General features: G+C 39.3%; 2 protein-coding genes across 3 annotated transcripts; both read left to right on the top strand.

Annotated features, from left to right (window-relative positions):
* The first annotated feature begins 20,000 nt into the window (after positions 1-20,000).
* Positions 20,001-54,410, top strand: LOC131239657 (probable UDP-N-acetylglucosamine--peptide N-acetylglucosaminyltransferase SEC). Of its 2 annotated transcripts, none has more exons than XM_058237465.1 (28): positions 20,001-20,330; positions 23,555-23,700; positions 23,831-23,929; positions 24,035-24,085; positions 24,859-24,975; positions 25,067-25,123; positions 25,645-25,764; positions 30,282-30,344; positions 30,440-30,518; positions 30,745-30,854; positions 30,962-31,015; positions 31,118-31,185; positions 31,327-31,429; positions 43,144-43,346; positions 43,436-43,532; positions 46,972-47,043; positions 47,165-47,241; positions 47,328-47,444; positions 47,521-47,605; positions 47,700-47,867; positions 51,603-51,713; positions 51,796-51,882; positions 51,976-52,103; positions 52,251-52,333; positions 52,702-52,807; positions 52,899-53,045; positions 53,611-53,731; positions 53,924-54,410. In XM_058237465.1, exons 1-28 carry the CDS (start codon positions 20,135-20,137, stop codon positions 54,035-54,037), a joined length of 2,979 nt encoding a protein of 992 aa, XP_058093448.1. In that variant the 5' UTR covers positions 20,001-20,134; the 3' UTR covers positions 54,038-54,410. The 2 variants fall into 2 exon arrangements, with proteins under 2 accessions (XP_058093448.1, XP_058093447.1); XM_058237464.1 differs by having other exon boundaries at positions 20,002-20,330; positions 52,693-52,807.
* Positions 54,411-61,492: 7,082 nt separating this feature from the next.
* Positions 61,493-62,025, top strand: LOC131239656 (cysteine proteinase inhibitor B-like). The gene has a single exon (XM_058237462.1). It carries the CDS (start codon positions 61,536-61,538, stop codon positions 61,932-61,934), a length of 399 nt encoding a protein of 132 aa, XP_058093445.1. The 5' UTR covers positions 61,493-61,535; the 3' UTR covers positions 61,935-62,025.
* Positions 62,026-72,089: the final 10,064 nt, after the last annotated feature.

Below are 72,089 nucleotides of genomic sequence, written 5' to 3'. Positions count from 1 at the left end.
ATTCCAACATATGGGTGATCTTTATATTAAGAACAAGTAAGTTGGACCTCACATCTCGGCCCAAGTATGAGTTTATTTTAATGGGCAAGCAAGGGCCCAACTACTTGAATATTTAGCCCATAAAACCCATCACAATGGCATAATAATATAGGCCCCAAGGGTCCAATGGGCCTATCAAAAAGTTTTAAGACAATGGGTATAAGAAAACCCAACAAATAACTAAGAAAACTAGTCCAATAAAAGCCCGATTGGAATGGGCCTTAAATATGCACTAATTAAGACCAAAATCTAATTAAAAATAGGGCAAGATATGTGTAACAATATCTCCAAATTTGGTAGACCATGCTACCCCAAAACATCCATTTATGGGCAGCAACCATGGGCTTATTGCTGAAATTCCAACCCACCCACAATCTGACATTGTTGGAAATTCAAAAATTAATTAAATTATATGTTTATTTTAGTTCCTAGTGACCCATACATGTTACAGGGGGGTCCACCAGATAAAGGCAGTAGATTAAACACATAAATTAGATGGGTCATGCTTCTGGACTGGACGTCTAGCAACAGCCCAATGGGCTGCGCATCCCATGGTGGGCAGCCTTATGGGCCTGGCTAATTGGCCCAATACTCATCCAAATGGACCCTAAAAATGGAAACTACAGAGGCGGGTGGCTATGTCCCACATGGACTAAGATTGGATGGAAGGTGGGAAAATAAAACTTATCAAGGTGGGCCTATAAGGCGGCCCGGACGGCCAACCAAAGCTGGATGCCCCAGCCTAGGCGTCCCAGCCTGGTGGGCCACTCCAGGCCGCACCACGGTTAGTACAGGAGCCCGATGGCCCTGAAAATTCGCAAGGTGGTCCTTCCATAGGTGGGACACACCTCCACAAAATTTTATAATTTTTAGATAACTAAACGTATTTTAATTAATTTAAATAAAACATTCTATCCAGAAAATCTATCTGACCTGGACATCCCAATGTGGTGGGTCGGTCCAGCCCTTGGTATGGTGTGCACAGGGGTCAGTTGGTCCCAAAAATTGGTAGGTGAGTCCTACCATAGGTGGTCCACCTTTCTGTAAATTTTTATAATTTTTAAATACTTATAAGTATTTTAATTAAATTAAGGAATGCAATCTGTCTAGAAATTCTGCTAAGTGCAGAATTCTAGATAGACTATGATTGAGCACCGAATAGGGTGGGCCTTGGATGTCCAAAAATTGGAAAAATTAAATTTAAACCTTTCCATATATATGTAGTATAATTTAGGGTCCACCAAAGTGGCCCACCTAATCAGAAACTATTTTAAAATTTTGAGTTTCCAAATTGCAACCTTGCTGGAATTACAGCAGAAATTTCAGCAAGGTACTCATATTGGCCCACTCTTTTGGAGACCCAAATGAGGTCAGTTGAGGCTAAAATTTGACATGCTTATATGTGGGACATGTACCTTCAAAAATTATATATCACTTGGTATAAAACTCCCCACCAAAATTCCCAAATTCTGGCTTCAAGTTCGCCCAAAAATCTGTCTAGACAGATTTGGACAACAACATGTAATTGAAAGAAATTAAATATAGACATCATTTAAGATGGGATTTAACCCCAAAAAATTATGTTGTGGACCACCCCAGTGGGCCCCACAAATATTCAGACCTTCCCCATCATCAAAAATCCCTTGCATGTGCCCCATTTAGGTGAATTTTGGGGCCACATGTCTTAAGGATGGACTGCCATGAACGCCCAACCTCCATGGATGGTCTGGATTTTGTTGGTCCACAAGGTGGGCCACACATACATGATTAGAATGCTAACAATAGAAAAATAAAGGATCGGCCACAAGAGGAGGGGCTCCGCCACATTGAGGCCCTCCCCTTCATCAATCACACCACATATTTCATTGATTTACATGATACAACATAGATTAAACACACGCATGTCCTAAAATCAAGATCAATTGTTGGGATACCATCCCAACCATGATTCTAAGGTCTAGATGACCTGTCATGCAATGAAATCCAAATGATCCTCCATGATAGAGCCCATAAAGGGAAACCCCTTGCATGGGATTTGCATGCATGAAATAGGCCATTTGGCAACATCTAAGGAATGACATAGGATCTACACCATTAATTGGTGGGTCCTACACTTCCCATATGACAGAAAAAGAGATCTGAGAACATAAAAATGGAAATCCTACGTCCTAGAAGTACACCCACCTTAGATCTCTCTAAACTTATATCTTCTAGCTCCTAGTGCACCAAGAGAACCATATCAATGGGTGAGATGGGATATGGATGGTTAGATTGAGAGAAAATAGGGGAAGATGGGGTTAGAATGGGGTGGATGTCCCACCCTCTCTTGGTAAGGAGGAATGAGAAAGAGAAAGGGAGAAATGAGAGGGAGTGAAGAGAGGGAGAGAGAGAAAGCCTTTTAAGCTAGGTAACCATTTCTCTCTTGCCTTGGTTAGAGAAGAATGATGATTGCAATAGGGACTTACAACCAAAGTTGTAGGGTTAGTAGGTTTTCTAGGCTTGTGGGTGGTGCTTAGAGGTAGGTGGTGTAGAAATAGGGCTTAGGTAGTGTGTGTGTGTGTAGTGTGTGTTGGAAATAGTGCGAAGAGATGCGACCTACCTAGAAATCCGTGCACACTATCCCTAAGTAGGCCACTTGACCATGATGAAGGGTTAGAAATGAAATGCACACAACTTATAATCTACACATCGAATGGATGCACAAGACGCGGCATCGGAACCACAACGACGATGCGAACAAGATGGCATAGGTTTCAGCTCGATTCGAGTCGGGTCTATATAATCGAACTTGTAAGGCCCATATCCTAGTCCGTACCGTTCCGTAGCCTTCTGTGGTCCTTCCGGTCGAATTTCGACAACCTTCGCACCGTATCCAACGTTTGTGCGCTATCCTAAGCCAGGTCCCACATACCAACGTCGGCTTGATTCGAAACTTGTACCTTAGCGACCGCGTCGTCGTCGCGGTTCTAACGCCGCGACTTACGCACCGAACCGATACCCAGGTTAGAAGATGTGGGCCCGCATTTAATTCGAAGAAAATGCCGCATGTTGCGAATCTCGAGGGAATCTCTACGACATGTCCCATCAATCAATCAATCAATCAATGTTAAGTACAAGTCAAGTCACTTCATACCCCAAGTACATCAACCTATCCCTTCTCATTCCCAAAGTCAACTCTCCCTCTCTCTCCACCCATCCCTTTCTTACAACCCATCACCCATCACACATCACTCCATCACCTCTTATCAACCCATCACTTCTCTTTCTTCCTCATTTCTAAAAAAAAAATCTCTACCAAGCAAAAAAAATTCCATACCTCCAAACATCCTCTCCCAAGCCAAGTGTGGCCCACCCTCTCATCCCTCATCCCCACCATCAAAACCCCATCAACCTCCATCAAAGATGAAGGCAAGGAGCTTAGGAGCCTAAGGGAGCAAGGAGAAGGCCTAAAGATGGGTGATCTTTGAGTTTCTACCATTGATTTCATGATTTGAGGGCCCACTTGTTGATGGGACCGATTTTGATGTATGTATTGTATCAATGGAGGGCCCATAGTGGCGGGGTCCCTCCTCTCCATCATCGTCTCTCTCTATTACTCTCTCTCTCTCTCACTCTTTCATTGTTGATGGGCCACCTGATGATATATATATTGTATCCATGTTGTCCATTTAGTGGACCACGCTACAACCCACTGGTGGAGCCCACCTTGCTGTCCAAGCATGGATGAAGGAAAATACAAACATTAGTTGATCCAAACCTTGGTGGGCCGCCACGTGGAGCCCACCATGGCAGTGCGTGGAGCCCACCATGATGCTTGCTTTATATCCATGCAGTCTAGCGTCTCTGGACGCTGGACGGGTGTGGCTAACATGGGATGCGTGTACTGACAGGGGTGTGTACTTACAAGCTAACAAAAAAAGTACTTTTGGGGTGGGCCACTCATGTAGGCCCCACCTTGATGTTTGTATATAATCCAAGCCGTCCATTCCATTCCCCAGCTTATTTTAGGCGTTGAGCCGAAAAATGAAGCTGATCCCATTTTTTAGCGAGCCATACCATGGGAAATAGTGGTGTTGACCATTGAAAACCACCTAGATTTTTTTACTCGCCAAAAACAGGCCGCATATTGGACTCATTTGGTCGGTCTTGGACAGCAAGTAGAGCCTACGGCGTCTAGGCGAATGGACAACAAGGGTCATTGGGTCCCGACCGTTAGCTCCACCATGATGTGTACCATACATCCACACCATACATTTTGATGGGGCCCCTTAGGGTTGTGATCCCTCCAAATATCAGGCCGATCTGACGCTCAGGTGGCTCACATCACAGGAAATAGTGGAGATTTAACGTCTGCCATTGGAACCCCTTTTGGGTCAGCAGAGGTTTTGAATAAATATGAAATTTGTTTTTACTCTTCATCCAGGTTTGCGTGACCTCATGAACGGATTGGATGGCTTATAAACATTATGGTGGGCCCCATGTGGAGCCCACAGTGATTTACATGTTTTATTCATACCGTCCACTGTCGTCCTAGGTGTATGTGTTTTACCTATGTTGTCCAGCCATTTTAGGTGGCTACTAGATGGCAGGGGGACCCCACATTGAGGGATATGTTTCATCCATGTCGTCCAACTACATGGGACCCACCCCACGTGTGGGGGTTGCACCTCGTGTGTGTGCATGTGTATATATATATATATTATATTGTATGTATTGTATTTATTATATATATTATATTATGGGAAAAGGTACTATGCGCTCGAGCTCATGATAACGTCCCATGAGGTCGAGCTGTGTGGGCCCCACCGTGATGCGTGTCGAAAATCTAACCCATCAGTCTGATGCACCATTCCATCGTGGGCCTAGGTCTTAAAAATCAAGTCAATCCGTGACTTGTGTGGGCCACACCTCATATAGAAGTTGAGAGGGGCCGTGCACCATTAAAACATTTATAATCATTTTTTGGGACCACCGAGATGTGGTTTGCAAATCCAGCCCATCCATTATGTGTGTCCCACTTGGATGAGGGTTCAGACCAAGTTTCAGCAGCATTCAAAACTCAGGTGGGCCCCACCAAGTGCTTTTATATGTTTTTGGCATGTCTTCACATGATTTTAGATGGTATGGCCCACCTGAGTTCCGTATACGGCTGATTTTTGGGATATCCCATAATTTAAAGGGGACCCATCAAATGCACGGTGTTGATTTTCGACACGCATCACGGTGGGGCCCACACAGCTCGACCTCATGGGACGTTATCATGAGCTCGAGCGCATGGTACCTTTTCCCTTATATTATATTATACACACACACACACACATATATGATGGTGGGCCTTTATGAACCTACCATGATGCATGTGTTGCATCTAAGCTGTCCAACCATTTTGAAAGTTCATTTTATGGCATGAGCTAAAGTTTGAGATGGATCTAAAATCAAGTGGACCACCCAGTAAAAGGCAGTGAGGATTGAGCTTCTGCCATTAAAACTCCTTATTGTCACAAGAGTTTGGATCATTAGGAAATTTGTTTTCCTCTTAATCCAAGTCTGTGTGACCTCACGACTAGATTGGATAGGAAATAAATGTTATGGTGGGCCTTAAGAATTTTCATGGTGGAAATCATGGTCACCACTGTTATTTGGAGTGTGGTCCAGTTGATCCTTTGATATAGATACATATGAGGCTCATGTGATTAGGCCCATCTTGGTGTAGTTGTGGCCCGTTGTTAAGGCCCACTTTGATACATATGAGGCCCATGTGATCGGCCCATCTTGATATATTCGTGGCCTGTTGTTGAGGCCCACTTTGATACATATGAGACGCATGGTATGAGGCCCATTTGACGTATTGAAGGCCCATGGGTCGAGGCCCAATGAGATGTACATAAGGCCCATTGCAATGTGCGATTCCACCATAGTTTATGTGATGATGCCTTAGGAGCAATGCTGGTTTGACGTCCACATTATAGGATGATATTGGTTAAATGTCCACATTGTCACTCTCCCTAGGGCCCATTGTTAGGCCCATATTAATAGTGTAAGCTGTCTAGGCCCATATTCGTTATGAATAGAGCCTATCACCATAGAACATGTTTAATATAGATCCATGATTCATGATCATACGGATCATATGTATGCCTGATATGAGGAGTGACTGATCATAGCATATGCCTATGGGCGGATTGTTTATGGGCTCCATAATAAGCGGAGTTGCCCTACATGAGCGCATGGTACGTGCATGATTGTTGCATGTTTGGTAGGGTGATTCATGCACTGACATTTATGTGATTGTGATTATTATATGCCCTAGCGACATCAGGGCCATAGCTTCCACAGACACATCATGGGTGGTTGGATTGGATAACGGAAATACTGTTTCTAGCATCGGGGTGCCATAGATGTCCCTGGGTGAAAATTCTTAAACCCGATAGTGCCAGAGGATGACTCCAACGTCGAGACTGAGTGGATACATGAGCGCGTGAGGGTCGTATACTAGTAAGCCTCGTCTCCCACTATGTCATGGTCGGTTGGAAAGGGGTGTAACCTTACCCACCTGAGTGAGGGGGCAATTTCTAGGTTAAGTTTGACAAGCTTGAGGAATGGGTCTGCTATCGACGAGCCGGGCCCGATATTGGTAGGCGGATAGTAAGGTCTCTTCCACTTTTCCAGTTGTGCGTTCGGATAGGGGCGGTAAGCTGGCGTAGAGTGTACTAGACCCCGGTGATTATCCAAAATGAGAACTGTACTGATATTTGATATTGTGGATGAGGATTGGTATGCTTGAGTTACATCTCGCATTACATGGTCTTGATATGGCCGATAACATTCATATCATACACCGCATAGCCTTGGTACGGCTGATTGCATTCATATACTCATTAGCATGATTCCATATTACTCTGACCTTGCATTCTGAGCACGCTTATATTGCGCACAGACCTACACCACCCCCTAAGCTTTTTATAAGCTTATGCACGATTGATGCTTATAAGCTTATACACGATTGATGCATGCAGGTGACGTCAGGACGCAGCCATAGCCTTATCACAGTTGGAGTATGCAGTCGAGCTTTTGGAGTTTCTGTTATTATCATCATCTTGTATTTTCCTTTTATACGCATTGTACTCAAAAGTTTTTTATTATAATGGATTTTGTGATGGTGTTCTTGTGGTTATTGTTCGTGGGTTATACTTTTGGTTATGCTCATTACGAATCAAATTGATATTAGAAATCCTCCTTGTGGGATCCCAGGATCAGAACCTGGTAAATGGGTGCTGGGAGCCAATAATGGGGTTCTACGAAGGCTGTCGGCGTCGGATTTGGCAATCGAGAATTTTTGTGAGCCCGGTTTCCGAGTTCAGGGCTTGACAGGATTTAAGATGACCGCAAACATAATCCGAGGGTTGCGGGTCACCGGAATTTGACCGGTATGACCACGGGACCAAGATGGACGAAATTCATACTCACACACACATATGCACACATGCAAACTCGAGTCGGGTCTTATAGTTCTTCTTCTCCTTCACATATTTAGAAATACTTCTAACTAAAAACTCATAAATGGCAATAGCCCAATCATAACTATGTAACTTCTTTAAGTTATTCATATAGTGCAATAAGAATTTAGGTATGACAAGATTTGAAGTTGAAAATAAAATTGTATTAAATATATACAAAATGAAGAGTTTGGTAAAGTCAGCTAAACAATCATCCAAAGTTTCTTCCATCAACCTCTTAATATTCTCCTCAATCAAAGTCCTCAATATAAGAGCATTTGGAAAATATTTGTCTTTTAAATTTTCATCGTAATCATCTAATTTCTTCTTCATATATATATATATATATTCTCCATTCATACTCAACCCTAATCTTAAAGTAATGTCTTGGGGTTTAATAAATAGCATATTTCCTCCAATAATAAAACTTTTACTTTTATTATCTCATATATATATAATATTATTTAAAAATGTACGTTGAACTGCTGACCTTAGAAAACGCAAAAATTCCTTAAAAGGAGTGGTTGATATTGTTTTTTTATATTCATCTTTTAAATAAATTTGATTGATAAAATCAAAAAAAATTGATGAAGTTTATCTGGTGTTGTAATCATAGTTTTGTTATTGAAATGACTCTTTCTGCTATCATGAAAAATAATAATGATTAATGCCATACATAACTTTTATATCTCATTTTAAAATTTGATAAAAAATTTTAGAAACATAAAGAGAAATAACTCACCATGTTAAGCACAAATTGTATTGAAGAACTTGTCAAGTTAAAAGGATAGACCCCTGCTTAAGGTGAAATTAACAATAACAAACAAACAAAATAATAATATAAGATAAAAAAACTTTGAGATACAATTAAATTTATAATAAGTTTTCTATTATTATCGAAGATAGGGATCACCATTAAAAATTTCTTTGGTGTAACAAAGTTTTTTATCAAGCCTATATATGTGTTTTCCCATGCACTAAAATAATCGCCGAAAAAGGATGGACGTTATGGATGCACCATTGAATTGAATTCTGATATTTAGTGAGACACATTAGAGGTTAATTACAATGTTGCTAAAACTTCATCTTTTAAAAAGAATAAAAATCTGTATAACTTATCAACATCATAATTCATAGCCTTATCACAGCTTTTGCTCTCCTGATCACTTGAGTTGAGGTGAGCTAAGCATGCGCCTTGCTCATCTTCGCTATATGCAGCTTGCCTGGGAAAAAAAACTTAGGCTTGTGACTAGGTCCTAGGTACAAATCTCCACGACATGTGAGGGGTGCAAGCCGAGAAAATATGGGAGCTATGGAAAGTACCTTTCCTTTCTTTTTTTTGTTCTTTGGAATTTTCATGTGCTCCTAAAACCTTTTTCTTGATTTCCTTCTTCCATTAGTGTTGAAAGATCATGGCATTGGATGGTTCGATGGATGTTTTGATAACACTAATGAATAGAGGATGTGTAACCTGATTGATTGACCTAACATTACATTTGCTTTTCTACAACAGTCAAATGGTTATGAGTCTGATACATCCTGATAGCCTTGAGCTTATAATCATACTTTGATCATTTGATTGATTTTGAACTATGATTGGATTCTTTTAATGGTTATGTAGAATTTAAGTGGTTTCATTGGAATTGACTTGATTCATTAGATCTTTTGAGGGATGTGAGTTTTAAGGAGTGGTGTCTAACCATCTTAGGTGTCTAACATACAAAATAGCCTAAAACTAGTTCAATTTCTGTGTTAAAATTAGTTTTAGACCCAAAACTATTAATAACAATTAATATGTAAATATATTTAAATACATTTTAAAAATAAAGTTGCACCCGAAGTTTCCAGGTGTGTGCCTAAGCATTTCTTGGTGCGCTCCAGGCGGACCAGGAGGCCCTTGTGCCTTGAGTGCCTGGCAACATTAACTACATTGCCCCTGATATGGAGGGAATTATGAGGGAAGTTAGTTGTTAACTGAGAAATGAAACCCAAAATGTCTATTTATGATTGGTAGAAAACACAATATATGTCAGGCCTGTGTCCTAATGACCATTCTGTTCCGTCAGATCTTGCGGTTCTCCCGGTCGAATTCCTGCGACCCGCGACGCGTAGACAGTGTTTGCACGCGACTCTAAGCTACATACTGTAATTTCGAATCGGCTTGACCCAAGACCTACGTCATTGTGACCGCATCGTTGTTGTGGTTCCAATGCCGCGTATCGTGCGCAGATCCGACGGGTAGATCAACAGATGTACCGTTTGTAATATTTGAGCCCTTGATTGATGCGGGGCCCACTTTGGGGGTGCACATGTTTTTCTAGGTGGACCCACCCTAACTGCACCATTTCCCATGAGAGCTTTAGTCAACTCTCTCTTACAAGTCATTATGAGGTTCTCTTCCCTATGCTCTTACAACCCATTATTACTCTCTTACAACCCATCCTTTCACTCTCTCTCTCATCTCTCTTCCCTCTCTCTCTCTCTTCTTCTTCATTTTCTCCCCTAGCAAGAGCAGGAGCGTGCGGTTGAGCTTTGTGGAGATTTTGTTATATACATGCATTGTCTTTCAACATTGTAATCAATGATTTATTATTAGTGAATATCTGATGATGATGCTGTCATTATGAATTGGGTACACTTGTGGTTATGCTTAAAAAAATTCACTTACAAATCCTCCTTGTACGATCCCCAGATCGGAATCTAGAGTATAGGCACTGGGAGCCGAGAATGGGGTACTACGGAGGCTGTCGGCGCCGGATTCGGTGATCGGGAACTTTGCGAGCCCAGTTTTCAAGTTCGGGGCGTGACAACATATCCATAAAAGATTAATAAAACCAGAACTTGAAGCTTTCTCTACCACACAAGAACCTTCCAAATCTACTAAAATTTTCCATCTCATTGCTCTTATTGATTAAACAGATTTGAGTATATGATATCTTTACATAAATCTCAAGCACAATACTTTCCTCATAGTCTAATGTGTGCATCCACTATAAAATAATCTATATAAAAAAAACCTGTAAAATGGAGTGAATCGCTGAGGGAGGAATGAATGAAATAGGCTTCAATGCACGGAGATCGACTATCGGCGGGCAGCGTATCGGGAATCAATTGCAAAAAAAATTGTGAGAGAGATAGATAGATATCGAGGAAGAAGGGGCCATGAATCGTCAAAAGAAAAATGGATGTTTTTCTTCTAATGACAGTTTTGATCGAATCCATTTCTAAAATATGAAGGATTTTGAAATTAAAATCCAAAAATTTTAATAGGAGAAGAAATTTTTTAAAAAATCTCCAATTGGAAAATGGAAATAGAAAGCACCATGAGAGAGCCTGCCGTTATCGTTAAGAAATAGATAAGAGATTTTTTTAATATAATAAAAAGCTGCCTGCATGGCAGTCTCATGAGCTAGACCAATGAAAATGCTGGAGTCAGCGACTCATTAACTCCAGGAAACAAAGGATCCAAAGTCATAAAGAAAAACATATTTGAAAGTGTATCAAAACTTTAATATTCCATGATCATTAGTAGCCTAATGTACATAGTAAATTTCACTAGGCCTAATATAGCTTGTGCAGTAAATGGATTGAGTAGATATACTCATAAGTATGATCATGATTATTGGAATGCTTTATTTAGAATACTCATGTATCTAAAAGGTACAATTACATATAATATACATTACATTGGTTTTTTCATTATGTTGGAATGATGTAGCAATGCTAACTAGATTACACATTCAGATGAAACAAAATCCACAAGTAGATATATTTTCATTTTAGGTAGATGAGTTGTCTCTTGGAAGTCTACCAAATAAATTTGTATTGCTCGATCTACTATGGAATTCAAATTCATTACCTTGGAAAAGGTAGGAATAGAAATATGATGAATTAGAAATCTATTGGTTGATATATCTTTATAGCAAAAACTCATTACAACTATATCTTTGTATTGTGATTGTCAAGTTGTTATAGCAAGGGCTAGTAATAAGATCTATAATAACAAAAGTAAGCATATTCGACTCTAACATAACATACTAAGACATTTAATATATGATGGAATAATAGCAATTTACTTTGCGAGATTAGAGAATAACTTGACGAATTTTCTAACTAAAAGATTTAATAAACAACTAGTCTTAGATACATCGAGGGAAATGGGGATGAGTCCAATAACATGAGCTACCAGTGTTGGTAACCAGCCCATACAAATGGAGATCCCTTATAATAAGTCTTAAATGAATAAACAACAAAACACTAGGAGACGTTTAGCATTGCGATAAGAAAAACTTTTTTTATGGTGTCGACGGTGCAACAATCAATTATTAATTAATGAATCCACATGCCATATACTAATTAGTGGTATATTTAATTGTTGTGTACACTTGAGAGAATTCATCTATACTAGTATAGAGGCGATGCTGCTCCCTATGAGAACTTGGCTGGATTCTTTAAAGCACTAGTGAAGTGCAAGTAAAGATTCATGGTAAAAAAGTATAAACCACAAAACCACAAGTATCAAAACAATTGTATAAATGACATGTGTAGCCATTTTACATTAATAAGAACTTGGTTCAAGATTGTTTATCACCCGACTCCAATGAATTTACCTTATTTATTTTAAGTATCGATTAAAGTCTATTAGACATCGATATAATGCACAATTATTCATGTCTAACCCGAAAGTTGTTACTTTGAAACATTTGGGAGATTGTTGTATTTTGGTGTTTCAAAATAAGAATAAAAAATCTCTCAAATTTTTTTTAAAATGCAACAAAGCCATTTTATCTTATATGTGGTATGGGTTTAGTCCCATATCGGATATGCAATGAGAAAAACTTGGGTTTACAAGAAGAGAATTTTGCATAGGGCTTAGGTCCCTTTCAGTGGCCATGTGAATTTGGTTGTTTGGGGGGCATGCAGTGTGCTTTGAGCTGAAAGCGCATGTTTTCTGCAAAATGAACAGACACGACCCACTTCATGGGTCTGTTCACTCTGAATGACACGTTACATTAAAGATTAATAGGTTGTGTGCCCCGTAACAATACCCTGATTAAAATATATGGTCAATTTACGGTTCACCTTCTTTTAGTCCGTCCAACTATGCTAGGAATATCTCTATGCCACGTCCTACATTAGAAAGGGTATGTGGCATCCATCATGTCGAGTGTCTGACAACTGCTCTTTCCATTAACTGGGCATGCCTTCCCTCCATCCCGATAGGTAGGGCTATCAACGAGTCAATCTTGGAATATGTCTCAAACTTGATTATGAACTATTTCAAGCGGGGTTGTCAGGCCGGAACTATTCAAAATTCTAATTTTTCAGGCCCGAGCCTGGCCTATTGACACTGCTATCGATGAGTCTCACTTTATGAATAGGTTAAACAAAAAATAATTATACCCAATTTGATAACGCTAGATCAAGCTAATAAGCCGACACATGGTGGCATCACTGCATGGAATATCAAAACGAAATCCTCATAGCTAGTGTGATCGACAAGAAGTCATCATGAGACACAGAGAAAGTTGTTGCCATGAGATGTGCGTTATCACACATGGGTAAAATTATTACATGACATTTGGCAACATAAGAGAGGTCGTATACTCCACAACAGCCTAGAATATAAGTCATGACTACTATTTTATCTAGTGACAGTGCTTCTAATGATGCATGACATAAGTTGAGTGGGTGCACAAACACGAAGCTATAAGCTGAATGTCTTGATACACGGTTAGTGAAGGTAGTGATCAACAAAGGCACGAGGTGCAACATAATTGGCCATACACATTTAGAAGGAAGTTGATTATTATAAAAATATAAATTATTATCCGAATATATAAGTACAATCAGTTATGATTGTTGGATAACTAGTCGATTGGAATAAATTTTCACGAACATGTCTTGAATTAGAAGTGTAGTTTGTCATATATGCTAACTTGTTAATCAATTAAGAAAATATTTCGAAGGCCAGTACCAATATGCGTCTTTAACAAATTGTCTTACACATCTATAAAATTTTTGTTGATGTGTTAATTCTTTCAGTAATAGAGTCTGTCGATGCCATTGACAAACTATTTGATTCCATCGACAACTGTTTGATGGCATCGAACAACTACTCGATGCCATCGAGAAAATCTAGAAATCCCATGTTGGTTATTGGACACTTTATGGTGTCCCGCTCGATGCCATCGAAAGGGTCAGATGTCATTGAAGTCCCATCGAAAAATTCAAAAAAAATCATGTTTTCTTACTATATGTTTTGGTATTCTACGTGATGACATCGAGAGTGTTCAATCCCATCAACAGTCTGTCAATTCCATCGAGTGCGCGTAAAATTGCATAAGTGTGGGATTTGTTTTCGATTTCCACTATGATTCTCATAAAGGCTACATATATGGTTGTAATAGGGATTTGAGTAAGAATAGAGGTGTTTTAGGTTTTATAAGTTCATTCTTAAGGATTTCGAGGGCATAGATTGAAGACATTCGAGGCTTGTTCAAATCGAGTAATCTTCATCTCTCGTAATTTTCTGCTTTCATAGTGCGTTATTATCTCTTTATGGCGTGATTTTTTCCCACAAGGGTTTTTCCACTTTAAATTCAGAGTGCTTGTGATTGGATTTAATTGTGTGATTGGAATACTTTGCTTGATTCATCTCCGTATGCTTCCACAGTTCCCTAACAAAATACATCTTTGTTGGCTATGATGGTAGTGTGGAGGGGTATATGCTGTATGATAGAGTCACGCGAAAAATCATCATTAGCCGTGATGACAAATTCGACGAAGATTCTTGTTTCGTAAAGATGAGCACGAGGAATTAGAAAAGTTAGTAATGGACATTCAATTAGATAGAGATGAGACATAGGCTGAGACAGAGATGCAGATAGAGGTATAAGAGCAGATGAAGCAACCACTTGTGAGAAATAATCCGTCGCGAGATCATGGGTTACCAGTGAGATACATGGATAACTCTAATGTCAAATATGCGCTCATTACAAATGAGGAGGATCCATCTTCTCTTCAGGAGGCATTTAATGAGACGAATGTCGAAAAGTGAAAAATTGCAATGGATGATGAGATAGACTCAATGTACAAGAACGAGATATGGGAGCTAGTGGAGCTTTTCATAGGCCGAAAAGCAATCGGGTGCAAATGGATCATCAAGAAGAAATATGATAGGTACAAGGCGAGGTTGGTAACGAAATGATACGCTCAGAGAGAAGGTGTTGACTTCACTGAGATATTCGCACATGTGATGAAGCAAATATCCAACAGATTCGTGTTGGCATTGGTTACCTAATACGATCTCGAGATGGAGCAAATGGATGTGAATAATGCATTTTTGTATGGGCAACTAAAAGAACGGATCTACATGAAGCAACTAGGAGGCTTCGAAATAAAAGGGGCAGAGAACAATCTTTGCAGGTTAAAGAGGTTGTATGGCCTGAAACAGTCACCTATTCAACATTATAAAAAGTTTGATTATTTCATGGTGAATCAGAATTTTACTATTAGTGAATATGATTATTGTGTCTATTACAAGACACTAAGTGATGGGAAGTTCATTTTTCTGATGTTGTATATTGATTACATGTTGATCACCAGTCAAAGTATGCCTAAGATTAGCATATCGAAGACTTAATTATCAGGTATATTCGAGATGAAAGATATATGGGCTGCAATGAGGGTTCTCGACATTAATATACACAGAGATAGGAAAATGGGCATGCTTCATTTATCTCAAGAGGAATACCTCAAGAAGGTATTAGTAAAGTATGGGATGGACAGGGCAAAGCCAGTTAACATTCCTCATGCGGTTTATTATAAACTTTCTTTTGAACCATGTCCTAAAATTGATGAAGAAAAATAAGTGATGTCTCGTGTGCCTTATTCGAATGCGGTTGGCAACCTAATGTATGCAATGGTCTGTACTAGACCGGATATTTCACACGTGGCGGGTATTGTTAGTAGATACATGTATAACTTCGACGAGCAACATTGGGAAGCAATGAAATGGTTACTTCGATACATTCGAGGTACACAGTACTACATGTTGACATTTGAGAAATCAAGGGCCAAGTTAGTAGGTTTTGTAGATTCTGATTGCGAGGGCGATGTAGATAACATAAGGTCAACTTCTGGTGCTCGTTTATACTAGCGGGATCAGTTGAATGTTGAAGCTTCAGTCTGTAGTGGCTCTTTACACAATAAAAGCTAAGTATATGACAATAACATGAGCAATCAATGAATGTTTTTGGTTAAGGGAATGATAAGTCAGTTGGAGCTTTAACAGGAGGCCGTGCTGGTTAATTGTGATTGCAAAAGCGTGATCAATTTAGTTAAAAACTCTGTTTATCACTCATGTAATAAGCATATTGGTGTTTGTCACCATTTTATTCAACATGTACTTAAGGAAGGAGACGTGACTTTAGAGAAGATTCACATGAGCATGAATTCGACTAACATGCTTACTAAGGTGGTTCTCCTAGATAAATTTAAGTTTTGTACAACTTTCTTGGGCTTGACGAATGCGTAAATGGAATATAGAGTGTGCACGAGAAGCGATGATAGAGTTATGATGAAGGCAAAAATAAAGATAATGAAAAATGAGCCATGAATAATACAAATTGAATACATTGTGGGGATTGTTGTTGATGTCTCAAATCTTTCAGCAACATGGTCAGTCGATGCCATCGACACTATTCAATTTCATCGACAACTACTCAATGCCATCAAGAAAATATGAAAATCCCATATTGGTTGTTGCACACTCAGTGTTATCCTTCTAAAAGCCATCAATGAGTTGTCAATGACATCGAAGTCCCATTGAAGATGCCACCCAAAAATTTAGGAAAATCCAAATTTTATTGTTGAAACATTTTAGTGTTCTACTTGATGATATTGAGGGTATTTGATGTCATTAATGGTCCGTCGATGCCATTGATCTGCCATTAAACGTGCCATTGAGTGCGCGCGCAGAATTGCATAAGTGCGGGATTTGTTTCCGATTTTTATTGTGATTCTCATACATACATACATATATATATATGTATGGGTGTAATTATGATTTGTGTAAGAATAGAGGTATTATATGTTTTCTAAATTTATTCTCGAGGGTTTTAAGGGCATAACTTAGAGAGATTCGAGGCTTGTTCGAATCGGGTAATTTCAATCTCCTACAATTTTCTACTTTCGTAGTGCATTATTGTCGCTTTTGTGTCATGGTTTTTCTTATAAGGATTTTTCATGTTAAATTCATAGTATTTGTGATTGGAATACTTTGTTTAATTCATCTCTGTTTGTTTCTGTAGTTCCTCAACAAAATTTAGCGGAGGATAAATAGCCCGAGGCCAACACCAATTGAATACAACACAATACTACCTTTTCAGCGTAACGCCACTTATTATTCGTCCTGTTGTGGACACCTATTATTATTATTATTATTTAATTTAACTAATACACTACCAAGTTAGTGCAATACTGTAAAACCAATTCTAATTGAGTATGTCAGAATAAGATAGTTAGGCACCCTATGTCTACGAGTGCGTCGTTAAACCTAGGAAGATCTCTAGGTCTTGAAAAGATGGCAAGCGTGGCTATCTTGCCATGTGCCTAAAGATCTCACTATACCATCTCGTCACAAAGTTTAGCCAAGTTACGAACATATTGTTGTTAACCATGGTTGCCTTGCCACATAACTTGGTTGAGCAACAAATAAGTGGTCATCCCACGTTGCCTTGCCCACGGAGTAATATCTAAGCAAAGAAATTGATAGTTGTTCCGATAACTATCTTGTCACATAGTGAGGACTTAAAGTGACGACCATGTTGTCACCCGATTGACCTTTTTGCCACAAAGTAACGCGGTTAAGTGCCAAACGGTCAAGACCTGCCCACGATGCTCAGCCATGTAGGGATAGCGAATGGACCATCATTTCTAAACAATTGCCTCACCAAGAAACCTGATCATATGATTGATGGACTATCGAAGATCCGTTCACCATTGGTCATCCAGTCATGGTACTTAGTCATGCGTAATGAATAGACAAATGACACAACGATTATCCAACCACGAAGCTACTCATGTGTGAGCATATGCCCACCTCTTCCCACAAACTACAAATGTCTCGCATAATGAAGCTTAATATGCGATTAACATACTATCATTCCTAATAATTGTCCAACCACAGAGGTAGTTGAGCTGGTGATATAAATTCGTGCTCGATGACCTCAATGCCCCAAACAAGCTATCTTTTTTACGACCATCTCGCTACGAACAAATTGTTGTTATTTTTTTTTTTTATACTAATTCTTAACCAAGTGTAGTTAAAACTCATTTATTTAATTGTTCAGTTTCGACCTTATTTATTCTTTTGATAAAACTCATTTACTTAATTGTTTGGTTTCGACCTAGTTCACCACTATAAATTTTTATAAATAAATAATAATGAACCACCAATGTAATTACAACACCCTTTTCAATGCCGACATTGACATCTTGCTTTTTGAACACTGAAATCGAGTGTATGAACTTTGTGTGAGGCCCATTGTGATGTATAGTGCTCATCCACACCATCCATCCATTTTGCGAGTTGATTTTAGGGCATGAGCCCAGAATTGAAGTAGATACAAAGCTCAACTAGACCACCATTAAGAACTTTTAAAGGCTCTAAAAGTTTTAGATCAAGTTGATATTTGTGTTTTCCCTTTATTAATATCCGTGTGATCTTTTGAATAGGTTAGATGACAAAATAATAATAATAAATCTCGTAGGAAACATGAAGAAAAAGCTTTTCAATAGTTGACATTTTACAAACACGGTTTCCTTTAATATGGGTCACTTGAGCTTTGGATATTCCTTATTTATTCTTGTTGGATGACCCTCTTGATCTTAGATTTGCATGGCCTTTTGGGTTCACGAGCTAATTATGCTAGTTTGTTTCATTGATGGATGGACTGGATGTTAGGTGGATTGGATGTCAAATGGACATCGCAATGACTCATGGTTTTATTTTTTGGTCTGTTATATATATATATATATATATATATATATATATATATATATATATATATATATATATATATATATATATATATATATATGTAGAAGCATGCTCTCCTACACACCTACACACATGCGCACCTTTCCCCACGTGTCATGGGTGTCGAATCCGAATGGTCCATAAGATGCAGAATCCCATGAAACCTTAGGGGGTAAATTTTCACCCTAATTTAAGACTCTGATGAGCCATAGTAAAGAGAAATTCAAATCAAGGGAAGAAACTGTTTGCATTTTTATGGCCCACCAACGTTTTGATTCAAAGTAAAAATTGGTACTGGAGGGTTTCATGTGGTTCTACTTCATGTGGACCGTTCAGATTTTCGAGAATCATCAGATATGATGAGTTCTCAAAAAAGTTCGTAGGTAGTCCATGGATCGCAGGGCGTTCTGCCATATATATATATATATTGTGCATATTAACAAGTAACTCATGTTGGTTGTACACTATTAATAAATGTTACGGTGACTCATTAAAGGGGTCTTATGGAGCCCACCACGATATGCATATTTTATCTAAAATGTCCATACATTTTGAAAGATCATTTTCAGATATAAGGTAAAAAAAGATGAAGAATGAGGGCTTGAATGGACAACACCAAGTGAAGCAATGGTATACCGACCCTACAATTGAAACGTTATTGGGGCCTAATGATGCTTATTTTACATCCAACCATGAGGTCTAGTAAATATGCACTTAAGGGAGAGCATAAATACCAGCTTGATCCAAAACTTTTGTGCTTTGAATGGGCTTCAAGTGCTAAGCATTCAATCATCACTGTTTCAAATAGTGTGGTCCACTTGAGCAATTTTTATGCCACAATTTTGGACTCATTAATTAAAATGATTAAAAAAAATAATTGGAAACTATGCATGGATTTCATTCATTCCAGTGGGCCCCACAGCCCCAACTGGACCGTCCATTTCTAGCTAGGTCCTGCCGTCCTGGTTGGGGGCAGGTCCCAATCCCCGCTCCTCCATGACACTCATAAACAGTTACAAAGACCACTCAAACCATGGGTCCACCATGGATGCAGCATGTATTGAAATCCAGGTGATCAGTCAATCTCAAGCATCCAATCAATAGCTAGCAATGGATCATTAAAGTGAAACGGGTGGTAGTCCAAAACTTAAAGTGAAATCAGATGGTTCGTGTTGCCTTCTCCGTGCAAATTTTCAGTTGTGATCCATTCCCAACTGGACCAGTTATTGGACGGTCTGGATTACCGTAGAGCTATGCCATGCAGGCGAATGAGGATTCACCACCATTTTTTAATCTCACAGAACTTGCATCGAAGTATCCTGTAAGTCGTCCCACGTGTCGCTTGATTAGAGAAAGTTACACGCCTCACCGTACCTAGGCGAGTTACGCTAGCGTTTTCGTGTATAAGTGGTTTGGTGTAGACGAAGAAGGGAGAAAAGCTAGGGCTGTTTTCTCGATGGGAATTTCAGACGCTGTAGATCTACTGTGAGATCTTCTCGGCGGTCGATGTTGCTGGATCTCAGCCGTTGTTTCTAGGGTTTCGTTCCCCGAGACGATGCTTTCGCTGCAAACTGATGTTCGGCAGCAGCCGCTGCAGCTACAGCAGCTGTATGGAGGAAGAAACGGCGGAAGTACCAGCAGTGGAGGATTTTCTAGGGTTTCTTTCAACGCAGATCACGAAGAATCGTTTCTATCGCCGTTGGATGCTTGCTTGAATCTCAAATCCTCCCAAGCTCTCGAATCTCATGAAGGTACCTTTTTGAAAGTTTTTATTTTTTTCGTTCTTTGATTATAGATTTTGCAATTTCCTTTCAATCTATAGCTTCTGTGTTTTTATTTATAGTAATTGAATGAATATAGTTACTGATTTAAAATTTGGTCGATTTCTGGCACTGCTCCCCCCCTCAAGATGGGATTTTGGAAGTGGGATTATTACTATTTTGCAAAAGATCGAAAGTTGAAACCTTTAATAGAAAAAAAGAATTGATATTTGTTTGCTTCTGTTTTCATTGGGCTCTTCCATTTTTTTTTTTTAAAATAAATTTATTTATTTATTTTTAAATGACAATAGCGAATGTCTTGGGTTGTGATTTGAATGTATCAAGAGTCAAAACTTACAGTGCGATCAGGGCTATTACACTTGATGTTTTTTTATTAATTTTTTTAAATGACGACGGCAAATGTCTTGGTTGTGGTTTGAATGTATCAAGAGTCAAAACATACAGTCGATCAGGGTTATTACCCTTGATATTGGGTACTGGACATGATCAGGGTTCAGGTCGTAACTCATAATCCCAACAATTTGGGGTTGGCTTTTATGTGGTAGATTGGCACAAGTTTTATGACAGGACGGTGAATGTTTTGGATTGAAATTTGAATGTGTTCGAAACATATGGTGTGATCACAGCTATTAAACTTGATATCGGCTTCTGGATGTGAATAGGGTTTGGGTCATCACTCATCATCCCGGCAATTTGGGGCTAGCTTTTAGGTGGTAGATTAGCCCAAGTTTTATGACAGGACAGTGAATGTTTTCGATTGTAATTTGAATGTATGAAGAATCAAAACATATGGTGTGATCACAGCTATTACACATGATTTTTTGTACTGGATGCGATTAGGGTTCGGGTTATCACTCATCATCCCAGTGATTCGGGGGTCTGCTTTTAGGTTGTAGATTGGCACAAATTTTATTATGGGGCAGTGGATGTTCTTGTTGTATGAAGAATCAAAACATTTGCTGTGATCATGGCTATGACACTTGATACTGTGTGCCGGACACGATTATGGTTCTGGTCATCACTCATCATCTCAGCAATTTGGGGTCAGCTTTTAGGTGGTAGATCAGCACAAGTTTTATGACACAATAGTGAATGTTTTTTATTTTAATTTGAATGTATGCAGAACAAAAACATATGGCGAGATCACAGCTATTACACTTGATTTTGTGTACTGGACATGATTAGGGTTTGTGTCTTCACTCATCATCCTGGCAAATTTCGGTCACCTTTTAGGTGGTAGATTGACAGTGACACAGGTTCTATAATAGGGCTGCCCACTTCAACATTCCCCTTCAGCTGGGCCTTGGAAGTGGCCATGTAAGAGGCTCACTTTGATTCCCCATGCCAACAAGGTTCCACCTAGTTCTGATTCCCAAACTGACTGCTTTATGCACCAAAGTGGCCAATCTAGAAATTGACAGTCATGGAGGGGCAGTTTCAACTTTCAACTTGCCAGACATGGAGCTGAGCCATGGCCCACACGCGTTAATGCCAAAATAGAGAAAAAACTACCACATAAGTTACCATATGCTAAGCAATAATGTAAATGGAAGTTGTAAATGTAAAGGGATGCATTCTTTCATAAATACGCCTCAAGGTTCAGGGGTCGCTTAAAGAAGCTTCAGCGAGCACTTTGTAGACGACTTCCATTACCCTGCACTGCTTTTCTATGACTAGCACCTCCAATTTGGGAGGAACATTACCATTGACAATGATACAGTTTGTGTTCATTTGCCTGTTTTGAAGTGTCAGGGGTCGCTTAAAGATGCTTCAGCGAGCACTTTGTAGACGACTTCCATTAGCCTGCACTGCTTTTCTATGACTAGCCCCTCCAATTTGGGAGAAACATTACCAGTGACAATGATACAGTTTGGCTTCATTTGCCTGTTTTGAAGTGTTTGGGCATCATTGGCAAATGGCGAGTTTTTGCTTCAGTTTATTTTTGAGCAGGCTTTAAAAAATAGAAACACTCTGAACACGTCTCTCTTATGAGAACCCAAAGTTGTGTTTGGATGCACAAGTGAATTGGATTTTGAAGATTCAGTGTAATAGGAAGCAACTGGCATAAATTAATGATGTTTCCTACGTTGAAATGTGGAGCTAGCCCACCCTCAAATTGTGGCTGTTTTCTGTTCAAGGCTAATGTGAATGTAAAGTGCAATTTGGATCTTAGTCACTCACATGAACGTAAAGTGCAATTTGGATCTCAGTCACTCGTATCAATGGTAAGGAAATTACAATTTGGTAATTCTTTTAATTACAATTTGGTATTTCCCATTCAATTAGAGTAATAATGGTGATTCAATTCAACAATGCATCCTTACTAGCACAAAATCTCTAAAACTGGTCCAGTGATTGTAAAGGTTAAATAAACGTCAATGCAATGCCTACTAGAAGCTTAACTAATGGGGAAATTTTCCTTATTACTATCCATAAGTTAGAATTCCTTTGTTGGTTGGATTTTCTCACCTGGGCTGCAAACTGGAGAACCTGCTGGTGCTGGGACGGTAAGACTCGAGCATTAACAACAGATTAGGATTTCATAATGTGTACATGCAGCTTTTCATGCTTAGGCCTTGAATGATGCTGTTGATTATTCATCTTCAGATGTTAACTATTCGAGTAATGGATTGTCTTTCCCCTTAGAATGATTTTCTGCTATGGTTCATAAAACTTGGTTCTGGCTATTTTTGCACGCTGCTGGCCTTTGGCCTTGCAAGGCAAGCCTGAGAGATGATTACCTTGAAATGTGATCCTCTGCTTCATCTAAAGCTATGATTGGATGCCCATTTGAAGTGATTTGCATTATCTTAATTCAATGAAGTGGCAACGATCAGAGTACTCGTTATTAGCGATTAGCGCACACATCGGAGCGACCACCATCTTAGGTCCAGCTTGAAACACATGGACTTCCAACCATGGGTTTGGTTGCCCTTGCGAAATAGAATGGTGAAATCTCTACTTCTGGTCATTTCTTTTGTTGTCAATTGGATTCTTGCAATTCTGATCAGTGAGCATGGAATCTTTTCCTAACAGTCTCTTCACTGATCCGAATTGCAATTACCAATCAGGGAGGTTGGTTTTTCTTTCCTTGATTGTTACTGCTTTTAAATTTTGTGGTTAACAGAGTTATCTGCATTACAAGCATTTCAAGATGTTCCTTATAATAATCATTCTTTTAATCCATCCTGCAGCTGATGAAGATACGCTCTTACAACTTGCTCATCAGAAATATAAGGCTGGGAACTATAAACAGGCATTAGAGCACAGCAATGCTGTTTATGAGAAAAACCCACGACGAACTGATAATCTGCTGCTTCTCGGTGCAATTCACTATCAGGTTTTTTAGCATTTCATGCTAACTTTTTCTAACTCTTTCATTCTGATTCCTATTAAGTTGTAGTTCTCATCATGTGTTTTCTCCTATGTATGTATATATATATATATATATATATATATATATTTTCTAGCTGCATGATTTTGATACGTGTATTGCGAAGAATGAAGAAGCTCTTCATATTGAACCACATTTTGCTGAGTGCTTTGGAAACATGGCAAATGCTTGGAAGGTATTGTTTAAAAGATCAAAGCGTTATGAATACCATTGATTTGACTTGGCTAATTTCAATAAATGGGCTCCTGTGAAAACTGATGCCTGTTTTATTGCAATACAGGAAAAAGGCAACATTGATCTCGCAATTCGCTATTATTTGATTGCTATTGAGGTGAGGATATGGATTCATTCCATTTCTTCTTTTGTTTCTTATTTATTTATTCATTAGTATTTTTTGAATGATAGCAAGGGTAAGGGTAATTTGGTGCTTCTAGAGATGTCATGTTTGCTGGGGTATTTCGGTCATTTAAAATATGAAAGTATTCATGCTTTTAAAAATAGAAACTATGAGAAGACTGACTTTTTATTGTAGTATAGATACGTATTTCAATATTAAATCTGCATACACCAACCATTGCCAATGATGCTTCTTAGAGAATGTTGACATTGGGCTGGGCCAGAGCTAGGCAAAATTGATATTTTGAATCGGCCTGGCCCGTCTATTTCAAAATCCAACACTGAACCAGCCCCAGGTCTGCCCATTGCCATGCCTAGTTGATATTTAGAGGAAAAGACTCGGATGTACGGAATAGGGAGGGCCCAATGTGTTGAGCATCTGGATAAAAAACCAAGTTTTCCACAAGGGTCAGTTTTCTCTTCTCTTTTATGAGTTGGGTGGTTTCGTTTGATGTTTCACAAATTAGAAACAAAAGAATGCATATGTGATCCTCCTTTTTATCTATTGGATCTTATCTTGATTCAACTATTTTTATTATGATTTTCTCTGTGTCTAGTATTGCAAGGAGACATTTAAAAAAAATATTCTGATGTTTCCCTTTTTTGTTGATCTTTACCACTGACTAGAGGACAAGACTGCCTTTCTCATCTGCTTTCTGTTATACATATATATGCACATTTATATTGTTTATTCTTTATGATTTGCAGCTTCGCCCCAATTTCTGTGATGCGTGGTCAAATTTAGCTAGTGCATATATGAGGAAAGGAAGACTTAATGAGGCAGCCCAGTGTTGTCGCCAGGCTCTTGCATTGAACCCTCGCTTGGTGAATCCTTGTTTTGTTTTATCATTTAGTTTCCTTCTTTTATTGTAGATGCATCGAAATTACTATTTGTAGATCTTCCCCTGTTTGGCAGGTTGATGCTCATAGCAACCTTGGTAATCTGATGAAGGCACAAGGCTTAGTACAAGAAGTAAGTCACAGTGGATTCGATACATTATTTTCATTGGATGTTCTTTAAGACTCGAAGTAGAATTCGAGAACCGTGATCCATGACTGGACTGCACTGGGTTGCGCGTTTTTCTATTAATGGTGTGTCTTAATTGTTCTAATAAGCTGTTTTGAAACTATTCCATGATTTCCCTTTTCATATTATTACTGCAACAAGATTGATATCATAATCTTCTTTCATCTCTGAATTGATTTAAATTGATTATGATCTCTCATATTCATTGAGTATGCGGAGTTAAATGGCTCAGAACAGGCTTGTATCTTGTAAATACAGTGCTGGAATAAATTTTCTCTTCCAATTTTGAAGCCTGTAGTCAGCTTATGTGTTATCTTTCATCAGTGCAATTACCAGTTGACAGAAGTAGATCCAGAACCTTTTCATAATTCATTGTGGTCGGTTCACTTGGCTTTTGTAATTAAAAGCCAGGGTTGCTACATCGGACATGGGAATGACTGTTTATCTGATACTGATGTTCTGCACAGGCATACAATTGCTATCTTGAGGCTCTGCGTATACAACCAACTTTTGCAATTGCATGGTCAAATCTTGCTGGTCTTTTTATGGAGGCTGGGGATCTTAACAGAGCCCTTACGTATTATAAGGTACCTCATACTTAATCCAGTTTTTCATGAACCAAGATTAACTGAGTTTCTTAGGAACCATGTGTTTAGTTTTTATTCTTCTATTCTCTCTTTGGTTGTTTACATTTCGGTAACTTATCTTCAATTACAATGAAGAAAAATCCTTTCTCTGATATATTCTTTTCCCTTGTATGCCGCTGAAATTGGATTTTTTTTATTGCTCACTGCCAGCAATGGTTTTATTATGGAACCTATAACATACAGTTCATCATGTGATGTACCAAATTTCAGTCCTTGGGAGTCTGGCCTGCTGGTCATGTGTTTTTCAATTTGTTTGCGGGCGCTTTTATGTTTAAATTAGATGCATAAAAGGCTGGTGTGTGGTTGTGTCACATCTATGCTTTGTTATCATGAGTTTGGTCCTCTTGTCATGTGTTTGTCAACGATCCGTCTGTTTGTGTGCACAGACATTAGCATGCATGCATGGAAACATTCCAAGTTCATGGATGTTGAATTTTATGCTCTCTCTTTCTTCTTCTTCTTTTTTATCCTCTTATCCGTAGAGGGATTGCTATTATCCTCATTCTTCTCTCTCTCTCTCTCTCTCTCTCTCTCTCTCTCTCAATTGGTGAGGTCGTAATTGAAAGGCATACATGTACTGAGAAGAAACTACCTCGGGCATGGGCACAATCATGGTTCTAAATGTATCTTATTGGGCAATTATTGTGTATTGTATCTGTGTCGGTTAATGCTGGTGCCTGAGATGGGGGTTGAAACGGTCCGATGAAAGAATCAGTGGCTGTATCAGTGTGTATTGGTCGATGCGCCCACAACTTATTGCTTGCGGGCCAACACTCATATATGGGCCAAGTGTCTTTCTCTCACATCTCTGTTTTTCTTCATTTCAATCTTGGAGGAAGTTTACTCATTTTTGACTAGATGTATGCTTTGGAGATTAAAACACAAGATTTGAGCGGGATTTGATGAATTAAAGCAAACTGGACTATTTTGGGGAAAAGGCAACATGTGTATGGTTAAAGTAGAAATGAAGAGAAGAGGAGAAGGAAGAAGGAAAGAAGAAAGGAGAAAGGAGAAATGAGAAAGGAGAGGGAGAGAGTGTTAGGGCAACAAGTTCTTGTGTTGGCCTAAAAGACTAATACACTCAAACCCGTGCACGTATATATTAACTTGAGAGACACATAATGTTCTACAAGAGTAAATGGATAGTACGCACACACAATTACATACTTTTACCTACATGCCCCCTCAAGGTGGGTTATGATATTGATCATGCGCAGCTTAGAACACATACGAAGAAGATTATGACGATCAACTTGGGCCGTAATTCCCCCCTAAAAAATAGTGGTGGGATAAAATTCTTCAATTGCTGCTTCTCTATAGATTGAGCTTTCTTCGTCTGTTGATTCTTCTCTTCAAATAAAAGGGCATAGCCAAACTCGGCAACCATCGAGCCATCAAGCTTCCATTCACATGCAAAATACTCTCAAAGATAGGTGCAACACTGCACAACAGGTGAGTGAACTACTCACATTGGTTGAGAGGGGGACTACACCCGTAATGGCATGCGAAGAGATGTGCAACACTACACAACATGCGAGTGAACTGCACCACAACTGATAACAATGGCATAATAAAGGAAGTAACTATGAATGGAAAAGGAAAGCTCCAATGCTTGTGAAATCTGATATGTCAAGTCAGGTTGAGCATTACATCAAACAGTTTGTATATGTTGTACCACACCCAGACCACTACATCTTGATGAATGAGTGCACACACAGCCCATTGCACCTTTTCACCTCCAAATACAAAAATCCATCAAAAATCAGCAAAATGATTCAAAAAATAAGTCCACACAACAGCCACACATCACAAAAACCTTCATCTCTCTCTCAAATCTCATCTAAATTGCATGAAATTTGTTTCTATAGTTGGGAAACACTCAACGACACTAGATCCATGTGAAGAAATACCACAAAAATCCTCAGAAAAAACAAAACACGCCAAAAACCTACCAAAAAACTTGGAAAAATCACCATCTTCTAGATCTTGTACTTTTTTGCTTGAGATGTTTCACACAGCCATACCTTGCTGATGTCATCTGTACGACTAGATGATTCTAATAATAGACCCCACTATCATGGACTATGATTAGGTAAGAACCCGCTTTAATTCCAAGTAGAAAGTGGAGAGTGGAAGTGAAATTGCATTTGGTGGGCCCACGGGCTATGCGTGAAAGCTTGGTGGAGCTATAGAATGAAGGCTATGTTCTAGAGAAGGGGGAGGGGGTGATTATGATCAAGTAAATTTTTTTTTTTTTTTAACACATGCTTAACTATTTTTTAATTAATGCTAAGCAAGACAATTAACTCTAAGGCTTCCAAGCCAATAGAGGGTCTAATCACATAGACTACAAATGATATGCTAATGAAGCAACCAGTCTATATATGAGTGTGCATGTGAGTGGGATGTGCCACCTATCAACTCCTAGAATTCATCTAATAATGCATACATATAATTAAACATTCAATCACATACGCATAATTAAGCAAGTGCTCAAAGACAATTCCAAACACAAGCATGTATAGTGGTTCGGTTTCCCTACTCCACTCACGGTGGACTCACTCAACCCATTAGTGTGCCAGATTTTACTATTAGAGGTTTTAAAACAGGTTTATCTCTAACCTTTACAATCCTCCGCAAGGACATGCTCCTTAGGATACTTACGTGGTTTTTTATAGGCTTTCTACTCTCGATCCTAGTCTAAGGATCTACGTTTACTCCTGTCAAAGGCTCCCTTGGAGAACACGTACACACCCGTGTCCGGTGGCCTACACAAGGGTTTTGATTTAGGTCTTACACAAGAACCAATGTCCTACACAAGAACTTAATCGAGTTTGGCAATTCAAACTCTACACTCAATCCTACACAAGGAATGTGTACAAGGACTTACAACTGACAACTCGTCGGATTGAGTCTCTTTTGTAGCGCCTTCTTGGGTTACTTGATTAATTCTCTCCCCGTGCTTCAATTAGCTCCCCTTGCTCTCTCGATCATGCTGTCGATGCGTCGCTAATGCTTTAGCTCGAGGATCAAATACATTGCATGCGATGTTCCTTTGCGGTGACCAAGGTGATGGGAGGCTGGGTGAATCTCTTACAATTAATGGAATGTTGTAATTCTAGGGGATTTACATAGATGGGTCTTCTAGAGGATTTAGGCAAGGATATACCTATAGAGGTTGGGTCTAAACTTTAGAAAATGGAGTTCAAGCACATTTTCAAGGTGGAGGTTGGAATCCTCATTAGAGTGTTAATTTCAAGGAAGATGACTTGGAATTCATTGATTTAAATGTTTGGGATTAGGGATATGATCATGGAATCACCTAAGCTTTTATTGTACCAAAATCCATTAGAATGCCCAAAAACTGAATTATAAAGGAATTGAGTTCCAACGGTCACAAAATGGGTAGAAACGGCTAGTCTTTGGTTGCACCGAATTAAGGTTCAGTCGCACTGAATTAGACAGGAAAGTCGTTGGACAGACTTGGGCACTTTTGGTTAGATTGAAGGTGGTCTTTGGTCGCACCGAAGGTGGCATTCTGTTGCAGCCGAATTACTTGGAATTCTGCTGCAGCACGCTGTCCTGTTTTAGCCTATTTTGGTGGGATGGAAGGTGGGTTTGGTGGGACTGAAGGTTGCTGAAAATGTGCAGATTTTCCAGCAACACGGGACCTCTAAAGCCGATATAAGGATGATCAATTAAGGCTCCTATGGCTGAAGGATGATTAATAAAAGGTATGTGTTATGTGGTTTAGGTTAAGATCATTTAGAGGTTAAGGTTGTTTTGGGTCAAGTATTCTATTGTGTAGTGTTATATGGTTTTGTTTATGTTCAACATTTTAGCAAGAACTTTAAGAACTTGATTGAATCTTGAATCAAACTGTCTTAATTTTTAATACTTGCAGGGTATGAAGTCCACAATCATCATCATTAGAAAAAAATATTCTATGATCATCAATATACTTTTAGATGACATGTGATAAGAAATGTGGGTTTCTTTGTTTTCATAGCTACTACAAGTATCAGACATGAGTTTGACTTCTATCTGAACATTGAATGATAGCACCATTGAGGGCAGGTCTCAATCCTTATTAATAAATCAATTATTCCCCCATCCTTTCCAGTTTATTCCCAATCTTTTTTTTTTTTTTGAAAAAAAAGAGAGAAGTACATGAATTGTTTAGTAATTAGGAAACCAGTGTGCGTGTGTGACAATGTCATGGATTTAGCTTATTGTTTGACCTATTCCCCAACTTGTGATTGCACATGGGGAAGAAATGAAAAGAAGAGAAGGGAAAGAATTTTGTTAACTTCCTGAAAATTTTGTATTCACTGCTTACATTTCTTTGAATATTTCCTCGATCTCATTTGTTAAAATTTTCTATTTTATTGTATTCTTATTCATTCGGCTACTGATTATATTCCTCTGTCACCATGACTTGTTACATTTATTTTCAGGAAGCAGTTAAGCTTAAACCAACGTTTGCTGATGCCTATCTGAACCAAGGAAATGTTTACAAGGTAAGCCATCATGTATTGTGCCAGTATGATCAGGTAGCAGCAAATGCCAGGACTGGTGTCTGGAAAGAAACAGATATTTCTTTTGCCTTTTCCAGGCCATGGGAATGCCTCAGGAGGCCATCATGTGTTATCAGCGTGCTCTTCAGGCTAGACCAGACTATGCAATGGCTTACGGTGAGTACTGACATCTATCTCCTTGTTAATTCACTATAGCTTTCTTACAATATCTTAATTAGTAGTTTCTAAGCCTTTGCTGATTACCTTCTTGAGGGTAAAGATCGGGGCCCTGAGCCCCTGACATTACCATGAATAACTTAATTAGAGAATGAGTAGTGAATTCTGGGAGTATCTAAATTATGTGTTCATAGAAAACTCAATGGGATGCAATCATTTGATGCAGGCAATCTGGCTAGCATGTATTATGAACAAGGTCAGCTGGATATGGCGATTCTCCATTACAAGCAAGCCATTTCTTGTGATTCCTCGTTCTTGGAGGCATACAATAATCTGGTTAGTTTTCTTATGTCTATGAGGGAGTGTTTGTGAGTACTAATCTATCTGGTGATAATGTTTTCTTAATAAGATGATTTGTCTGTGGTTTGCTTTGTGACTGAAAGGGGAATGCCCTGAAAGATGCTGGCAGAGTGGAAGAAGCAATCAATTGCTACAGGGTTGGTCCCTACTCTCCTTATTCATCTTTTTGTGCATTTTGACATATAATCTTAATTCTACTTCACTGTTCATTCTAATCAAGCTTCTGATGTTGTATGAAGTCATGCCTTGCCTTCCAACCCAACCACCCACAGGCTCTTACGAACCTTGGGAATATATATATGGAGTGGTAAGCTCTCTGGCATATTACCTGTTGAGGTTTCATTTAATTTTAGAAAATTGGTCTGTATGAAGCACTTCAATATTCAGAGAAATCTTGGAGTTTTACTTTGTAAGGTTTTCACAAGGAAGTCCTGTTCTGCACATGCAGGAATATGATCAGTGCCGCTGCCACATTTTATAAGGCGACGTTGGCTGTAACAACTGGATTGTCTGCTCCATTCAGCAATTTAGCAATAATATATAAACAGCAGGTAGTGACACCTTTAAACTCTTTGGTATCATTTCATATGCAGACGCTCATTGTTGTCAAAATCGTTATTGTCTCGCAATTCGTAATAGGGGTTGAATTGTATCGAATGGCAAATCGTATCGTAAATCGTAAGATTTTTCTGATTTACAACACACACACACACACACACACACACACACATATATATAAGCCATGAAAAGATATAAGTAGATCATAAAAGATTAAAAACTCATCAACAATCCATTTACCATCAACATTTACCAAAAAAGTAATACATTTCATGATATTATCAATTGAGAAAATGTATATGGTATACATATCATTACATATCATGATAGTAAAGGACTCTTGTCTTTTTCCTATACTTTCTCTTGTTGTCTTTCGAGAAATTTACCTCAAAAAACATACAAGAGCCTTTAAAAATTTAGTCTTGTACCTTTGTTGAATGTAGAATTATGTTAGAAAAAATGGCATTCGATTCCAATGTTGTCAAAATCGGTGGTATTGTATCTCAATTCGTAATAGGGGTTGAATCGTATCGAATGGCAAATCATATCGTAAATTGTAAGATTTTTCTGATTTACAACACACACGCACACGCACACACACACACACATATATATAAAAGCCATGAAAAGGTATAAGTAGATCATAAAAGATTAAAAACTCATCAATAATCCATTTACCATTAACATTTACCAAAAAAGTAATACATTTCATGCTATTATCAATTGAGAAAATGTATATGGTGTACATATCATTACATATCATGATAGTAAAGGACTCGTGTCTTTTTCCTATACTTTCTTTTGTTGTCTTTCGAGAAATTTACCTTAAAAAACATACACAAGCCCTTAAAAATTTAGTCTTGTACCTTTGTTGAATGTAGAATTATGTTAGAAAAAATGGCATTCGATTCCATTGTGAGTCGAAAGATATCTTGATTTCTTTGTTTTGGGTTTTTGAATATCAAAATCCCCAAATCTTCTCTTTCCTCTCCCTCTCTCTCAAAAGAAAAATGAGGACATTTTTAATAGGGGAGAGCCTTTTTCATTTTATGAGCAAAAGGGTACAAATAAAAGGAAAAAATTGAATAATAATAATAAATCGATTTTTAAAGTATTTTTTGGTCCCATTTACACAACCTATTATTATTGTACAAGTTGTATGATAATCGTACGATTCTTACGATAATCATACGATTATTTAGGATTTACGATTCAAATCATACACCCATATGATACGATATGAATCATATAATTCATATCGCAAATCGTATGATTTTGATAGCATTGCAGACACTCTCATTTGTAAAGAAGTATGAGTTAATGCTTTAAATAGCATGTTGCGAATAGTTTAGCGTTTGGCCCTCTATAGCATGTATCGTAATCTACACGATACTTTTATTTTTTTAATTAAATAATATTAAAATAGGATTAATAATATAAATAAATATAAAAATAACAAAGAAAATTAAAGAAAAAGGAATAAATGTCAAATGGATATATAAAAAAAAACTCCCAAGCCACAAGTTTGTCAAGTAAAAAAACTACAAATTCCACGAGGCTCACGAAACCAAATGACAGTACTAATGATAAATTTTCTATTCTAAACTCTAGACTCTAGAGGCCATCTTTCTCGTCAAGTGGTAAGTCATCTTTATCCCCATCCATTCCTCCACCAAGCCTTTTATCATCAACATCTCCACTTGCATCATATATCTCTTGTATACCCTCATCGCTCTCTTCTACTGTAGGAGTAAGAAATCGTCCCATTAAGCCACCTACACATTAAAAAGAGATCCATTGGAATTTCTTTTCTAAAAAAAGTACATATGAAATTTAGTCTTGAAAGTAGAAATAAAAGTACTAACTTAAAGGAGAATTGTAGCCTTTCTTTTACTATAGGAGTAAGAAATCATCCCATTAAGCCACCTACACATTAAAAAGAGATCCATTGGAATTTCTTTTTAAAAAAAAAGTACATATGAAACTTAGTCTTGAAAGTAGAAATAAAAGTACTGACTCAAAGGAGAATTGTAGCCTTTCTTTTATTGGAGGAAGGGGGAGGATTTGGACCACTATTTGATGGTGCATTGATACTATATCATCAAACTCTGGAATAGTGGTAATGCCACTAAAATCAAATGTTACGCCCGTATCTTCCTCGAGCCAAGATGTATCCCCCTTAGCTTTGTCTTGGAATTTGGACATGATATAAACTAAAGAATTTAATTTTTGTTGCTCTAGCTTGTTCCTCTTCTTCTTATGGACCTATCATATAATGATTCACATAAAAACTTGCTAATATACTAAATAACCAATTTAGAATATATCGAAGTAACAAAAAAAGAAGATCAAAAGTACTCCAGCTTAAGTCACAAGCTAGAAGCACTACATGTGAGACTTAGAACTCAGATGACAAATGTTAATGCTGAAATCTGGTTGATCCTGCCTCACCTCCTGCTAGTCGGAGTACCTTCAATTTATTGGAAAACAAGAGAAGACACTGGGGGCGCCGGTTAAGGCTGGGGACCCTTCGATGCCTAAGTTAGGTAGTTTCGCAAGAGAAGTAGAAGAATCAGGATATTTATTGTGTGTACCTTTACTCATGGCAGTAGGTGTATTTATAGGCTTTTGGGGGCGGTGACGTATTTGGCAATGCATCTTGGATGGTGATTGCGTATTACAGGAGTGATTTTCCTCTGGACATGTTGTGTTGACTTCTTGAGATCCTCGGTGAATATCTCAGAGGATAATCTTATTCGAGTATCTCAGAGGATAATCGAGGTAGAGGTATTTGTATTTTGAGGTGGTGGTCGATATTCGAGGTAGAGGTTGATACCCGAGGTCAAGGTCGTTGTCTGAGGCCAACTTCCAAGGTCGAGGTTGGTACCCAAGGCCAAGGTCGGTATCCGAGGCTGACCTCCGATGTTGAGGTCTTTTGTCGAGGCCGACCTTCGAGGCTGAGGTTGATACCCGAGGCCGAGGTTGGTATCCGAGGCTGATGTGATTTTTTGGCCCTCAAGCAATCCATAGTCTTAAAGTCTGTACATCCGGTCAGTCCATTTTTACTTATAACAACAAATATCTTTAGGTGTGGTGTTCTCTCTCCAAAGCATACCCCACCAATCAACTACACATCAAAATAAAAAAAATTATCAAATGCTTTCATGAATTACACAAACATATTAATATTATACACTGTTAAAGTGCAAATATAAAATCTAGTGAACTCTTCATCAAGGTATCAATCGCTAACTGAAAGCCAAATTGGCTCTTTTATGTTCATATTCATATTAATCCAATTGGATATCGGCATCAATGCGATCTTACCTATATCAGGGATCAATCTCAACGTGCACTCACATAAATCATGTTTTTTTTTTTTTTTTTTTTTAAATTTTTTTTTCGAGTGTGTAAATAACTTGTATGAATATCGTATCTTAGGATTCAAATAGTTCCCGATTGCATATAAAGGGCGATGAAGCTATGGGGTTCACCTTTCATCTATCTTGTTCCAAATTGGAAGATATTTCTTTTTTACTAGATTGCAACTGAATGCACCGTTTTCCTCTGTAGAGTCCATCAACTCATAAGTAAAGTCTATTGCGGGCCTCTCCTCCCAATCCACTCATCCTTACACAGTCGCCAACGGCATGGTGCTCTTCATGCACAAGGTAGCGTGTTGCCAAAACTCTGGATCAAGCATTACAATAGCCCTTATTTTCACTCCTGGTTTTTTTTGAGCAAATGCAAGATGACCAACCAAACGCATGATGGCCACTTCTCTGATGTAAACATGGCTTGAAGGGGTTGGTTTTGCTTATAAAGACTTGGGAGGGTGAGGTATGCAGTTGCAAAATGTGTCATCGTTGGCCGTGGAAGCTTAGTGTTTTGTGTAAAGCTTCGCATCATGCTAAGAACTATTCCGTGCCCATAAATAAAGTTTGTGATTCCTCTTGCCTTCTTGAGTGTCTTCGAGTACGTCACCATCATATATCTTCCAACATTAGGTCTATGCAATGTGCTGCTCATGGAGTCCAATATAACAATTCTCTTCTCCATCAATGTCTTCTCAACACTAATGTAGCTTAAATGGTTCTTTGTAATAACTTGCGCCACATTTTCTTCCTAATTTCTTCCTCAACATCGTCAAGATATTTAAACAACAAATTGCCATCCTTTATAGACTATGAAGCATCGATGGACTTGTAACACATTGTTCCAACTGCGTTATTTATTAAGAAATTGATGGTGCTTATATTTTTTTTCCATCTTTCCAACCATCTGGCATAATTGTGCAGTCATTTGCTTTCCAAGACTCCCTTGTACCCCTTCATTAAATTGTCAATATTATTTAGTTCCTCGAGTATCCACGTCCTCTTTTCATGCATAGATGGTGGCTTTAAATCAGGTCCAAACTCTCCAATGGCCTCACAGACAACAGGAAAGTATGAACTATTGTACATGTTGAATGATAATGCGGTCACATAAAAAAAATCTTCTAATCACCTTACGAACTTCTTTTCTCTCTTCCTTCTTCCACTTCGAATTTAATGCACTTGTTGTCGTTACCTATAAATTGTCCATAGGATCCTGTGCTCTTATCGGTTGGCTTATCTTGCCAGAATCAGAACCACTACCAACCTTATATATGTCAATTTTCTTTTGATGATGCTCCTTGAGATCCTTCATACACTCCATCTTTGCTTCTTCTATCACTTTTAAGCCCGACTTAATCCCAGTGTGGGTTTTGGCCAAGTGATACTTTAAGCGTGTTACCCCTTCCATACATCTTTGCCCACAAAATCTACAAAGTAAATAATTCCTATGAGTTCTTGACTGATCATCAACAACATATTTCCGTGCAACATCTCTCTCTCTCTCTCTCTCTCTCTCTCTCTCTCTCTGCCTTCCGACATCTCTATTCTCTTCTTTAAAACATCACAAATTCACAAATCACAAATCACACAACGAATAACATCCAACAGATATGCACAATTTTTGTAGGGCTCCACTATAGAAAATAGGTGATTAAACATGTAAATGACTAACATTATGCAACTAACTATTGTGCAGCGGGCACAGAGAATATAACACGATCTCGATCCTAAAACAGTTTCCACACAAACAGTTGGGCCATTACTAATTTTTCATACAAAACAATGTCTTTTGTTGGGACATTTCCATGCAAAATACGTCTATAGGTCTGTCATTTCCATTCAATACACAAATAGTGGCCGTATGCAACAAATGCTTGCCAAACAAGCTTATTCTATAGAAGCAGTATCCTCAAGAAGGAAAAAATGAAAGAAAAAAAAAGGAGACAAAATCCAACTAAAGAGGGAAAAGCAACCAAAAAAGGGGGAAAATGAGAAAGAACAAAATATAACCTAAACAAATCATTTTATCAATAAAATTAAAATAAAAAGAACAAAATATATCCAAAGGATATCATTTTATCAATAAAACTAAAATACAAATAGCTAATTGAGGTGAATAGGTCTTTACACGAGTTGAGCTAGCTCGAAAAGCTCGCTCGACTTGGCTCGATTCAGCTCGGATTGATTGGGCTTGAAGGGCCGACTCAGGGCGAGTCAAGCTCACTTTTGAAAACTCGAGTTGAAGTCGAGTTCGAGCATGGTGCAGATCAACTCGACTCGACTAGAAGCTCGAGCTCGACTCGGCTTGAGTATTATATATTAATATTACACACACACACACACACCCAGCCACCCCTACCCAACCCTCTCTTTCCCCCTTCCATCTCTTTTCCTTGCCCAGCCCGCCGGCTGCTATCCTATCCGAGCTGAGCTCTTTGCGCCCCCCCCCCCCCCCCCACTCGGCGACTCGGGTGTGGATTTGGGTTGGGTTGGGCGCTGGGTTGACATATGAACAAGCTCAACTTGACTCAAACTACTAGCTCGACTTGAGATCGACTCGAAAGCTTTGGCAAACAAGCCAAGCTTCAATGTTGAGCTCGAGGGCGAGCTCGAGCTTGAACTTGAGTATAGCACGTATGAGTGAAGCCGAGCTTGGCCCAGCTCGACTTGGCTCGATGTACAGCCCTAGAGGTGAATAGTTACGTACTGTTATTCTCTTCCAAATCAAGTAGAAATCACAAATATGAAGACCCATAGCTGTACGAATGTGAATCAGGGGATTTCTGATTAATCCTTTGTTTGGTGTCCAATGGCTCTGAAATTCAAGCTGTAGGATACTTTGATGCGTCCCGTCAAAACCTAAAATTTTTCTCCTAATGGATGAGTGGATTGAGAGAATTGAATGCCCAATTTCTTTTTTACGGCTGGAAGCTTCAGCGCTGGAGTAATAATGGAGATATCATCTATCCACGATAGGGACACAATTCGGATGGTCCAGATTGGCCTAATGTACTGCCACGTTTGATGGGGATGAGTCACCACCATTTCCAAACTATTTACAGACTTAACATTAGAAAAAGAGAGAGTTTAAGGTTGCATACGCTACTAGGGCTACTCACTATGTGACTGTTGTGTACGCTAGCATCCCCATAGCATATGCCGCATACATATGCCACCAGTGTACACTACATAGCATTTTAGCTACACTATGCTATGTAATGTATGCTACTGAAAACATTGTTATGAATATTGCATCTGTCCACTTCTAAAAGCTGTCTTGTGGTCTTCTGGCCTTGACTCCCTGCTAGTGCTTATTGCATACTGGCCTCGACTCTCTGCTAGTGCCTACTGCACACTGGCCTTGACTCCTTGCTAGTGCTTCTTGAACTCATTGCGTTGGGTGACAGGAAATCTTCTACATGACTTCAAAACCGTAGACATGGAGACACTTTGATGCTAAGAGTAATAAATTAATGAAATTTAATAGGGGCAGAAATATTACAAATAATGAACAAAACATTAAAAAAAGTTACCTGTCTAGTTCCTTTTTCATCAATACTGAAGGGAAGTGTGAGATAACAAATAATCATTTACAATTAGCAATGGACATCATGCAACTATTTCAACAAATTGTAGCTTACTGTGTGGAAAATAAATTGATTATTAAAAAACTGCTGTTAAAATTAATAAAAGAACTAAAATATATTGAAATGCAAGAAAAATATTTCATCATCTTCATCATCTTCATCAAAGCCTTGTCCCTATTAATTGTGGTCGGCAGGTGCCCATAAAGATCTCAACTAGCAAAATTCTAGGGTTGAAACATCAATTAGTGTACGAAATGAACACCAAACTACTGTTTCTAGAATTCCCAGCTTACATAAATGTCAACCTGATAAAAACATAGAGAAAAACAGATTTTATAAACAAAAATGAGATTTGTAAAAACAAAAGGTAAAATATTATGCAATTTGAAAATATACTGTTTGGTAAAAGATTAAGGGTGCATTTGAAGGTCACTATATTTGCTTTCTCCAGTTTCCTCAATTTGGAATGATGTTTCCACACATCTAACAAAATCCTTTTTCAAATTAGTAATATGGCTTACATGTAACAGCCGATTCTGTGAGCTAACAAAACACAAAAATTGAAATTGCTTGAGAAGCTTGGAAAACCTTCTTCTTGTTGTTCGAGATAGCGAAAGAATTCCATTTTGGGTCCAGGCATAAAAAGCTCATTCCCACATTTGGAGTGCGAAGCCTTTAGATAATCATACTTGACTAACTTGAATGGTATTCTTAGTTTGTGCATGTTGGCATGCACATCAATTTCACAAGTGGGCAACAAGCAATCTTGGCACAGGAGTTGCTCTAGATAGTCCGATGCAAATGCTTGCTTCATTTCTTCTTTTGCCTCTCTCTCATGCCTTCAACCAACTCTTATCAATACGCTATCTAAACACAACACATCATAACAACAGAACGAGAGAGAGAGAGAGAGTTGTAGTGATTTGATTAAGTGGGATCATGTCATTTTAATACTCATTAAATTTATTTATTTATTTATTTTTATTTTATTTTATTTTATTTTTTTATTAAGGAGATGAAAGGATGTTTGCCAGTGAACAGGAGTATGAAGGTAGTTTGCCAAGGAGAGGCGGTGGTGATGTGTAGGAGCCTATCCTTAGTATCTGTCTTCGCACTCCCATTGTTCTTACATCTCCTTTCTCGGTAAAACAACAAATATTAAAATGGCATAATCCCACTTGAATCGGATTGAAGGCATGAGGGAGTAGTTGAAGGCATGCGGCCTGAGGGAGGTGACAAAAGAAAGGAAGTGGGCACTTGAATCGGATTCTTTGGGAGGCAAGCGAGCCCACAAGTTGCCTTTCAAAGAAAGCAAGAGAGAAAAAAACGAGCCCAGGAGTTGCTTCGTCTAGGCAATTGCCTTTGCACTCCTGTTCATGGACACCATTCTTTCATTTTTTAAAAGGTAAGAAAAGGAATATCGAAATGACGTAATCCTACTTAATCAGATCACTACATCGACTCTTTCTCTCTTGTTATGCTGTTTTATGTTTAGGCAGTGTATTGATGGGAGTGGTTGAAGGTACGAGGGGAGGCAAGAGAAGTAATGAAGTGGGTAATTTGGTCAGACTCTTTGGAGCGCAGGAGGCTGTTATAGTTGCCTCACATGTGTTGATCCTAGAGCGAGAGGTGCTCACCTTGAAAGCTCGTACATGTGCCGATACATCTTGAACAATGGATACTGCTTGAGTCAGTTGGAGTATTGTTATCTCGACGCCTGGCACTACAAATTTGGGAATGAGTTATTTATGTCAGGGACCCAAATGAAACTCTCGCTCCACACCAACATAGTTTTGCCTTCCAAGCTTCTCATCTGATGTCAGTTTCACATTTTGTCAGCCCACTAAATCAGCTGTTTCATGTAGCCCTTTTTTTGCAAGCCATTTTCTTCTGTTTTTTTTGCCTCTTCATCTCAGGGCTTTGGGTCTTGTTACTGCCCATTTCTTGGGGCCTCACTCTACAGCAAGGTGGTTTTGCCTTCCAAGCTTCCCAACCAACTCAGGTTTTCACATTTTGTCAGCCCACCAAATCAACTGTTTTATGTAGCGATGTTTTTTGTTTTGTTTTGTGAGCCCTTTTCTCCTGTTTATTTTGTCTCTTCATCTTGAGGCTTTGGCTCTTGTTGCCGCCCACTAAATCAGCTCTTTCAAGTAGCTGTTTTTTTTTTTTTTGTAAGCCATTTTCTTCTGTTTCTTTTCCATCTTCATGTCAGGGCTTTGGCTCTTGCTACCACCCATTCCTTTGGGCCTCACTCTACAGTAAGGTGGTTTTGCCTTCCGAGCTTCCCGACCAATTTAGGTTTTAACGTTTTGTCAGCCCGCCAAATGAGCTTTTTTTTTTTTTTTTGTTTTTTGTTTTTTTCGTTTTTGTTTTGTGAGCCCTTTTCTTCTGTTTCTTTGGTCTCTTCATCTGAAGGCTTTGGTTCTTGTTGCCGGCCATTCCTTTGGGCTTGTTTCTAAAATCCCCTGCATATGCAACTTTTAATTAGTAGGTAATATAATCCTTTAACTGACAGAGAAGAAAGAGCTCGCGCCTTGGTGGATTAGGGAGGGACTTGCCTCGCCCCACAAGGATCCACACGTCAGGTTGTGTGGTGGATATGGACCGTCCATTTATTTGGTTTTTCCATGGATGGCCTGCGGATGGAAGCCAGACCAAACTGGCGATCCTATCCGCATGACTATATGGATGATGACCTTTAGGTAGTCAACAGGGTTGGAACATGATGACCTTTAGATAGTCGAGTTAGAACATGATGACCTATATATAGTTGAGTTGGAAACAGATTCAACAGGAGAAACTGGTGGCTTGGATCATTTTTAACCAACCTACACACCCTGACCATGGACGGAAATGGGATACACTTCTCAACTTGCTGCGTGTCGGCTTTTAGGTGATGAAAAACCCTACTGGACTGGATGGGTTGGATGGCATGCTTTTGGATGATGATGCTAGGCCACACCATAGAAAATAATGGACAGCCACCACAAAAAAAGAAAAGAAAATCAGGCTTATCCAATCGTCACATGGGCCACACCAAGGAAATAATGGAGAACCACTCCAAAACACCGTTGTAATGTGGTGGTGGCCCACATGATGGATTGGACGGGTTGGATGCCATGCCATACATACGCCATAGTAGGCCCAAACACAGCAAATGGGTGTAGAACAATCTCTTTCTACAATGTTGAGTAGGAAATGGCCTCCAAAAAGGGAAAAAATGAAAAAAACACAAAAAATCCTAAATCTAAATCAATAATTAAATCAATTGAAATAAAATATAAATAATTATCTTGAATTAAGAGAAATAAGTATACCTTTATTTAACTTTAAATCAATAAAAAACCAAATTTGAGCTCCATAGCATATGGACATGAAAAGGGGGAAATCTCTGATCTTCTTTTTTGTTTGAGCTCCAATGCCCATGAAAATTTAGCCAAAGTTCCCCTAGGTTTTTATTCCAAGTGGTTGTGTGGATTGAGAGAATTGAATTGAATCTGTGATTTTTTTGGGGCTGAAGTGTCTTGTGGCCAAGGTATTCCCTAATTGTAATAGTGGCCATAACGGCCACTACCGTTACCTTTATGATATGGGGTGTAACGGCTGTTATGGGGGCCATAACGGCCGTTACGGTCTCTTTCTTTTTTATTGAAAAAAAAAATCCCCGAAAAAAATGTATCGGCCTATATGGGAGGCGTAACAGGCTGTTACGGGGGTTGTAATGTCCTTTATGGGTCATTTTTTCCGTAACGGCCTTTACAACCCCGTACCATGTAATGGTTGCCATCTTTACCTTTACGTAACGGCCTTTACGGCACACCATGCTTGTGGCTAGATGGTAGGGATTTTGAAAGCCTTCTCTGACGGTTTGCTTGATAAGTGTTATATTCTAGTGTTAGTTTCTCACCATTTAAAAATGGTTGTAGCTCTTTAGCCATACATTTGGTTCACTTGTACAAATGGTTATGATTGTCTATGTGCGATTCTTGAGATATGCTCCATCCACAGTTGGACCCAAAGATTGGATGTTATGAATATCTGTACTTCAGACTTCAGTTCCACTTGTAGGGAGGATGTGTCATCATCATTGTTGAATATGTGTTGTACTAACATAACAAAAATTCTAAGGTTTTAAGTCTGAAAACAAAAAGACACCGGTGCATAGGGAAACGTATGCTACATCCCACAGTGTATGCTACACAGGACTTGCACTATTTGTGCATGCTGTGACAGCGCTATAGCTAAACTACGCTATGAATGCTATTAAAAACAATGCGAAGAACATGGTGACCTAGATATTCTGGAACGGTTACATAACGGCTATAATGATAATGGTGGTTACTGTTACGTGTTATGGGGTGATAACAGGTGTAGCGGCCGTTATGTAAAAAATGACCCATAACAGTCCCGTAACAGCCCTGTAACAGTCCGGGGCCGTTACGTAAAAATAAAATAAAATAAAATAAAATAAAAAATTCCACAACTGCTGCTGTGACCTGTATCATAATGGTAATGGCAGTGGTCATTTTGGCCACCATTACCTTTATGGAATACCTTGATGTAGACTGCCCCCTACTACCCACGATCACCAACACCACCATCACACGCAAAGAATTGAAGAACTGCATGCAGAGATTTTGCCTAAGAACCCAAAAAAATTGTAGGGAGGATGTTTAAAGTGGCTTCAAGTGTCAGTAGCTCAGCTTATTTCAACATTCTGATGGGTTATCTGGTCAATGGCAGGGAAATTATGCAGATGCTATATCTTGCTACAATGAAGTCCTTCGTATAGATCCTTTGGCAGCTGATGGGCTTGTTAATAGGGGCAACACTTTCAAGGAGATTGGTAGAGTTAGTGAAGCAATTCAAGACTACTTACGAGCGGTTACTATCCGACCAAACATGGCTGAAGCTCATGCAAATCTGGCTTCGGCTTACAAAGACAGGTAAGGCTATTGTTTCTTCTTCAATTAGCATCAAAGGCCATGGCTGGACTGTTATATCATTGTTGAACTTTTTTTTCTGTTCTTTGCAGTGGGCATGTTGAAGCAGCAATTAAGAGTTACAAGCAGGCATTGCTTCTGCGCCCCGATTTTCCAGAAGCAACTTGTAATCTTTTACACACTTTACAGGTATAGGGCCATGGTTTTGTATTTTTTAAAAGTTAAAGAGGACACTTCTGTGGCTTTTGTAGTCATTTCCCAGTGAATACAGAGAGTTGTACAAAATCTTCCATATTTATATGGTAGAGCATGCTCCATGACACAACCACAAGCTCATTGATAGGATTTGTACAGCCAATACATCGAAGAGGAATACAATATCCTTCAAATCAATAATAAGTGTCATTCCGCTCAAATTATATATGCCCAAGTTATCTCCTAATGTGCTTCTTTTGGACTTGCTGACACACACACTGGTTTTCATAGTACAGTCAAGCTAAACAAAACTCATTCAGTTTTTGCTGTTAGTAAATGCACTCATCTTTTCTTTGATAAGTCAACAGTCTTTAATAAGTAAAGAAGTAAAAAGTACAAACTATGTTGGAGCAGAGATTGCCCACTGAATAAAGTGTTACCCCTCTTCAAGCAAATTGTTGCCAATGAACATGGCCTAGGATTTATTTTTCATTTTCTTTTACTTTTTCTGCTAAAGACAGTGTTTCCTGAATCTCCTCTTCTATTAAGAAGTCCCTCATAAACCCTCTGGACAACTTTGAAAGCTGCAACAATGCCTTAGCATCATCCTTGCAATAGTGTTTTTTTTTCCTCCCTGAATGAACCAGAGAAAGGTTTACTAATGCAGGGAGCATCTAGGTTGAATTTTCCTCCAGTGTTGACTTGTGGCCCACTGTCCGACTGTTTAGCTTGGCCCATAGTTGGACCATTTAGCTTGTATTTTTGACATAATACATGAGGATCACCATCATTGACCCAAGACGGCCACTATTTGGACCACCTATATTGGTCCAAAGGCTAACATTATTGATGGTTCACAAGAGGACTTACCACTTTGACCCAAGTGGACATTTGATGGACTGCTTGAGGCAGATCCAATGGTCTGGATCATTCCTGACTTTTGGCCTAGTTAGACTCCTTAAGTCTGGCAAAGGTGATCATCATGAGGTGTCCCATGACCCAACACACTGCTCGATTGAAAGTTTAGCCCCAACAGACCCCACATCAGACCTGTGTAAAAGGATTTGCACTGAACCATAATCAAATTTCTCAATTTTGAGATGCACCTTAGTTTTTATTTTTTTTTGAAGGATAAAGATGAATTTTATTAAAAAAGGGGCTTGAAAGCAAGCCAAAACAATACAGCATGACCTAACTACAATCGAAAAGAGGATGCACAGTCATATCATCAGAACTACAAACAGAAACTGCCCATTCTCTAACATCCCTTCTAATTTTCTAAAATACTTAATCTCAAGGGCCCCACTATGCACAAAAGGCATACATTATGGAGAACCATTGAGACACCTTAGTTTAACTGCCTACCTAAATAACGTTCTGCTCTTCCCGTTGTGTTGATTTCTACCTTCCAATTCAAATTGAAGCTGAAAAACTTACCCAAAACTCTTCCACATAGAGAGTGAAATGCGGTAGCACTGACTAAACACTGCTAGTTTTGAAATGGATGGAACATCAAACTTGGAAGTATTTTGAAGATGCTGAGTAACTGGAGCAAATTATTGGGTGTTTTCTCTCATCACGGGAGAATGCGCAGTGTATGCTGGATGGTTAAGGGGCGATTCAAGAGGATTAGACTGCCTCCTGTGCCCCACAAGCTGCCCGGTGGGTAAATGTACGTGCAGTAATATTCCCAATCAATAATAAAACTATTCTCCTGTGTAGATCCAAGATTTCATAACCAAAAGTAGCAAACACATCAAATGTCATCCAGAAAGCCAATGGAGGTGGCCAGGTGGGTCTTCTACTTGTGATATCATTGAGTTGATCCAGAGTTGGCCAGGTGGCATCTATTAGGAATGCATATCTACTAGGCCCAAAAAAGCATTTCTATTTTGCTGAAATTTATTCTGAATGTGCATTGTTTATCCAAGGGACTCATTAGATGTTGATTTGATGCATATGGTCTGTCCTATAGAATGAAGTTTGAACCATGCCGGTTGATGTTTTTAGTTTTATAGGCATTATGGTTCGTGAGAATGAGATTCAAGGAGTTCCATGATGGAAAGAGTCAAATGAGCTGGATCTCGGTGAAGTTCACCAGTGGTTATGGAACAGTAACTTCTCAAAATTCATTTTGGCATGAGAACATATTGCAGCATGAGGAATCTGTGGATGATATATTTTTGCACCATCAACAGCTTGTTTCTCGTAGTTGTTCAACATTTGTTGGGTTTTAGATGTGCTGGTTGATTTGTTGGGTTTTTGAGAGATGAATGGCTTGTCCTTTCCCTCCGCATGTGATTGTCAGCTGGAAGATGGTTCCATATGTAGTATCATGGGAGCTGTGGAGAGAAAGGGATTCTAGGGGTTATTGTGATGAGCAGGCGATGATATCCTCTCTAAAGAGTTTGTTACATCCTTATTGTGATGAGCAGGCGATGATACCCTCTCTAAAGAATTTGTTACATCCTTGCTGTTCAGTTGGGTCCTTTGAAAGGTGCCATTCAGAGGCATTTCGTTGACCTCTCTGATTAGGGACGGGGCTCTAGGGGTGCTCTTTTTTTATTGGCTCCCGCTGTAGAATGGGATTTCATCTACGAGAGCCTTGTCATTTTTGTTCTTTGTTTCATCCTTTTAGTGGGATCCCATTTGGATCGATGCTAGGGTGGCTGATGAGATGATGTTTCTTTGATTTTGGGCAGTCTTTTGAAAGGGAAAGGAGAAACAAACTTGGAGCCGATTCTGCATTTACTAATATCCTCGCAGGGTACAAATCTTGACTGTTGCAGGAGCACAATCTTGATTTCCTGCAGGAAGGATTGCTCTACCTCTGGAAAAGGCAGATGGGTTTGGATCTTGCATACCGACCTTCTTCTCCTCTTTAGTCGGTGCTGGGCAATCCATGCTCACATCTCACTACCAAGTGAGAGATTGACCATTCTGTCAGTTTGCATTGGGAAAATCATTAGTTATGGGGCTGTATTGAAGAATCTAGTTTTTTTTTTTTCTTTTTTTTCTTTTTTATCCCTACTCCATTACTGAATTAAATTGACAAAACTGGAGTTCTTTAATGTGATATGCTGTCTTTTCAAAGGGGAAAAAATAGAAAAAAAAACTAAAATAAGCCTGGAACAATAAACTGTTAAAAAAATCCCTGCAAAGCACAAGTATTTTTTTAAAATACATTTCTCAAAAGTGTTTGGATGCAAATGCATTGCTCTCTACTTGACAAATACTTCATAGGTGTGCGCTGTGCATCATTCGGTCCAAGTCTGGAGATTTAATGTGCTTGAAATGGAATTGTAGTTTTTTTTTTTTTTTTTGTGACTCTGTGGCCAATTTAACAAGATAGATCATGTAATACTAGAGTGATGTACACTAGTTATGCCTCACCAAACATCAACAAAAAAATATTCTTTTATTCTTTCTTCAGTGTGTCTGCAATTGGGATGATCGCGAAAGCAAATTCATCGAAGTGGAAGGGATTATAAGAAGACAAATAAAGGTTTGTCCACACCCCACAATTTGAGATTTTTTGTTTTTTTTGTTTTTTTTTTTTTTTTTAAATTATTGCTAATTGTATGCTCAGAAATTACATTCTAAAAGAATTAATGCTTCATCTCCAGATGTCAGTTCTTCCAAGTGTTCAACCATTTCATGCAATTGCGTACCCAATTGATCCAATTCTTGCCCTGGAAATTAGGTAACCTTCCATTTTTATTAAGGTATACCGAACAAATGACAAGGGTAACATAAAGCATAGTCTCATGATTTTTCTCGTCTACGTAGTAAAAAATATGCAGCACACTGTTCTTTGATTGCATCGCGCTACGGGCTCCCAGCATTCACTCATCCTACTCCCCTGCCTGTCAAGGGGGACGGTAAGAATGGGAGACTCAGGGTGGGGTAAGTTCTCCTTTCTGCTTTTGGGTACTGATCACATTTTTATTATCTGTTTCTAAAGTTGGTATTCTTTTGGCAGATATGTGAGTAGTGACTTTGGTAACCACCCGCTGTCACATCTTATGGGTTCAGTGTTTGGCATGCACAACAGAGACAACGTTGAGGTTTGAAGATCTAGAATTTCTTTTTTAGTCTAATTATCAAGTCTTAGTATTCTTTCTTGTCATTAATTGGGGAATTCATGAATCGAATCTGCAGGTTTTCTGTTATGCACTAAGTCAGAATGATGGGACTGAATGGAGACAGCGCATCCAATCTGAAACTGAGCACTTCATAGATGTGTCTTCAATGACATCTGATCTAATTGCACGATTGATTAATGAGGATAAGATACAGATCTTGGTCAACCTTAATGGGTACACAAAGGTGTGAATTCTTCTGTTGCTTTGAGACGACATCAATCATGTGGCCCTGAAGGCAGAATTTTTTAAAATTGTTGGTGAATTGTCTGTTTTGTATGCTGGAAGGGATTTTTCTTGCATTTTGAAGTAAGACTAATCTGCATTTTAAATTGCCAGTTGCAAGCAAATGTCTTGAAGCGCTAATTTTTGTGATGTATGGCTTTGATTGGACGTGGACTCTTTTTATTGCTTCAGAGTGGCCATATAGATTATCCCATGACTTAGGCTTGAAACTTGTTACTTTCAGGGGTGGTCTAACTTCAATCTATGTTAAATGTTTCATTTCTCTGAGTTTCACTGGTAATTGCTCGTTTAGGGGTTGGGCCTGGAACTTCCTTCTGGTTGGATCAAAGGAAGTTCCATCCCCAACCCAGTTAATAATTGGGTCTGCATAATGGCCCAGATGCAACCCAGCAATATCTGGGTCAGGTCCTAGACTCCTAGTTGAAATAAGCTGACATGTTTATTTAATGGGCTGGGTCTGCTGTTAGAGGATCAGTTGGGTTTCAGTCGGGTCTGAAAAATAGTGGGGTTTTCACTCAAATGATGCCTCAATCATGCTGGTTGTTTCTGGGCATAAATCACATGAGCTCCAAAAGCACATGGTCTAATACCATCTTACGTAAATGTGGAGAAGAGATTATGAACACATCCAGGTATAATTATATTCGATGAACTAATTTGACAGTAAAAGAATCACCTTTGAACAATTTATACATATAGTATTCAATATCTAAATATAGCATATACCAGTAGAGTCACGAACACATAGACCTCTTTATCTCCCAATATAAGATGCGGGAAAGTTACACATGAAAAAGGGTGGCTTGGCTCTCCAGTGGGGTAGGTCGTGTCCATTCTAGGTTGGTCCAAATCACACCCATTAAGACAACAGGTCTGGGGCGGGTTGGTCAGGTTATTTTTGAGAGGTTGAGGACCCGGCCATTTAGTAATTGTGGTGAACATTCAGAACCAGACCAGCTCCAAGGGGGATGGCGTTTTGGAACCAGATCTGCTCCAATGGTCCAAATCCAGGTTCAGAAGAGTTAATTATCGGGCTGTGTCTAATGTCTGCCGAACTGTCCTGACCCATTTCACCCCTAGACATATTCCTTCTTTAGCTTCGATTCAAGGTTTCCAGTTTTTAATACTTATGAAGGTAAACTTGGTGTCAGCATGTAGCTAGTTTTGGAAATTTTAACACCTCAGAAAGTGAGAAGTAATAAGATGAAGTTAATGGTAGTAAGTTTATACTTGACAACCATAATCATTTGATAGAAATAACTCACCATCTTGTTCCTCAGTGTGGTGTGTATGATTTAGTATCAAATGTTTTCTTTCTGTGGTCATCCTGAGAATATGAAATGAACCTCAGGGTAGATTCCAGTTATAAGCCTGATCTGAGAATATTATCTATTAAACTACCACCAATCCTATTTGTAACAAACAGTAATAATTCCTTTTGTGCACTGTGGGGGCCATGCTTGATTTGTCCAAGTCATTGATTCGATGGACCACACGCAAAAGATCTCCTAAGTTGGAAGATCCTACCACTGAATATTTGGTCTTTTCTTCATTGAATGCAGACGATTGGTGCATTCTTCCAACTCTTCTATTAGGATTAACCAGTTGTTTGAACAGGTTTGATTAACATTGATCATACTCACTTTTTACCCCTCACTTTCCCATGGATTCTCAATCTCTCCCAATTTCGGGATCCACATCTGTTTTATTTATTTATTTATTATTATTATTTTTTAAATATTTGTTTGGCTAGATCTTTAAATTTAATATCGAGAAGAAAAGTTGACCCATCCTCGACTATCTTTGGCAGTTTGGTTAGTTTGACTAGTGGATGAAAGTTTGACTATTCCTTTGACTCCCTTCATGGATTCTATCTACATCAGTTTGGAATTTCACATCTAATGATATTTAAAATCCCCGGAACTTTCAGAGCCTCTTCTATTTATTTGTCTATTATCGCTTATTTTATTTTGAATTTATATAGTTGATTAAAAACCATATTGATTGAAATTATATAATTAAACAACGCTGCAGTTTGATGATTATTTAGTTATTTCCTAAGATTTGTTAGTCGCATCTGAATATGGGAAAAAATCGTGTAGCATCTGAAGCTTAGGATGTGGCATGTATCGAACTTTGCAAAAATCACAAGGGAAAAGTTTGTGAGCATGCACCGATGCTGGCATATACATGTCTACCCACCAAATCAATAATGGTGGGTGTGAATCTGAACTCGCATATCAAAATTTGCTCTTTAATCCTCTTATTTTGAAATGTTTGAGATTCTGGATGTGAATCGCGTACTGAGTAGTGAATCTGAATGCGTATTTCAAAATTTGCTCTTGAATCCTCGTATTTTGAAAGCTTGTAGATCCCGGATGTGCATTGTCTACTGAGCTGTCAATCAGAACATGCATTTCGAAATTTGCTCTTGAATCCTCTTTTTTTGAGATGTTTGTAGGTCCCTGGATGTGGATTGAGTACTGAGTAAACTCTGCGGGTCCCACCACAATGTATATACATGGAGCCCATTCATTTTATCAGCCTATTTTAGGGCATGATCCGAAAATTGAAGCATATCCAAAGCTCAAGTCAACCACACCACAGGAAACAGTGGGGATTAATGACATCCACCATTGAAACCTTCCTAGGGCCCTCAGTGATGTTTATTTGTCATCCAAACTGTTCATAAGGTCACACAAACATGGATGAAGGGACAACACAAATATCAGCTTGATCCAAAACTTCTGTGGCTTCCAAGAAGTTTTCAATGGTAGGCTTTCAATTCCCACTGTTTCCTGTGGTGTGGTCCACTGGATCTTTGGATATGCTTTAGTTTTGGGCTTATGTCCTAATATGAGCTGGAAAAATGGATGGACAACGTGGATAAGACACATCATGGTGGGCCCTACAGAGTTTACTCAGTACGCAATCCGTGTTTGTAGGTCCCCCGTATTGTCTTTTTATGGTGGTGTGCACCAACTTCCCGTGCCCACTGAGAAAATTGAAGTTAGTGTTCCAATATTGACTGTCAATTATCAATAAAAGAATCTTAATGCAAAATTGTTTGCATCAATTTAAAACTCGTGGCCTTCCTCCTGTGCATCTGAAAATGAAGTACTTTATTAGAATATTCAAGAAGGCCATTTATCTTATTTTGGAAATGGGGTTTTATATTACTATGGATTAACAAAAACCATAAAGGAAGAAAATTCCTGTCATCTTCAGTGTTCACAAATCACAACTAATGGTGTAATGAAAGGACTTGGTTTTTAAAGAGGCATACAAACGAAATAGACTGAAAGTGGATAAAAAAGTTAGACACTGACTTAGCTATGTGCCCCAACACATGTGACCATGCTGGTGTATGTCAGTGCTTGTTATGATGTTTTCTTTCCCAATTTAATATAGCTGTCCAACATTGGCAGGACTGCAAAACAAAAGGTTATCACCCTGAAAGTGCTATAAAAGCTTTCAACATATCATTATAGATCCAAATAAACTGTGGCTTCCAAAGTCTGTGCTTGAATTCCTCACTTATGCATTACTGGCTTTGTCAACTCTCCTTTTCCTTAGGTCCTTTGCTTTGTTAACTTCTTTAACCTTCATATAACTTTCAAACAGCAATAATAATGACAACAAAAGCTTCTGTAACCTTCATCTGTTAATTGCATAGGGTGCGAGGAATGAAATATTTGCAATGCAGCCAGCACCGATTCAAGTTTCCTATATGGGCTTCCCTGGGACCACGGGTGCAACTTATATCGACTATTTGGTCACAGATGAGGTGTGTATCTGAGTCTGACTCCCTGAAACTTCTCTTGGTTTCCTGTTCAATCTACCTTACTTTGATAAACTATTTGTTGCAGTTTGTGTCACCCATGCGGTTTTCACATATTTATTCGGAGAAGCTTGTCCATCTCCCTCATTGTTACTTCGTCAATGACTACAAGCAGGTGATTTTGAGATCACTAGGCTTTGTTGTTGAGTAATGCATTTATAATATCTATCCAATATGAATGCTTTTTTATGCGATTCCTCTTTCTCAGAAAAATCGTGATGTTTTGGACCCAATCTGTCGGCATAAGCGAGCAGATTATGGATTGCCTGAAGAAAAATTCATATTTGCATGCTTCAATCAATTGTACAAAATGGACCCTGAGATCTTCAATACTTGGTAATATTAACTTTTTCTTTATATATTTACTTGGTATTTTAATCACGTGCATGCCCAGGGTTATGGATACTCTAATATCAACCAGTACTGCCATGAGAATATCTTTTAAGCCATCTATATATGATTAGCCTGTATTGTACATTTCAGGTGTAATATCCTTAAGCGTGTTCCAAATAGTGCACTGTGGCTTCTCAGATTCCCAGCTGCCGGTGAGATGAGACTGCGTGCATGTAAGTTGGGGGACTACTTTTCTTTCATGACATCTTGTTAGATAATGCTTAATCGAGTTTAGCAGTTTTATTTATTTATTATTATTATCAGACGATCCCAGCCATCCAATAAAAAAACAATTTCAACCAACTCTCCTTGTTATTTAGGACCAAATTAGACAGCTAAGATCATCTAATGAGGCCACTTTGGGGGTATCTCCCATCCACTGCACAAATGATTCATTTCACCAGAAGGCAGGCCCACTTGTAGAATTTGTTTGGTGAATGAATGCTTGGATTGGCATTCTATATATCCTCTTTATATAGTTTAAGCCCTTTGTTTTTGTCCCAATTCCTCAGTTGACATTGTGTCCAACTGGCATTTGCAGATGCTGTTGCACAGGGTGTGCGGCCGGATCAGATCATTTTCACAGACGTAGCTGTGAAAAATGAACATATAAGGCGCAGTGCTCTAGCAGATCTATTCCTTGACACGTAAGCTTATCCTTCCATGTCTTTCAATGTTTTCTTGATACTTAAAAAGGTCACCTTTGCTAACATTGCAATGATGATTTATTCTGAGTAGGCCATTGTGCAATGCCCACACAACGGGCACGGATGTCCTGTGGGCCGGTCTGCCAATGGTGACGCTGCCCCTTGAGAAAATGGCAACCAGGGTGGCCGGTTCGTTGTGTCTAGCCACTGGAGTTGGGGAAGAGATGATTGTCAGCAGGTAATCTGAATAAATAATACCATGTAGAAATTCTTTCTCAAGCACACATCTTGAAGAGCCAAATACCAGCAAACCATGTGTCCAACATGATACACCTGTGAAATCGGGATGCGGACCCCACTGTTAAATCTGTTCCAGCCCGGACATTTGGTCGTTTCATACATCAGGTGGGCGGGTCACTTGTACGTTGGATGTGGATCTGCTAGTGCTAAATACAATCCAATCACACGGACTTAAATGGTGTATATGTGAGATTTGGGCTGTTTGTCTGGCCATCCAGGCATTTGGGTTTTTTGATGCATCAGGTGGGCTGTCGTGTGTGCAAGTGCCATTTGGATCCTCAGCCATCCACTTTTCGACAGTCTATATTCCTCGATGTGTATCATTTTGAACAGCCTGATTTTTTTGGGATAATGCAAATTCACTACAAGGTTGGTGTGATGAGTGGCCTGGATCCTGCATGCATTTGGGTGCTTATTTTGCAATTGCAGCTTGCAAGTAGCATTCCACAAATTCCATTCATAGTCATTTTTCTTTGTTTATCTGGCGTTATTTGGTATTCTAGCATGAAAGAGTATGAAGAGAAGGCAGTAGAATTGGCGGAAAATCGTCCCAAGCTCCAGGCGCTTACAAATAAGCTCAAGGCAGTCCGAATGACTTGCCCCTTATTCGATGCAGCACGCTGGGTAAGTTACTAAGGAGATGTACCGGTAAAGTCCTTAGTGACATGGCCTGCTTTAGAGTAATCAGTAAATAGGGGTGCTTGTTATTTATTTATTTATTTATTTATTTTAAATAATTTTTATTTTTATAAATCTTGTGCTGGCAATGGAGTTGGACATTGGATCTTTTGATGACTCAGTTGAAATGATATCCAGGTGAGGAATCTGGAGAGGGCGTATTTCAAGATGTGGAATCTGTACTGCTCGGGCGGGCATCCACAGCCCTTCAAAGTGTCTGAAAATGATACTGAGTTCCCACATGACAGATAGCTTGGGAGAGAGGGAACTGTAGATAGAGAAAAGAAGAGAAATCATATATTTACATATATAAACAAGACAGAGATACAATATGGAGTCTGAGGTTGGTTGTCCAAATGATGCACTGAAGATGTATTCGTATACGGCCAGTGTGGAAGGAAAGCCGCAGATTGTATTTTAGAGGACTGCAGGGCTGCAGAGTCTGTAACGGTTGGATAGCCATTGTGTCGCAGCCAGAATACTGGTGTAGGTAAACTCTTTCCCTTCCAGACATGCTTTTATTATTATTATTATTCATATATCACATGTTATACACACACATATATATGATATTTATACACAGCAACTCAGGTCCTTTTTCAAGTAAGATGCAGTTATATCCTTATTTTGAGAGTGTTTTAGAATTAGATCCAACCCATTAATTTAGTGGGGCCGACAGTGAAGATGCCCTTGCCCAATGGATGCTTCTACTTGTCAGGTCCAAGAAACAGATTGGCAAATGGACGACAGTAAATGATTGACCTTAGCGTGTAAATGTCCAAGCTGATGAGCAGGCTGGTCTTACTGTCAGTCATGAATGGCCTGGCTATATAATACAAGGAGCATTATGAATCCTCAGATGAAATCCTTTGGAAGGGTTCACCGTAAGCAATTGCATCATGTATCTGCTGCACTCAAGACTGGAAATGAAGATGAGGGAGAGGGATATCAGTCCATATCTCAGGGCCATTCTACGCATGAGGGGGAGCCCAGTGCAAATTCCTACACAGGCAGGCATACGTGCCAATGTGGAACACGTGGGAAGCTCTTGTATTTTTGTCCCGCTTCACTTTGTAGATTCCTAGGTGCATGTTGCACACCTTGGATGGGCCACACAATATGAAACATATGGATTTGACTGGGAAAAAGGTGTTTCTATCAATCAGTTTGCATATTTGTGGGCCATTTTGAGGGAACACACGATTGAAGGGTGAAGAAGCAAGATCAGGTAGCCTGTGTATGAGGAAATTGGACGGTTATTAAGAAAAGATGTCCATTGTGTCACATGCTCAATTGGACTGATTCACCTGATATAGGAATTACTGAATCCTTTAGCTGGATTTGGTTGGGAAGTCGTCGTCTATTTGGCAGCAACTGTTGTGCTCGTGATGGATGGTCTATGATGGGGACATGAAAAAAAAAAAAAAAAAACTAAAAAACGAATCCCTCTTTAGAAAAAGAGAAAAAAACAGTAATTTAAAACCCTCACCTGTCTTCATTTGATAAACAATGACGGGGGTCATGGTTTAATACTGGAAAAACAGGCGTCGTTTTATGAAGGGATTAGATTTGGTTGAAAGGTATGTTTCTTAAATAAAGTGGGTGTTTGTCTTTATGGTGCAAAATCGGAATTTCTGCTGAAAAAATGTGGATCCATTTGCTAATAGAGACAGGACCGAAAATTTTTAAAATAGACCGCCCCTTCCCCTACCCTACCCTACTACATATCTTCCTCGTAGCAGGACAATCGTCACTCGTCAGTCAGATTTTGGAGGCGTGTCACGAGCCTTTTCCCACTTGTGTAAGATAGAAGCTTACCTGATATGAGAAATGCTCCAGCGTGTCCACTTGACTAACTCACCTGGTTCAACTCTACTAGATTAACAAATCAGCCAAGTTGATTTTTTATTCTTCAATGTTTTCAGGTTTTTGAGCTATTATCCTCCAATTTCTATGCTCTCCGCTCCCCAGCTAGGCCACACCTATGAAATTAATGGATAACTGCTATTTTAGTAAATAGTAAGAAGAAAATACAAAAAACTAAATAGACCTCCACCAGCACCGGTATCGTTGCGGAAGAGCATGACTAGCCATAAAGCAGGTACCCAGCTATTGTATACGTACCATGTGTTCTCCTGACCAAACGGAAGCGGATTGGCTGGTGTACCAAACACCGGCCATATAGCTGGTGTAGATACGTGCGAAGACGAGCGCCGCTGCTCCTCGAGCTTCGAGTTGTACGAACGGTTCAAATGAGATCAAAGTTACATGGCCCCACAATGACATACCGTTCATCCATTTTTTGAGAGCATTTTAGACAAAAATTGAATCATATCCAAAGCTCAAATGGACCATACCAAAAATAGCAGTGAGGATAATGATTTTCACCATTAAAAAATTCGTACGGTCCACCATAACGTTTATTTTCCATCCAATCTGTTAATAAGGTCAAAAATACATGGATGAAGATGAAAAACAAATTTCATATTGATCCGAAACTTCTGTGACCCCCAAAAGGGTTTCAATAGTAGACGTTCAATCTCCCACATCTTTTTGCAATGTGGTCCCCTTGATCTTTAGATCTGTCTTATTTTTTGTCTCAAGCCTTAAGACTAGTTCGCCAAATGGATGGACGGTTTGGATATAACACATACCTCATGATGGGACCCACAGAACTTGCTGACGTCCGCCAGCCAATCCGCTTTCTAACCAAACCGTTCACAGACCGGACTTGTTGTATGCCCTTCGTAGCTGAAAGTATGGAAGGGAAACGGATTGGCTACTTCCCCTGACACCAGCCAATGGTTGGTGGTGTGGGCCCCACCATGACGTATATGTTTCATCCATGCCGTCTATCTATTTTTACAGATCATTTTACAGTAGTATTACAAAAATGAGGCATATCCAAAAATCAACTGGACCACAATTCAGGAAACAGTGTTGAATGAGGGTGGCAATCAAAAACATTTTGGGGGCCATAAAAGTTTTGGATCGAGCTGTTCTTTGTTTTTTCTCTTCATCTGGGCTTGTATGACCTAATCAAAAGGTTGGATGTCAAATAAACAGTATAGTTGGCCTTAGGAGGATTTTGATGGTGGATAGCCAATTGCTATTGTTTTAATGTGGTGTTGTCCACATTAGATTTTGGGATAAAGCCATAAAATGATATATAAAAATGGATGCAACACATACATCATGGTGGGACCCACAGAGCACCGACCACCAGCCACGGAGCTGGTGGCAGGGGGAGTAGCCAATCCGTTTCCATATGGAAGCCGCTTTCTCTGCAAACATTGTAGAATAAACTAATTCTGCAATGCGATGTGTGAGGCCCACCGTAAAGTCAGAACCGCGTCTGATACGTCCACATGGTCCATACATTTCACTGTCGATAACAAAAATCAGACCGATCAACATTAAATAAGTAATGGTCGATCACATCCAGGAACAGTTGGTATGGGATCCCCATTAAAACCTTACAGATTGTGGGGTCCACCGCTTTTGTTGTATTCCATCCAATCCATTCAGAAGATGCTCCCTGCCAGGATGAACGTACACTCCAAAATCACGCCACTCAAATGGTGTGGCCCACCTGATATTTTTATCAGCCTGATTTTTTGGGTTCAACGAGAAGAAGGGGGGGGGCACATATAATGGAGAGACTTGATGTCATGCACACATCGCCATGGGTCCCACACACCCCCCTGTGCACTGTTGCAGAGGAGTGGGCCTACAAAATAAGATCTTAGTTCTCTAAATTGGGGCCCATCAAATGGACGGTTAGCAATGGAAACTGTCACCCCCAATTTGATTTCTGGCTTTGTCCTGTCTACAGTGGGAAGCGGATTTCCTAGGAAGCCTTTCGCCTGAGGTTCCTGCGCAAGGATACTGGGTGGGGCCCACCGAGATGTTTGTATGAAATCCACTCCGTCCATCCGTTTTGAGAGCGCATTTTAAGACTGGGAGGCAAAAAAAAAAAAGGTGTATCCAACACCCAGGTGAGCCACACGAGAGGAAATAGTGGGCATTCAGTGAGCACTGTTGAAGAATTCTTAAGGCCGTAAAAGTTCCGTATCAGGCTATATTTTTGGTGTTTTCACTTCAACCCATTTGGAATGAACTTATAAACGGTTTGGATAGCATATAAACATCAAGGTGGAGTCCAGCAATGTTTCAACGGCGAGAATGCCTTTACCCAATTTTCCCTCTCGTGTGACCCACTTGAGTTTTGTATCCACCTCATTTTTGGTCTCACGTCCTAAAATTAGCTTGCAAAACGGATGGACGGAATGAATTTCTCACATAGATTGCAGTGGGCCCCACCTGGCATCCTTGCGCAGGAGCTACCTGCGAATTCGCAGGAAATCCACGTCGGGTACCTACGACCCGGGATAGTGGCACGTGTAAAGTGGCATTGCGCGGGTATTCTGCGACAGCGGTATCAGATATCTCCTCATCCCAATCCGTTCCAAGACGCGGCACGCCGTTCGTGCTGCCAATCTCGGCATCCCCCTCCTCATTTCCCGTGTCCTCAAATCTCGGCCGTCTATTCCATAAGAAAAAGGCCAAAACACTCTTTCGTCGTTACAATCATCATCCTCCTCCCTATCTCCAACCAGATAAGTACCAAAGTGTGCTCGCGCGCGTGAGATAGTCCCAAGTCTTCTCGGCTACAAGTGTTAAATCCTCACAGTTGCAGCCGATCCTGGACATTCATCAGGTGTGTCCCATAACTTTTAATACCTCTTACAAAGGATTACTCGTTTTTACTCCTCAAAGGCTATATAGATGTATTGAATAAGGACCGTTGATCATTTTTTATAACCCTCTACAAGCATAGCCCACCTAGTGAACAAACCAGACGAATTTTCAACTCGACTAGACAGCGAAGTCCGCCTGATGGTGGGGTCTGATCTATGTCACGTGTGCCACAACCTCACGTGCATGTGTGAGGCGTTCTTGCACGAGGTATCTTACCATTGCCCGGTCTAATAAAAGCAGCGTAATTACACAATACGCAACAAGTTATTGTATTGTATGCGCAGATTTTCAATTCTGAAAAGTGGGCCCACGTTTTGTATAATCCAGACCGTTGGTTCCATGCCCCTCAACGTTGATTAACCATCCTATAAGATATCTCCGTTCAACGATTCCAGATACCAATGTTTGGATTCTAAACACGGAGTGTTGTTTTATTTCCGTTAATAACTATCTATCTATAGGAGGCAAACCAACGGCTAGGATTGGCCTACATAAAGGATTCCTGTGACAGAGTTCACCTACGGTTTGCAAAAGACGGATGGGTATATAGATTAGCAAAACCATGGGCAAAATGGGTTTTTACTCTAACAAACAGGCGTCGCTTGAAAAAGGAAAACAAATTTCACGTCCATCTCGACGAGGTATGCACGGGTCTTTATTTATGTCAAGTGGGACCCATTTAGTGTTAATCTAGACCATTTGAAACATAGCTGTGATTCCCAATATATGGACCGTTGTAGTATTGGTTGCGGCTCGATTTACAGTTTTGATCACTTGATAAATGTGGCTCAATTTAAACTGAACAAATGTGACCTTAAGCGCTAACATAAGCAGATACCTAATATATGACTAACATCAAATAAGATCAGTCACCTTTTTAGCCACTCGCACAATATGATAAAATGATTTAATGATAATTAAAGAGTAAGGTTCATCATATGATAATGGGTTATAACTTTGACTTTTGTATGAAATAATTTTTCGATACAGATAAAAAAGTAATACGAAAAGGGTTTTTAAAGAATAATTGCCGAACACTTTCCTAGATGGAGAGCTTTGATTAATGTTTGAACTAAATCTAACATATGAGTATAAATTCAAATTATAGTTATTTGATTAACGCTACAATTTACACCGATGAACGTAAATAGTAGGAAAAAAAATAAATGATTACACTACAAAATATAATTGACAAGTAGAAAGTAAATGGATTGCACTTAAGAATATAAATGATAATATTTGAAAGATAAATTTGGTTTGTTTATATTAATATTAGACAATTTGTTTTGCTATTTATAACGTTAAACTAACTATCTAGATGTTTTTCACGTTCTGACAGTTGATGTAATCGTTTAGTACAACTTAACTCTCTTTGCTTCTAAACCTCTCATCTACCCTGTAATTGCTTTAGCACGATCATTCTTCACTCAACCGCTTAGTGGATAATGTGACACCGCTCGATATACTCTAATTAATCGCCGTAGAATCCTCTTCGTATTTCCCAAAAGATCTCCAAATACACCATTCAAATCCATTCAGATTATACACAACCAATTTTGATTGACTCTATTTAGATTACATGCAACCCATCTCGATTTACTCTCGTAAAAATTGGTGATAATAGGGATGAACAGTGCCCCCCGTTGCTTTGCCTTTGGAAAAATGTGAAAGTGATGTGTGATCCCTCATTAATGCAACAATCCTTTGGTACACATGGCAATGGGATAGCAACCATCTACGAATGATGTAGTCTTACATGTCATATAAGATGAGAAATTAATGATGCCCTAATAAATGCTCCATACCCTTGGTTGATATAAGCGTCACTCCAAACTTTTTTTTTTCATTCATGCTTCCTTCTCCATAATTCCTCCTCCGATTACTAAATCTTTTCTTCACTCTTTAACTTTAACAATGACTGCCTCATTGTTCTCTACCCTATCTTTCTATTATGATGACTTAATCACCATGTTGAATTACATTACAGAATGTTTGGTTTAGTTTGATTGGTATGGGAAAATTTAATTTGCTGAATTCCTTTGTTATTTATAACTTTAACTTGGCCATCATATGTTTACTACATTCTGACAGTTGTTATAACCATTCAACACTACTTAATCCATTCAACACTACTTAATCCTTTTTGCTTCTAAGCTAGTGGATATGTAGCGTTGCTCGATGCACTCCGATTGTATTATCGTTGAATTATTTTTATATATCTCCAAAAAATTTCAAATACAGCAGGCAAATCAAGGGGCCTGACAGTGAAAAGTTAAGATTTTAATATCAATGATGCTTTAACACGGGAGCACACCAAAAAATGGTTTATATTATTCGAATGAGAGTTAGCTGGTGACCCTGTAGGCTTGGAAGCTAGCCCAACAAGACGTCAGCCAGAAAACTACTTCGTCAGGAAATGAAACAAGCTAGAACCAAAACCTAAATTTATATCATACTCTTCTTTAAAATTATATTTTAAAATTAACCCAAGATATCGAAGGACATGACGGACGGAATGGATTTATCACGGGCATCTCTGTGGGCCCACATTTCTTCCTACCACAGGTTCATTGCAAAACCAACACCCAAACACCATAGTTACCCATGTACCTACACCTTGATCCATAGCTCAAGTGGTAGACTGAGTGAAAGATACCCCGTTTCAATTCTTGATATCAATTCATTTGTGGGGTTGGCTAATAGTGATCCGTGAACTAACAGTGGGGTGTACTAACAAGCTAACTAAAAAAAAAAAACCCATGTACGTCGTCCCTCTCTATCCATCCACCAAAAGCGTAGCAATGGGATTCACAAATGGACGTGATGGATAGCCGTACATCATTGCCGCTGTTGGGAGGAATTAGTCACCACCATTTTAAAACTGGTGCAAGACTAATACAGAAGTCTCTCGTAAAATGCAAAACCAGCCCCCAAACACCATAAAAACCGCTCAATCTCCTCTTTCCTCACACACAAGAAAAAAAGAGCAATGGCAGCAATCTCTTCCTCTCTCTTCCTCGCTCTCTCTCTCGTCACCTTATCTCTCTCCATCTCTCTCTCCTCCTCTCTCTCGCCCTTTCGCTCCATCGATGGCCTAAAAGTCGGTGGAAAGACTGAAATCAGGAATGTCGAATCAAACCCAGATATCCAATCCCTTGGAAAGTTCTCCGTCGACGAATACAACAAGAACCATGGCACCCATCTCTCTTTCTTCCGTGTCTTCAAAGCCGAGAAGCAGGTTGTATCCGGAATGAAATACTTTCTCAAGATCTCGACCGTTGATGCGGCAGAGAACGGTCTTTCCAAGGAATTCGACGCGGTTGTGGTCGTGAAGCCGTGGGCCCGTTCCAAGGAACTTCTTTCCTTCGCCCCTGTCAAACCCTACTAGGGTTTTGTTGGAATTTGTGTTTTTCTGTTTTGGGTTTTAGAGTGTTTGGGATGGTCTGTTTTTGCAATAATCACAAGAGCGCGTTCAAGTCGGTCGTGTTTTGAGATGTTTCGATCGTTTTTTTTTTTTTTCCTTTTAATATAAATAGAAGATATGGTGGCGTTTGGGTGTTTAGAAATATTTCAGTTTTGATTTGGTGTTTCACACGTGCTTATCGGGGCTAGCGAGCATGCGGGAGATCGAAGCCGTTGGTTTGGTGGGACGCGGCCATGACGGACAAGGTCATGCTAGGATCTCTGTGGGTCCCACCGTAATGTATTTGTTTATCCACGCGGTCCATTCATTTTGGCAGATCATTTTAGAGTTAGAGCCCAAAAAGGAGTTAGATCTAAAGCTTAGGTGGACCACACCAAAAGAAACAGTGGAGATTGAACGCCTACCATTGAAAACTTGTTATCTTAGCCGATATTTATGTTTTGGCTTCATCAAGGTCTACCTGACCTTATGAGCAGGTTGGATGGTAAATAAATATAAACGTGGGCCCCTAAGAAGGTGTCAGCGACGGCGTAGATAGAATACATAGATGTTGGCGGGCCCCACAGAGCCCCTGACAGAGGAGTAGAGGACGCAATCCGGTCCTCGTGCTGCGAAGTCAGGCTGCCGCAGGCACTGGGGGAGGAGTGTGACGGTTCGGATGGTTTTCTTTTTATCAGCCGTTCGTTTCGGGTTCCATAGGGTGGCATGCACGTAACAAACGGGTTAGATCTTGCACGTGTGGGTCGCATTGACACGTGTGCAGGAGTGGAGGGGAAACTGATTGGCTACTCCCCTGCCAATGGCTGGTGGTCAGTGCTACGTGGGCCCCACCATGATGTATGTGTTTCAATGACCATATTACAGAAAAGCAATAGTGAATGGATGTCCATGCTGTTCACCATTAGCTCACACAGACCCAGTTCTTACTCTTGTTCCGGTGGTAGACTCCCAGGCGTTTCAACACATGGTCCGGTTCGAGTAACCATACGTGGTGAAATCCCAATCCCAATGCCGCTTGAGTGTGTGTGGGTGTGTTAAAATTAAAAAGTGTCCTCACCTTGACTCCACTGGACATCTCACGTGTGAAACACCAACAGTGGTCTTACAGGTATTTTATCAAACACCTCCTAAGTAACATAAACATCAAGAAAAAAAAAAACACAGTAATTGTTTCATATACATACCTTCCTTGCCACCGGTCACGCCAATCGAATTGATTCCTTCGGAGTTAGGTTTAATCCGAGTCGAGTTGAGCTGGGCTAGTTTGAATTCAGCTGGAACTCATTTTTGAGCTAAAAACATCAGCTCCACTCTGCTCAAACTAAACCCCGAACAGGGTCCAATCGAGCTTTTATGAGTCAAGCGAGCTAGCTCTGATTGTGTACACCCCTGCATACAAACCTAGATGAATGGAAAAGGCAAAGAACCTCGATCCAAAACTTCTAGCCCAAAAAGTTTTTAGTTGTCAGGTAATGTGGTCGACTTGGCATTGGGATATACCTCAATTTTTGTTCCACGCTCTAAAATGATCTAGAAAGGATAGATGGACTGCGTGTATGAAACACATACATCGTGGTGGAGCTGGTGATTCGGTGCTTTGTGGACCCCACCATGATGTATTTGCCAATGGAAACTTTTTTGGATGGCGATTGATGGGACGTGGAATGGCTGCTGACTGGGACGCGGTTTGGCCAGTGACGCTGCTACCCACTGGGCGGCTAGTGGTCGGTGCTATGTGGACCCCAGCATGATTAATGTATTTTATCCATGCCGTCCATCCATTTTTTAAGATAATTTTAGGGCTTGATTCCAAAAATGAGGTAAGTATAAATATCAGGTGGACCATGCCATGGGAAAACAGTTGTGACTGAATGTCCGCCATTAAAAACCTCTTGGGGCCTACTGTAATGATTATTTGACATCTAACCTGTTGATTAGGTCATATAGACTTGGATGATGGAAAAAATACACATCATATTAATCTAAAACTTTTGTGGCCCCCAATAAGTTTTTAACGGTGGGCATTCAATCAACACTGTGCGGTCCACTTAATATTTGGATCAACCTCATTTTTGAGCTCATACCATAAAATGATGGGTGAAAATGGGTGAACAACATGGATGAAACACACACATCATGGTGGGGTCCACGGAGCACTGGCTACTAGCCAGTAGAAAAATACTCGTGGTTGCAATTTAATGGAAACGGATTGGCTACTCCCCCTGACACCAGCCCCGTGTCCGGTGGTCAGTGCTCTGTAGACCCACCATGATGTATGTGTTTCATCCATTCCGTTTATCCATTTTTACAGATAATTTTAGAGCTTGATCCCAAAAATGAGAGGGATAAAAATCTCAGGTAGACCACACAACATGAAAACAATAGTGATTGGATATCCACCATTAAAATCCTCCTAAGGCCCGTGTACTGTTTATTTGACATCCAATCTGTTGATTAGGTCATACGGGCCCAGATGAAGGGGAAAAACAAAAATCAGATGAAGGGAAAAAACAAAAATTAGATTTGATCCAAAACTTTTATAGCCCTCAAAATGTTTTCAACGTTCGACTCTCATTCAACACTGTTTCCTGTAATGTGGTCCACTTTAGATTGGAATATACTCACTTTTGGCCTCGTATGGTAAAATGATCTGTAAAAATGGATGGACAGCATGGATGAAACACATACATCATGGTGGGCCCACAGAGCACCGACCACTACCCAGCCATTGGCGGGTGTCAGGAAGTAGCTAATCCGTTTCCAATTTAATTAGGCCACATCATCACACTGATGAATCATTATTAATGTGAAAGTAGGAAAACAGAATTTTACTTATTATGGCAGGCAGAGGAAATGGATTCCAAGTGAGGGAGCGGATTCGTTGATGTACCGGTCACCACCGAGCTGATCGTGACTGGTGTGTCCCATCACGAGGAATGTGTTATATCTAAACCGTCCATACATTTGGTGAGCTCGTCGCAAGGCTAAGACAGGTCCAAAGATAAAGTGGACCACATTGCAAAAGGCAGTACTAGATTGAACGTCTACCATTGAAATCCTTTCACAAAAGTTTCCGATTGATATGATATTTGTTTTCACTCTGCATCCAGGTACACGTGACCTTATCAACAGATTGGATGGAAAATATTGTTACGGTGGGGCCCATTAATATTTTAACCATAAGAATCATTCTCCCCCCATGCTATTTGAGTTGTGGTCTAATTTAACCTTGGATATGACTCGTTTCTGGGCTCATGATTTTGCTCATGCTCTAAAATCAATCTACTTTAAACTTGGATATGATTTGTTTATGGGCTCATGTTCTAAAATGATCACGCAAAATGAATGATAGGTGTAAATATAATAATACATTATTATGGGGCCATATAACTTTGATCTCTTTCTAACCGTTTGTACATTTTAAAGCTCATTTGGTATGACACGTACCCAGGCTAGCCAGGTCAATGGTGTATGGTACACCGGTCAATCGCTTTTAGGTGGCTACTGAACAGTGCTATGTGGGGCCTACCATGATATACTCATTTTTCTATATCATTTTATGGCATGAGCTTGGACTGTTTTTTTTTCCCCCTATCATTCTAGGACATGAGCTTATGAATAAGACAAATCTAAATCTCAAGTAGACCACACCATAAGAAAACAATGGTGATTGAACAACCACAGTTGAAAACTTCATAGGGCCTCTTATAATGTTTATTTGCTATCCAATTTGTTAATTAGGTCACATTATAACTATTGTGGTTCGATTTATAATTTTTGTCACGTGATAAGTGTGGGCGTGTCAGAATTGAATGTGTGGCTTAATTCAAATTGAATAACTATGACCCCAAGTGCCTACATAGGTAGATACGTAGTATGTGACCGACATCGAATGAGATCGATTGCTTATTTAGCCACTCGCATAATATATTATAATGATCAAGTAACAGTCAAAGGGTAGGGTTTATCCTCTGATAATGGGTTATACATTTGTCTTTCGTACGAAAGGATTTTTCATATAAATAAAAAAAGAAACATGAAAGGAAACTTTATAGTCACCGCGAAAAACAATTCCAAAACACTTTTCTTCGATGGAGAACTCTAATTAATGCTCGAACTGAATCTAGCGTATGATTGTAGATCTGAATTACGGCTAAAATTAATAGCTAATTGATTAACGTTACGTATTACATAAAGGAATGTAAACAACCGACAAAAATAAATGATTACACTACGAAATGTAATTAACAGACAGAAAGTAAAGGGATTACACTTAGGAATATAAATGACAGGTAATTGGAAGATGTATTTCATTTTTTGGGGTTGATATGAGATAATTTGCTTTGCTGAAATCTTTTACTATTTATAATCTTAACATAGCCATCTAAATGCTTCCTACGTTCTGACAGTTGATGTAATCGTTTAGCACGATTTAACCCTCTTTACTTCTAAACCTGTCATCTGTTCTGTAACCACTTTAGTACGATCACTCTTAACTTAACCGCTTAGTGGATGATGTGACACTTTTTAAGGTGCTCCAGTTGTATCACCGTAGAATCCTCTTCATATATTACCAAAGATATCTAAATACACAATGAATATCCATTCAGATTACACACAACCCATTCTGATTGGGTCTCATAAGAATTGGTGATAATAGAGATAAACATTGCCCCCCACATCACTTCACTTTGGAAAAATGTGAAAGCAACGTGTGACCCCTCATTAATGCAACAGTTCTTCAGTACACGTGACAATGTCATAGCAACCATTTATGAACTATGTAGTCTTACACGTCATACAAAATGAGAAATTAATGATGCCCTAATAAATGCTTTATACCCTAAGCTGATATAAGCGTCATTTAAAACATTCTTTTTCATTTAAACATCCGTCTCCATAATTCCTCTTTCAAATCCTAAATCTTTCATTGTTTCTTTAATCTTAAAAATGATTGCCTCATCGTCCTCTACCCCATCTTTCTATTAGAATGACTTAATCACCGTGTTGGACACACTTTATGAGAAGTAGTCCAATGAAATAGTCTTTAAATTGCCGATTGGAGATTACTACTGTATGGGACCGGCGTTCTTCCCTGGGGTTGATACTGAAGAGGTTAGCATGATGGATCTTTTGTTCCCCAATTGCCCGGGCGAAACCATACTGATATAGTCCAAATTTATCCTAATGCCATCTAACGCCTTAAAAAACCCTCGAACCTAGCTGAAACCTTTACTGGAATCGGACATTTGGTTCAATCGCGTTGCTACCCAATGTGAAATGACGTAGAGGAATTTTGGCATCTATAAGTGCATCAAACTCTTCATATATGAGTATCCATCAGATGTTGCTATTCTTACAATGGTATCAACATTCTGGAGCCCATCCATCAATATATTCTTCTTCAAATGTAGCCCTATGAGTCCAACAATCTTGGACATTGAAGCTCTGAGTCAACTCTTTCCCTTTGGCGAGGCAGTCTTCCCAAGCTTCAATCCAAAAGGAACTAAGACAGTTCATTAATAAGGTTGGCAAGGCCTATTCACACTTCATACAAGTGTATCACAAACATGAAGGCCCGATCGAGTATGAAGAACACCTGGCCTTCCTACCGTTATGGATCTACCAGCATTTACTCTGTGTAAATGCTATCCGGATCACAAATGATTATGTTCAACTGGCCGAGGTGCTTGCGTAGTGTCGAAAACTTGCTCTAGTACCTGTTGTACTCGTTCGCCTGTATAGAGGTATTTTGGAGATTACCACCAATGGTCTATATCTTAGAGGAGGACCGATATGGCTTCACTAGATGTGGATTTATGAGTATTTTCGTTCTTCCCTTGTATATTATCTCATTCACTAACGAAGTTATTTATTCTTCTTATGGTCATCGCATTATCAATTTTTCTCAGGAGATCCATACATGTTCCACTTATATGGACTCCCTATTCTTTTCTCTTAATAAAAGCAAACACAGTCGGTCTTTCACCCCCTTTTATGATAGAGAATTCATTCCATCTTGGTTTACTAGTAGATATGAGGATGAAGACAACCAAGCAGTATCTTACATGCATCTTGCTTGGGAGAGCTACCTCATTTTAAAGGATCTCCCCTATGGCGGCACAATTGACACTGGCAAGAATGTTAATGCTAAAATCAAGTAGTATTGCCCAAACTTGCTCGCTTGTCAATTCGATCTTGTTCAGTGCATTCTCTATCCATTCATTCAGAAAATCTGTAACCAACCCCCATTCTCTCAGTTGATTGCTGATCAGATTGATAGCTATCATTTACTTCATTCCACTTTCTATTCGACCAGTCTGACTCTTGATCTTCCCATCTATTTGAATCAATTTAAGATGATGGACACCTTCTTTGATTGGTGAGAGAGTTGCTACAAAAGACGGGTTAATAAATCTTCCTAACTTATCATTGTCTAGCTCTTCTCTTTTATAGAGTTGCAAGGAAAGAAAAAAGTAACACCTCAATCAGCCACGACTCCTGGCCGAAAATCGAATAAGCCGAAGACCAAATCAGTTGTCGCTTCCATCTCGCCAACTCCATCGACCGAGACAACTCTTTAACCAAAGTGTCAAAAAGCTATGGTGAAAGGACATGTTCTTCCGAAATCTCCACCGCTTCAACCATCTCGATCAACCCTTAAGAGGATCCTTGATCTAGGAGCTCCTCTCGGCCTGGCTTCGCAACCTCCTACCCTAGTCTTCACTCGCACAGATTGGACTCCTCAACCAACACTAGTGAGTCGGCCACTATCGATCTTAACCAAAGGACGATGACAATCAAGTACTTCCTCAGTCGTAGCAGTATCTTCATTTGAAAAATATTTCAAAACCAAATATTGGCCAGGGCTATCCGTTGAAGACTATTCCAAAGAAATTGAAGAAGGTCTTAAACGTCATTAAGAAGCTCATTATAATAAATGCTAGAATAAATTGTGGTAGGATATGGAAAGATTAAATAATACTGACCTTCCTTTCAATGAGAAATATTTCACTCTATATCACCCCAATTTGCCACAATTCTTGACTTGTACTTGAGTGATGACGACAATCATAAAAAATCCTCAATCTATGGATAGTTGATTCATCACCCTCGCCGTCCGTTCTGATTTAGGATGAAATTATTTTCACTTTTATAATTGCTCCAAGTCTTTCATAATATCTTTTTGTTAATTCAGACATTTTTGTAGTTATTCAGGAAGTATCGGTCGTGGCAAAAGCGAGTCGATGTGCCGCAACTGCTACATCAAGTTCAACTTATGACCGATATCACCAAGATAGGTGAAATACAAGCTGTTGACTCTAAAGGGATAGTAAGCAACGAATCTCTTCCTTCTCATTTTTCTTCGGATAAGACAATTCTCATTACAGAGTCCGAATACATTGTTGACATCCCCAATGTCAACTATCATTGTTGATCAAGAAAATGAAAAAGAAGAAGAAAATGAGTGTCCCTGACCGTTACTCCTTAGAGCTTTAGAAGGGGATCATCCTATTGATCCATTCTTCCATCTGTTCAACACATTCTCTCAACCACCGAACTTCTTCCTACAGATGTTGAAGAGTCACTTTAGTCGAGTGCAACACATGAGGTCATTATCTCATACCAGGCAACGGAATAAGTCCCAATGATTGATATCTCTCTTCCTCCCTCTGTACTAAATGTAACATCGGCGCTGATGACGATTGATGATGCCTCAGCTTTCGCTGCAACGATCGAAGATGTTTCCTCTCATTTGGATTAGAACCTCTCGGCCAAGCTACCAGCAGTTATGGATTTTCTGAACTACATCAGAGAAAATACAAGCTCCATGCCACGATTAAGCACCTCGAAGCTGAGCATGTAATAACATAATTCCAAGTAGTTACAACTAGTGATATTGTTGAGAAGTTGTCGGCCAGTCATAAAGAACTGAAGAACTCATAGGCCAAGTTAGAGGACATGAGTATATAGATAGTTGCTCTAGAAGTACAACTGATGACGTTGAAGAAGAGAGTGCAGAATATGACCAAAAGAGGAAAAATGGTCAGAGACCTGGCTGTATCCACCAAAGCTTAAATAATAGCAATGGCCGGATTCGACAAGCGGTCGTAAAAGACAATGCCATTTTGTTAACGAAGAAGGATTGACAGGAGATAGTGGAGGCTGTGATCCAATAGTTTTCTACCTTTGACTTGTAGCTTTCTTTATTCTTCTTATATCTTATCTATTGATCAATGAAATTGTCTGTTGAGCCCTCCTTTGTTATCGATCGCTTTACTTAGCATTTTTCTATGACATAGCATTCGAAGAATGAGTAGTCGTGCATAACCTGCCAAAATAATTGCCATGACTGGTACACGTTCCTACTTTTCAGGAACACGAAGTGTCTTTACCCACCATAATTTTCCATGACACATCGAATATGAGATACATAATTGCATTTTAAAACCACTTCAGACTCTGTTCTAAACTTACACCGAAACCCATATAATATATGAATCTCCCTTTAGTCTGCAGCCATGACCTCCAACCAAAGTTCCCTCTCCCTCCTCGATAGCCCCAAGGTCTATCTGAAAGATTTCTTTTATTGGGATCTCATCGATTTTAACCAATCCTCACTATTATTTGATACCAACTTCTTCCTTACAGAGGATTTAGAAGCTGCTAAGTCGGACGCCGTGCTTAGAGAAATCACGAAAGTGCTGAAGAACTTGTACAATCTTGGTAGCCGATTTTCTAGCTCATATTCGAGTCTGAATAATTTGTTGAACACCTTAGACAACAAGTCGTTGCACGGGAGGACTCTCTGCTAGTGAATGAAGCTTACGAATAGGAATGGAACAACCGACTACGATGGAATCAGATTCACTAATTTAACCATACCTTGTTTCGAGTACTGCAGACACAATGCACCGAACTCCTGTAAGATATCAAGGAGAATGAGTGTTCAGATGCTCCTAAGGATCTTGCCATTCCAGAAGACCTCATTTCCTTCATCGGCTCCTAGATTATCGATTATCAGGCTCGATTGCGTGTGGGCCTTGCTGGGAAGAGAGATGTCGAGGGTAGAGTTTTCTCACACAGCAACCGCATAGACCAATCTTGTACTTCCTACCCATTTTCATAGAAGAGGGGGCTAGCTGGAATGTATAACAATAGCATGTTGGGACCGAAAAGCAGCATCTCCTCGAGGAGTTTGAGGAAATAAACAGCAAACATGCCTAAACACCTTCATTTTGAGATATTTGAAAGAGCACTATCTCATTGAAAGGTTCCATGCATATATTGTTTTTCAACGCATTTCTTTAGACTAAGACTCCATGTTTATCTCTTTCCTAATGGTAAATCTTTCTCACAAAATGGAGTGTGAATCAAACCCATGTTTGAATTGAAATTGAAATACAGATGCAAGTTTTCTCACCATTTGGCCACTTTCTATTCTTACTTTACTTTTCCTTGTCTTATCTTGATTTGTAATGTGGTTGATAGGTTGCATTCTTTCCAATAAAATTTACTTTTATTGTCTTTTCATATTTGTTCCGATATTAGCCATGATCCCTGTTATTACTCAATGTCAAGCAACATGATTCTCATTACATCTACGTTCCAGATTATCAAATAATCGTATTGCCGCTACGATAGGTCCTTACTTAATATTTTTGGAACGATTGGCTGACCATAACCTTTGGTTACGATATCTCATATCATAAAATGAAGTGGGCCGTCATATTCATGAAATGGTTACCCCACTAACTGATAGTATGCAGAGAATTGATGTTGACCGTGATTTAGAATGTTTATTTGACATCCAACCTGTTGATAATGTCACAAACACGTAGATGAAGAGACCACATAAATATCATCATGATCTAAAGCTTTCGTGGCTTATAATTTTTTTTTAATGGTCAATCACTACTATTTCCTTATTAAGGTCCATCTGAGATTTGGAACTGCTTCATTTTTTATATCATGCCCTAAAATAAGCTTTCAATACGGATGGACGGCTTGGATGGTAGTCACATACACCAAAGTGGGCCCCACAGTCTGGGTCCCACCCACCTCGGTGGATCCGGGGTCTTACCTAATCCGCTCCCATTCCGTGCGGCGTGCAAGCGT

The sequence above is a fragment of the Magnolia sinica genome, chromosome 3 (assembly GCF_029962835.1).
Source record: "Magnolia sinica isolate HGM2019 chromosome 3, MsV1, whole genome shotgun sequence".
Lineage (NCBI taxonomy): Eukaryota > Viridiplantae > Streptophyta > Magnoliopsida > Magnoliales > Magnoliaceae > Magnolia > Magnolia sinica.
The sequence above is the reverse complement of the archived record's forward strand: the minus strand, read 5'-3'. Positions and strand labels throughout refer to the sequence as shown.

Bases quoted from the DNA above. Each gene is read 5' to 3' on its own strand.
- LOC131239656 (XM_058237462.1), top strand. From the start codon at position 61,536: ATGGCAGCAATCTCTTCCTCTCTCTTCCTCGCTCTCTCTCTCGTCACC.
- LOC131239657 (XM_058237464.1), top strand. From the start codon at position 20,135: ATGCTTTCGCTGCAAACTGATGTTCGGCAGCAGCCGCTGCAGCTACAG. The intron at 23,930-24,034 runs GTATTGTTTAAA...ATTGCAATACAG, and splicing joins ACATGGCAAATGCTTGGAAG to GAAAAAGGCAACATTGATCT. The intron at 47,606-47,699 runs GTTTGAAGATCT...TCGAATCTGCAG, and splicing joins ACAACAGAGACAACGTTGAG to GTTTTCTGTTATGCACTAAG.